Here is a 72089-nt window from a genome sequence, read left to right as displayed (position 1 = left end):
GGGGACAACAGTGATACTATACCTCCTATTCTACACAAAGCCGGGGGGTCATGACCCTTATTCACAAGAGTATTAGATTCAACCCCATAGCCACGACAATAGACCCTCTGGGCAGATACGTCTTACTTCATGGCACCTTACAGAATAGGGAAGTGGTCCTACTAAATATCTACGGTCCCAACATTGACGATCCTGAATTTTTTACACATCTCACGTCTCTCCTGGATGGCTTCCCGATGGTACCGATTCTCTGGGGAGGCGACTTTAACACGATATTTGATGTGGATCTCGATAGATCTGGCTCTCGTCCTCGTCAACTCACTAGGGCTGCATATACTACACTCTCTTCACTTCCTCGCCTGGCCCTGTTTGATGCTTGGAGGCTTCTTTACCCCGACTCCCGCGCCTACTCCTTTTATTCCTCGGTGCATGACTCCTTCTCCCGGATAGATAGATGGCTAGTGTCTGATATACTTATAAGGAGTGTCTCAAGCTTGTCGATCCTCCCCAGGACTCTTTCCGATCACTCACCAGTGACTATCACCCTATCCTGGGGCTCGGATCACGACCGTACTAGACACTGGAGGATGAAACCACTTTCCTTCCTCGACCCGGTCTTCGGTTCGGAGTTGGAGTCGGCGATTGAGGAGTTCTTTGAGACCAATACCGGCCCCGTCTCATCACAAGCCACCCTCTGGGAAGCTTTTAAAGCCTACATCAGAGGCATCGCTCTCTCTAAGGAAAATGGCATCCTTAGAACCATCCGTAGAGAGATCGCCGAGAGCGAGGCCACATTGTCTGAGTTGGAGGCCCAATATGCATTAAATCAAACTCCTGAGACCCTTGCGTTGATCGGCACGGAGCTAGATACTTTCCGCGCACTTGCGGACCGTGAGCAGAGATTTCTCGATAACCCTGGGCTAGCGAGGAAATACGGTGAGGGTGAACGCCCATCCCGTCTCCTGGCTAGGCTTCTCCGCCGTGAGTTTGGTGCCCCTCCCATTCCTGGCGTTGAGAGACCTGATGGTTCCCTAGCCACTTCCCCGGGTGATATCAATTCCGAATTCCTCTCCTTTTATCAATCCCTGTATGCCAACACGGACAATGCCACTATATCAGAAATCGATATCTTTCTTGACAAGCTTCCCCTATCGGTTCTCTCCTCCGATACCATCGGAGCCCTTGAGAGCCCATTCACTTCCCTGGAACTCTCGGAGGCCATAGACTCCCTCTCATCAGGCAAATCCCCGGGATCAGACGGTATACCTGTTGAGTTCTATAAGCGATTCAAGTCTCTTCTACTTCCTCGTCTGGTTGCGCTTTGGGAGGAATCGTTGGAGGTGGGTCAGCTCCCTCCCTCGCTCCGCGAAGCCACCATAACCGTCCTGTTAAAACCTGGTAAATCCCCCACTCAATGCGGCTCTTACCGCCCACTCTCGCTAATCAATTGCGACGCCAGGATTTATGCAAAGTTTCTTGACTTACGACTGGCCCCCTTCATGCCACATATCATTCATCCAGACCAGGCGGGGTTTATTCCGGGACGCTCTACCTCCCTGAATCTGAGGCGCCTGTTCAATATTATAAGCAGGGTGAGCCCGGATGTACACGCAGTGGCCGCCACGCTCGATATGCAAAACGTTTTTGACTCAGTCTCATGGAGGTATCTCTGGCGGGTACTCAGCAAATGCAAATTCGGCCCCACGTTCCTTTCCTGGGTCAGGCTGCTATATTCAAACCCCGTTGCCAGAGTCTGCACTGAGGACCGGTGCTCCTCCCTCTTCCAAATAGCTAGGGGTACTAGACAAGGTTGTCCCTTCTCTCCATTGATCTTTGCTTTGGCAATGGAGCCGTTCGCAGATATGCCTCGCCAATTTCATTCTCATAGAGGCCTACGCACCGCCGGTTTCTCTGATATAGTCTCCCTATATGCTGACGATGCCCTACTCTTTATTCGCTCCCCTGAAATCAACCTTGCCCCAATACTGGAGGATGTTGTTCTTTTTGGTCGTATCTCTGGCCTGACGGTGAACTGCGCTAAATCAACTCTTTTCCCGCTCACCCCCAGCACACTCCCCCCTCCCGATACCCTGGGATTTAATTGGGCCCAATCTGAGTTCACCTATTTAGGTATAGTGGTGTCGCGTCACATTGATCGGGTTTTCCAGAAGAATTATCAAGTATACCTCACAAATCTTACGCTAAAAATTCAGGGTTGGGACAAACTTCTGATTTCACTGGCAGGTAGGGTGGGAATACTGAAGATGGTGGTACTCCCCCAGTTATTGTATAGATTCGCTAATATCCCGCAGTGGCCGGGGGTCGAGTTTTTTCAGACACTGATACGAACCCTCAATACCTTCCTCTGGCACTCTGGTGCGGTCCGCCTTAAGTTCAAGACCCTTGCTTCCCCGATGGAAGTGGGTGGCTTCGGGGCACCTGACTTCCTCAAGTACTGGCTGGCAGCTCAACTTCAACACATTGCACATATATCTGACCCCCCTCCCCATGTCAGACTAGAAAAGTTATCGGCTGGTGACCGCGATATCAGATCCCTGGTGGTCGCACCCTTGCCAATGGAATCGGGCTCACTAGATCCGTTGAGGTGCACATCCCTGGCTTTATCCAAAACGTGGCAAATATTGGGCACCACCCATCCCTTCCATGGTAACTTCCCGATCTGGAACTTTTTCCCGGAGATCCCACAGGTCCCCCCTTCGGTTGTTCGCACATGGGCTGAGGCGGGATTTGAATTGCTCCGAGACATATTTGAAGATGGTAACTTCATAGAATGGCCTGACCTCCCACCGTCCCTCAGGCAGAGACCCTCTGTGTGGCTTCAATATTCATCCCTCCGTAGAGTCCTCAAACATAAGTACACATGCTTCCCAGCATTGCCACCTGATGAACTGGCGATCACTGAACTGTCCTCACCTTCCCCTATGAGGGGGAAAATTTCCAGACTATACACCCTGGTACAATCCAGATCGCCCCCTTCATTCTCCAAATTAAAGCTCGCTTGGGAATCTGATCTCAGATTGGAAATGACCGAAGACCGTTGGTCGCATATGTGCTCACGTATCCAGAGGGTCTCCTTCAACTCCCGTTTCAAGTTAATTCAATTTAAGCTACTCCACAGATACCACTACACCCCAACCAGACTACACCGTATCTCTAATGGTTCCTCCCCTGGATGCCCTAGATGTGGCCATGATGACGCCGACTATATCCACATGATCTGGTCATGCCCCCGCCTCACCCAATTCTGGGAAGCAGTCTGCTCCACTATCTCGTCTATTCTTGATCACCCTATCTCCCCAACCCCAATTAAATGCTTATTCCACGACTTTCCTGAACTCCACCGAGATTCTAGGAGACTGGCTGGCCTCTGTATGCTTCTGGCTGTGCGGGCTATACTACTTTGCTGGCTTCGGCCTACCACCCCGACTCACGCACAGTGGCTCAGAGCAGTCACTTGGGCCTCCAATACGGAGGAATCATGGGCGGTGCAACAGCCCGCCTGCTCTAGACCCAGAGACATCTGGCTGAAGTTCCGCTCATTTATGTCCCCCCCGACACTGACTCAGGTCCTACATCCCCAGCCGCCTCTTCTCGTTAACCCCCAGTTGTCCCTTGAATGGCCCTCCACCGAATTTTGTACTGTCCTGCTATGTACCCTCCCTTGTTCGCGAGGCGAGTCCCTCGTTTTATTGTATGAGTCTGTGATGTTTTAAATTGTTTGATTCTATATGCTCTGTAGTTGCTCACCTGTATCTGTGCTACCAAGCTGAATAAAAATAAAAGTTTAAAAAAAATAATAGAGAGACTTGTTGGATTATTGCCTGTTTTTGACATTCACATAGCCTAACAAAAGAACTGTGTCCAGAAATAATAGACAATATAGTGTTCAGACAAAGGGGGACAATTGTTTAAGTATCTGTAGCTCGTAAACAGAACAAACAGAATCGAGATATAATATTGTTTAGAACTGTATTAAAAGTTAGCATATTTTAACACATGATCGAGATGGGGAAGAAGAAAAAGAGACTGCCAACTATGAGAGGTCCCATTATAAGTAAAACGCCAAATGAACAAAGCGAATCTCATAGAGAGACAAGAAGAGCCGGAAAGAAAGCCAACAGAAACCGCAGTATTAGAAATTCTTGATCCAGCACCAAGAAGGGCAAGAGCAAACCCGGAAAAGATCTCTGCACAAGCACAACTGATAGCAGATTCATTATGGCCGTTCATGGCCAGAGCAAGGAAGAGGCAAGAGGAGTTGGAGAATAAAACCGCAGAGACAACATTGCTGAGCATATATGTTCCAGTGCAAGGGACAAGTACAAGTTCTACAGTACAACCATATACTGGACCAATGCCAGAGTGGATACGGACATTTCTAACCAGAAAGAAAAAGATACATGAGGACAAGGAAAGAACTGCCAGACTTTTGGCTACTCAAATGGCACAGATGAGGAGGCCTGCATCAAGGACCGGGATACCTGAGAATCCTCCAACAAGAAGGAGCCATACAGATGCATTCAGGGATGTAGTTATAGCGAACTACATGGAAACCTTAAGGATCAACAGAAGAATGCACAGAGACAACAACGTACTAAAGGATTACTTGGACAGCACAGCACATTTGGGAAACAACATCTAGCACCAGCATTTGAAAGAAGTTCAAAAGGGGAATGCTTTGTTTATGCACTCCTTCCATACAGCATGGGGAAATCCAAGATGTTCGTAGATGTAGAAATTGATGTCACACAGCACACTGTCTTTCGCATGTAGCAATGTGCAAGACTAGAGGCCAGTTCATGGGAAGTGATGCTTCACTAAAGTGGGCAACTGAAGCAACGGATCCAAATGAAGACAATTATGTCCAGGGCATAAAAACGGGAAACAATGGAAAAACAAAACACATAGTGCTCAGATATGAGAAGCCTGGAGTTAAAGGAGCAGAAATCAGAAGAGAAGTGAATCAGAAACTAAATGTCCAAGGAAAAACCCAAGAAGAGGCTCGAAGTTGGAAGAACAGAGGCCAAATGCAGATTTGGGGAACAGTGCTTTCACCGGACGGATGGGAGAAAGGAGTAGTGATATGCAGAGCATGGATGGTCATAGGTCAATACAAGCCTACCATCAACATAGTGCGAGATGGATGCAAGCCATTGTGGCCAAAGCTTGCAGAGCTGCTAACATGGGTCGAAGACAGAGGAGGACCCTTGCAGATAGTGCCACTAGAAAGGCCAAAATTCGGCTTCAGGAATAATGGCACAAGAAAAATGGGAGAGAATCAGAACTGTGGATGAGTTTTTGATGCTCCATGAATGGTGCACGGAACTGCAGTAATTATGGATCACTATTGAACATGTGGATCAAAAGCATACATCAGACTGCTGAGAAACTGGGGAGGTATATGCACAATAGTGAATGTCTATGTTCCAGCGTTGGTGATCCCGAAAAGTAACTTGAATATTGACAGTTTCCCAAAAGCAAATGCGCACCTGGGAAAGAAGAGATCTGTGGAACTACTGAATTGAATGAAGATAGAGAATTACTTTTCTGCCAAATCAGAAGAAGCTTTTCATGCAATCCCATCTGTACATAGGCTGTTTAGCCTCACCTCATCAGTGTTCGCAACAATCTTCATGCCAAGATTCCAAATTGGAGCAAATACTACATGGTTGCAGATAACCAGATGGAAGTTATGCTGACGAAACTACAGAATCAAATGATTGATGAAACTAATGAAGTAGACGATGACAGTTGGTTTGTATCACTGTTCTCATGGGTTCCACAATGGATGGCAGATGCATTCAAGTTCCTAGGAGCCCTGTTAGTGATGATATTACTAGGATTCTGTGTTATCAAGATAATAATCTCTCAGTGCCAGAAAACTGAGAAGAAAGCCATAGGGATGAAGATCATGATTTTTTTTTTGATCAAAGATTTTATTGATTTTAAACATAAAACAACATTACACTTATCTCTCTGCAGTACCGGGTAGGGACGTGGGGAGGGAGGGGAAAGCTTGGGGTAATAACGTAAGGGAAGGGAAGGAGAGGGGTAGACAGGAGGGGAGAGGAACATATGCAAAATCTACATTCCAGATACATGTGATAGAATGCAGAGAGAGAAACACAATCAATCAAAATACAGCAAAAAAAAAAGAAAAACAAACATTCCAAAAACAATCAATAAACTCTACTTCCGGGACCCTGGTCAGACAGACTGTCAATTTGACAACAGATGAACTCGTGGCATAGGATATTCTCGGCAGAGGCATCTCCCCCCCACTCCCGGGGCAACTCTCAGTCACAGAGGCTGTGGAGCCAATCTTGTCCTTTAGCTAGCCTCTTCCCATCTTCTCCATATTTTGTCCGCTTCCTGCGGGCAACCCCTCGCCGCGTACACTCTATGTTCCATTATAGCACATATGTCCACATCCGTGACCCACTGTTCAAAGCTTGGCGTATGTTCCGATCCCCACAGTTGCGCAATGTTCCGCCTGAGAACTGCCACCGCAGTCGACCAGAGCAACTTCTCATAACGGGAAAAGTCAGTGTCACTGGAGATCCCCAGGAGAAGGAGTTTTGGGCATCTCTGTATCTCTTTACCTATAATGCTAGACAGTTTATCACAGCATCTCTGCCAGAGCCTTTGTATCCTACTACATTCCCACAAAATATGGAAAAAGCTACCTTCTTCACTTTTGCAGCGTAGGCATTGTGCGTCCGAGGATTTCCCCGAGCGGAAGAGAGCCACTCTTGGGTAATAGGTGCGGTGCAGGATCTTCAGTTGGACCAGTCTAAGTCTGGAGGAAATGGTCGTTTCTCGCGGGTACATCAGGGCCTCCACCCAATCCTCTGGTTGAAGGGGACCCACATCCCGTTCCCACTTTGCCTTCAGGCTGGTTAGTTCCGGTGTCGCGAAGGATGTTATCACATTGTACATGGTGGAGGTGACTTTCCGGTCCACCCGGTCCAAAACTATGTTTCTCTCCAATGGGGAGCTTTCCGGCATGTCTCGCGTTATGAGTCTGTGGGCCATCCAAGCGTGTTTCGACTGCATATAGTGGTACCTCTCTGTGTCTGGGAGGGAGAACTTTTCATGCAATGTCTCGAATGGTACCAGGTTGTCCTCGTGAACCACATCTCCTATACTGGCGATTCCTCGCTGGGCCCGCTCAGGCCATCTGGGCAGCTTTCTTATTTCGAGAAGGTTGCAGTTGTTCCATAGGGTTTGCGCCAGCGTTAGCTTCCCGCCCCATCCCAGGTACTGATGTGTGTCTTTCCATATTCTCACTATATGCGTTGCCATATCCGTGTGTGATATGCGGTTCAGGCCTCCATTCAGATGCTCTAGAGGCGTGGTCGTGGCATTACAGATGAGACCTTTGATATGTGGGAGGCTTCCGTCTCCGTGGAGCATGTCATTTACTACCGCCATCTGGCTGGCCCAGTAGTATGACTATATCCTGGGCAGTCCAATGCCTCCTTCCCAAATAGACCTTTGGAGCGTGGCGAGAGCGATTCGTGGGTGTCCTCCCCCCCAAAGCAGCTACCGAAGGGTGCACTCTAATTTGTGAAATTCTCGCTGGTGAATGTATAATGGCGCATTTTGCAATGTATAAGAATTTTGGAAGGGCAATCATGTTGAACAGGGCCGCTCTGCCCATCAGCGTTAATGGCAAGGAGATCCAATGGCGAGTATCTTCTGCAAATCTTGTCATGAGGGGGGCGAGATTCAGGGTTGTGTATTCAGTCAGCTGCTTCGTGATAGGTATCCCCAGATACTTGAACTGTTCTCTTTCGATCTGGTAAGGGCCAGACGTCAAGTTTGCCGACGAGGTGTCCCCTAGCGGGAAGAGGATGGATTTGGACCAGTTCACTCGCAGTCCGCTGAATGCCTCGTATCGCTCTAACAGGTGCATGACTCTGGGACAGGCATTGCTTGGGTCTTTCAGATATATGAGAAGGTTGTCTGCATATAGAGATATCCTGTCTTCCCAGGTCTCGTACCAACAGAAGCCTTCCCAGGTTGGCGTGTTTCGCAAGAGGATTGCCAGTGGTTCTATGGCGATAGCAAAAATCATGGCCCACAACAGGCAGCCCTGTCTCGTGCCCCTCCCCAGATCGAAGAGGTCCGAACGCCAGCCATTAACTCTGGTCCTGGCCACAGGGGATTCATACAACAGGCGCACCCACTTCATAAAGTTCTCACCGAAACCCATGCATTGCATTATGGTCCAGATGGCCTCCCATCTCACCGAGTCGAAGGCCTCAATTGCTAGCAGGGCTAGCGGGCCCTGTATGCTATTGGCCCTTTCCAGGGCCGAATATAGCCTGTGGAGGTTCATACGTGTTGATCTCTGGGGCATGAACCCGCACTGGTCCGGATGTATCAGAGTGGGAATCACCTGTTGCAGGCGGTCGGCAAGTAGTTTTGCCAGAATTTTAGTTACGCTATTGATGAGTGAGATGGGCCGATATGAGCTGCATCTTTCCTGGGGCTTGTCCGGCTTGGGTATCACTATTATTGTTGCTTCTCGCAGATCTGGTGGGAGAATGCCCTCTTCTAACGGGTGCTGGCACATTTGGAGCAGTTGGGGGGCCACCACATTGGTCCCGACCTTTCGCCATGGCTCACCCGGGAAGCCGTCAGATCCTGGGGCTTTACCGGATCGGAGGCTCGACATTGCACTTAGGATCTCCTCTTCTGTGATCTCCCTCTCCAGCAGTTGCAGTTGCGTTTCTGTTACGGTGGGGATGTTAATTTGCTCCATAATCGTGGCGTCCATCTGTGTCGTGGGCGTTCTGTACAGCACAGCATAATAATCCGCAAAGCCTTGACTAATTTCCTGATTGGCCACTCCTGGATTCGGTCCTCCTGTCTCGAGCGTTCGGACATGGCTGCGTCCCTGTTCCATCCTTTCCAGCCAAGCCAGCATCTTGCCCGCCTTGTCCCCTGTTTCATAAATTCTCGCCCGCATTGCAGTATGCGCTTGCTTCGCATTGTCCATCGCTATGTTTTGTAGCTTTTTTTGTGCCAGTAGCAACGATCGATTCGAGGCCGGTGTGTCCTCAATTATGTGCCTCTCCTCTGCTCGTTTGACCTGTTGTTCGGCCTCAAGCGTCTTGCTCCAGTGCTGTCTTTTTTTCACGGTTGTCCACGATATCAGTTTGCCTCTTAACACCGTCTTGTAGGCCTCCCACAGTGTTCCTGGGTTCATTGCCGTCTGAGAGTTGAGTTCGAAGTATGTACTGGTCGTCTCCTGCAGCTTGTCCACAAGCGCAGGGTCACCCAGGTAATAGCTATTTAGGCGCCAGCTCAGTGGTGGAATCCGCCTGGATGTTGTGAGTGTCAGTTCTAATGGGGAGTGGTCAGAGATGCCCCGGGGGAGAATGTCTATTTCTTGCACCATATGTAAATCAGTTGCTGGGATGAAGAAATAATCTAGCCTGGAGAGCGAGGCATGTGCCCCTGAGTGGAAAGAGTATTCTCTCGTGTCCTGGTGGAGTTCTCTCCACACGTCACATAGCCCTAGTGCATTGGCAAACGTGGCAAGTCTGGTGGGAACATTGGGGTTTCTATTCCTCAAGTGTGATCTATCAAGGGTCACGTTCATGACTGTCACGCCACTTCGGGGGAGACCGAGGTCCAGGGCGATCGCTCTCCCTTCTCCTTCCTGGCGGCTCTACCCGCGCTTTCGCGTCTGGGGAGCCGCCGGGAGGAGAGCTTCAGGAACCGCTGTTGGTGGGCTACGGCGCATGCGCGGGAGACCACTGTCTCAGTCCCGCGCATGCGCCGTAGATCAGGCGTGCACATCGGGAAGGGCTCGCCTTCCAAGCCTCGTTTTGGGTCCGCCGGCGCTCGGGGGTGAAACGGCTTGCGTTTCAGGCCTCGCGGGCGCCGGCGGCCCATAAAAGGAAGCGGCAACAGAAGCCAATCGCGTCTCAACGCGGAAGCTTCGTTCGTGTTGCCCGCTCCTGGTTTTCCTGTGAAACCAGCTTCCCGCTATCCTGCCCTGCCTACAGCCTGTCTGGGAATCCTCATCTACTTGCCCAGCCTACTACCTACTGCCAGCCTGGGTACCCTGTCCTACTTGCCCTGCCTGTCCTACTTGCCCTGCCTGGACTACTTGCCCTGCCTGTCCAACTTGCCCTGCCTGGACTACTTGCCCTGCCTGGACTACTTGCCCTGCCTGGACTACTTGCCCTGTCTGTCTTACTTGCCCTGCCTACAACCCTCCTGGGTATCCTGTCCTACTTGTCCTGCTGGGTACCCTGTTCCACTTAGGGCCCTGTTGCTTACTTACCCTTTTGTCTGCTTGAGGGGTCCAGTTAGCTCTAGGTCTTTTGGGTCTCTCTGGTCCCTATTTCTGTACCTCGGTTCCTTGTTCTGCCCTGCGTCTTGCAGGTTCAAGGGTCCCCCCTTATTTCCCTGAGACCTTTAGCTCGTTCCCAATCTGGTTCCTCTTTTCCAGTCTGTCTCAGCCTGGTGCTTGGTGCTCCTTCTTCTTACCAGCTATCCGAAGTCAGCCTGCAGCTTGGTGCATCGACCTTCAACTTGGACCTCGCCTTGTTACGACACTTCAGACTGATCGTAGCCTCTCCTGTCTGTGCTTGCACAGTCCCATCACCACGTTAATTGGGAGAGTGCTTTCCGTGGCGCTGGGAGTCTGCCCATCCTCCACCCTGTGCCATTTGGGTGGTGGAGAGGCGGGTTCCCCGAGTCACACACTCATCGTTCAGAAGACTGCAGTCTGGCGGCCTCAACAAGATCCACATCAAGGAAAACAGGTACACAATCATCACGAACATCTCAGCTTGACAGATTGAGACGCCTGCCTTCAGACCTTGAGATGGAAGATTCGCAAGAAGTGCGGAATGAGTTACAAGCACTCAGGGCAGAGATGATCGCCTTACGCCAGGAGAACCAGACCTTACGCCAAATGATAACCCAAGGGGTTCCGAGTACCTCACAGGTGGAAGGATCTTTGGCACACACAACGCCTATCAAGTTCGACGGAGACCCACGACGAGTAGCAGAATTCTGTAATCATTGTCGAATCCATTTTCTTTTTAGATCGACGCATTTCAATAACGACAAGGCCAAGATCGGTTATATCTTGGGTAATTTGACGGGCAATGCTCTGGCCTGGGCAACTCCGTTTGTGGTTACCAATAGCCTAATCCTGAACGACTTTGCAGCTTTCGAAAAAGCATTTCTTGAGGTCTTTCAGACCCCCAACCTGGCCTCCGCTGCGCAGAACCAGTTGATGGATCTAAAACAGGGGAATGTCGACGTAATAACATACATCAGTCGATTCCGTCTGCTGGCAACCGATTCTCAATGGCCGGAAATCACACAAAAGACACTGTTTCGCCGTGGGCTGAGGGAAGAGTTTAAGGACGAGTTACTCCATATACCCGAACCCGAGACTCTTCAACTACTAATTGAGCAGGTGCTCCGTATTGATCAGAGACTGGCGGAACGGAAGGCAGAGAGACGTCGGTTCGAGAGGGGCAGTTCCAGGATAACCGGTTTACCAGCCGGATCCTTCGGGTCTACTGAATCTGGACCAGAACCTATGCAACTAGGGGCTATGAGGGGTCCTTTATCAGAGGAAGAGAGAAGACGGAGAAGAACTTTACGTCTATGTCTCTATTGTGGAGCTGCTGGGCATTTCCTGGGTACATGCCCTCTACGGTCTCAGAAGAAAAAGGCGGAAAACTAGAGGACCTGTCGTGTGTTGGGAAGGCAGCGACAGGTCCCTCTCTCTCTTCAGTCCTTTCCGCGTTTTGTTCGGTTCTACATCCTATGCAACCTGCGGTACTACAGACTCTGAAGATTCGAATCAAGCTACCCGGCAGAAGTGTGGAGGTGTTTGCTCTGCTGGATAGCGGGGCTTCCGGCAATTACATAGATGAAACTTTTGCTTCTGTGAATCAGATTCCACTCCTGTCCAGAGCCACTGCTCTGTCTGTGCAAGTCATCGACGGAAATCCTCTGTCCTCTGGCCCAGTCCTGCAATCCACAGTGGGTCTATCTCTTCGGATCGCCAACCATCTTGAGGAACTCGCTTTGGACGTCATAAAGTCTCCCACCTACAAGGTGGTTTTGGGATTACCTTGGCTACAATATCATAACCCGGTAATCGATTGGAGAAAGCACACTCTGACCTTTTCCTCTGCTGTTTGCACTCAGAAATGCTGTGTGTCTACGCCCACTCGGGCTCCATCGACCCCCTTGAATCCTAACGGAAACGGGGTCCGTGTGTGTTCTGTCTCTCATGTTCCTCAGGACTACGCCGAGTTTGGCCACGTGTTTTCTGAACCGGGCGATATACCCCTACCACCGCATCGCCCGTTTGATTGTTCTATCGAGTTGTTACCCGACTGCGTGGTACCTCATGGGGAACTATACGCTTTAACACGGGAGGAGAAACAAGTGCTACGGGACTACTTATCGGATTGCTTACGAAAAGGGTACATCGTTCCATCTAAGTCTCCTGCGGGGTTTCCTTTATTTTTTGTGAAGAAGAAAGAAGGTACCTTGAGACCTTGTGTTGATTATCGTGAACTCAACGAAATAACAGCTAAAGATCGGTATCCTCTCCCTTTGATACGCACTATCCTGGATACTTTACATACTGCCCGGATCTTCACTAAACTGGATTTACGCGGAGCGTACCATCTGGTACGTATCAAGAACGGGGACGAATGGAAAACGGCTTTCAAGACATCATTTGGCCATTTCGAGTATAAAGTCATGCCGTTCGGTCTGTGCAACGCCCCGGCCGTTTTTCAACGATTAATGGACAACATCTTTAGTGATCTCATTGGTTTGTCGGTCTGGGTATATCTGGACGATATCTTGGTTTTTTCCAGATCCATTGAAGACCATGTAGAACATGTTCGTGAGGTCCTTCAACGCTTATCTTCCAATCACCTATTCGCAAAGGCTGAGAAATGCAGTTTTCACTTGTCCAGCATTGAGTTTTTGGGATTTGTGATCAATCAGGATGGGATTGAAATGGACCCCAAGAAATTACAAGCCATACAGGAGTGGACTCAACCCCATGATATAAAATCTCTGCAACGCTTTTTGGGATTCGCAAATTTTTACAGGCGCTTTATACCACTGTTCTCTCAAATCTCAGCGCCCCTTACCCATCTGACCAGCAGTAAGATCACTTTCAGGTGGGATTCTCTCGCTTCCCAGGCATTCGACACCTTGAAGTCGGCCTTTATGGTCGCCCCCATTCTGCGCCATCCTCAGGACGATCTACCTTTCATCGTAGAAGCGGACGCATCGAACTTTGCTGTGGGTGCAGTCCTTCTGCAGAAAGATCCAGAAACCTCAGTTGAACATCCGGTGGCCTACTTCTCGCGCAAGCTAAGTCCCAGTGAAAGAAACTATGCCGTTATCGAGTTAGAACTGTTGGCTATAAAAACCGCGTTCGAGGAATGGAGGCATCATCTGCTCGGAGCCCGTTTTTCGGTGGAAGTACGTACCGATCATCGCAATTTGCAGTATCTACGCTCCCTGCAATGCCGAACACCCCGACAGGCTAGGTGGGCCTTCTTTTTCTCCCCTTTCGTATTTCACGTCACTTACATTCCGGGAACAGCCAATCTGAAAGCGGATGCTCTATCACGATCCCTGGAGAAAGGGGAAGAAACGCCTAGTTTGGATCAGCCTCTGCTTTCCCCCCAACATTTCTTATTGACCTTGTCCTCTCACCTACAAGCCATCGCTGACGCCACCAGGACGGATCCTGAAAGACCGGTCCTTCTTCGGCGCAAGTTCGTATCGGAACATGATGGACTCCTGTTTTTTCGGAAGAGGCTTTACATTCCCGAGGGTTCGGTTCGTGAAGACATATTACATGGGTTACATGGCTCTCCCATTGGTGGGCATCGAGGGGTGAAAGCAACATGTGAACTGATTTCTCGACAATACTGGTGGCCTAGGTGGGCTACCGAGGTTAAGGGATTCATCGAGAGTTGTCCCGTCTGTGCTCAATGTAAAGTCCCAAGGAGACGACCTCTGGGTTTACTGGTACCCACTGAATTGGCACCATACCCGTGGCATACTATCGCCACTGATTTCGTGGTTGAACTACCTCCCTCTGACGGGTACACTTGCATCATGGTTGTGGTCGACAGTTTCACTAAATATGCCCACTTCATTCCATTCCACAAGATCCCTACGGCTGCTCAGGTGGCTTCCGTCTTTCTCCACGAAATCTATCGATTACATGGTCTTCCAGAAAAGATAATCTCGGATCGTGGTTCTCAATACCTTTCTGCCTTTTGGAACAAGGTGTGTAATCATCTGGGTGTACGTAGAGCGTTGAGTTCTGGTTATCATCCCCAGACCAACGGTCTTACCGAAAGGACTAATCAGACCTTGGAGGAGTACCTCCGTTGTTTTTCCAACGCCACTCAGTCCAACTGGAAGGCATGCTTGGATCTCGCTGAAGTATCCTACAACAACACTATTCATGCTTCCATCGGAATCAGTCCGTTCTTTTGTTCTACTGGTCAACATCCCAAATTGGTGCCGTTCCATCCTGTACCCACTAGTACCGTACCATCTGCTGATGCCTTGGTCTCCAATATACAACGACAACAAGAATTGGCATGTGATATCCTGAAGAGAGCGAAGGAACGGATGAAGGCCCAGGCTGACAGGAAAAGGAGTCCGGAACCAGATTTACTAGTAGGGCATAAGGTGTGGCTGTCCTCCAAAAATCTGCCTTTACGCAATTTACCGGTTAAACTGGCCCCCCGGTATTTTGGTCCATTCACGATAACCGAACGGCTATCCTCTGTGGCCTTCCGTCTTCAGCTACCTCCCTCTTGGCATGTACACCCTGTTTTTCATGTCTCCCTTTTGAAACCCTATGTAGCAGATCCCTATGGTCGGTCCTGTCCTCGCCCTGCCTCTGTCATAGTCCAAGGGGTTCCAGAATTTGAGGTACAAGAGATTTGCGATGCCCGCTATCTTAGGGGGGTGCTCCATTTCTTGGTGGATTGGAAGGGGTATCCGGCTTGTGATCGCACTTGGGAGCCTCATCAGCATGTGCATGCCTCCCGCTTGGTGCGGAAGTTCTATGATCGGTTTCCTTGGAAACCCGGGGCTCCGGGTCTTCCTGGGAGGGAACATAGTGTCACGCCACTTCGGGGGAGACCGAGGTCCAGGGCGATCGCTCTCCCTTCTCCTTCCTGGCGGCTCTACCCGCGCTTTCGCGTCTGGGGAGCCGCCGGGAGGAGAGCTTCAGGAACCGCTGTTGGTGGGCTACGGCGCATGCGCGGGAGACCACTGTCTCAGTCCCGCGCATGCGCCGTAGATCAGGCGTGCACATCGGGAAGGGCTCGCCTTCCAAGCCTCGTTTTGGGTCCGCCGGCGCTCGGGGGTGAAACGGCTTGCGTTTCAGGCCTCGCGGGCGCCGGCGGCCCATAAAAGGAAGCGGCAACAGAAGCCAATCGCGTCTCAACGCGGAAGCTTCGTTCGTGTTGCCCGCTCCTGGTTTTCCTGTGAAACCAGCTTCCCGCTATCCTGCCCTGCCTACAGCCTGTCTGGGAATCCTCATCTACTTGCCCAGCCTACTACCTACTGCCAGCCTGGGTACCCTGTCCTACTTGCCCTGCCTGTCCTACTTGCCCTGCCTGGACTACTTGCCCTGCCTGTCCAACTTGCCCTGCCTGGACTACTTGCCCTGCCTGTCTTACTTGCCCTGCCTGGACTACTTGCCCTGTCTGTCTTACTTGCCCTGCCTACAACCCTCCTGGGTATCCTGTCCTACTTGTCCTGCTGGGTACCCTGTTCCACTTAGGGCCCTGTTGCTTACTTACCCTTTTGTCTGCTTGAGGGGTCCAGTTAGCTCTAGGTCTTTTGGGTCTCTCTGGTCCCTATTTCTGTACCTCGGTTCCTTGTTCTGCCCTGCGTCTTGCAGGTTCAAGGGTCCCCCCTTATTTCCCTGAGACCTTTAGCTCGTTCCCAATCTGGTTCCTCTTTTCCAGTCTGTCTCAGCCTGGTGCTTGGTGCTCCTTCTTCTTACCAGCTATCCGAAGTCAGCCTGCAGCTTGGTGCATCGACCTTCAACTTGGACCTCGCCTTGTTACGACACTTCAGACTGATCGTAGCCTCTCCTGTCTGTGCTTGCACAGTCCCATCGCCACGTTAATCGGGAGAGTGCTTTCCGTGGCGCTGGGAGTCTGCCCATCCTCCACCCTGTGCCATTTGGGTGGTGGAGAGGCGGGTTCCCCGAGTCACACACTCATCGTTCAGAAGACTGCAGTCTGGCGGCCTCAACAAGATCCACATCAAGGAAAACAGGTACACAATCATCACGAACATCTCAGCTTGACAATGACTTCATTAAAGTCACCTCCCAGGATCATGAGGTTGGATGTGTCGTTTGCGATTAACGGGGAAATGTCGGTAAGCAGCGGCTCAAGCAGGGTTGGGGGTGTGTAGGTCGCTATCAAAGCGATGTAGTTATCCCATAGCTTGCCTGCTGCGTAGATATATCTGCCGCCTGTGTCATGGGTCACCGACGTGAGGTGGAAGGGAAGGTTTTTGTGTACTAGGATCATGACCCCTCTTGAGCCTATCGCGAAACCTGAGTGAAGTGCCAACTTGTAGTGTGTGCGTCTGAATAGGGTACAGTCAGTGCCTGCAAGATGGGTCTCAGACAGGAACACTATGTCAGCCCCCCGCCTGTTGAGGAATTGCCGCACCAGCCGACGCTTGACTGCGCTACCCAACCCATTAACGTTCCAAGTCATGAGCCTCAGTGTTCTGAGAGCGTCTTTACTACCACTAAGTGATGCCATGGGTGTTCGTGATGGTCACTGCCTGTGTTGCCGCCAACGGTGTAATACGCCAGCTGCAGATTCGCCCGTAGGCGAACACTGTCTTATCTAGCCTTATCATCCTATACATTTGACGGGTCCTGTCTGTAACTAAACCTAACAAATCCCCAACCCCCCTCCCCATACTCCTCCCAACTAGAAGCATCGGTCGCCCGAACAAAAAAAAAACCACTGGTGTCAACTGGACACCTTACATGCGTTTACCCTAACTTCAAGTATAGGTGGCCTCCCTCGGGTTGGATCCCTGGGGGGAAAGGCCCTCTCTTAGGGGGCGGCTAGGGGGGGAACCGCCACGGATAATACCCGTGGAGGGGGCTCTCTTTGCGTCGCTGGTCTTGGGGCATACCGTGACCGCATCAGATACATGTATGTAGCCTACTGTTCCGAAGGTGCGTATAGAGAGAGTAAAGCAGTAGCTCGACCTGGGTGACCCAACGGGGCCTCGGGCTTCCGGCCGGCCTCAGGGCAGTGGTCAGCCTCCCCGCTCTTCCAGTGGGTGCTGCGCTGGTGATTGGCGGACCTCCCTCTGTTGGTCTGGCGGAGCCTACCCCTGTTGTCGCGGGGGGTCGACCAGTCTCCGTCTATGTTTTGTTCAGCCCAGCGCCAAGCCTCCTTGGAGTCATTGAAATGGACTGTTGTCCCTTTATGGTAAATCTTGAGTTGCGCAGGGAAGAGCAGGCCATACTTCACCCCCATTGTTTGCAGTTGTTTCTTGAGGTGATCGAAGGAGTGTCTCGACTTTTGCACTTCCCTGGTGTAGTCAGGGAAAAAGGCAATTTTGCAGCCGTTGAACGTGACGGTGCCTTTTGCGGGCGCATGCTGCTGTAGGGCATCGCGATCCCTGTAATTTAAGAATTTTGCAATTATCGTGCGTGGAGGTGCCCCAGGTGGGGGTCTGCCGGTGGCACTCTGTGTGCCCTCTCAATGGAGAAGAACTTGGAGAAGGCGTCTGGCTTGTACAGATCAATCAGCCATTGTTCTAGAAAAAGTTCCATGCAGGAGCCTTCGGCCTTCTCAGGTATACCAAGTATCTGCACGTTGTTACACCTTGATCTGCCCTCTCCATCTTCAATCCTGTCCTCCAGTACCTTTAGTTTGGATGGTACGTTCTGGAGCTGCTGTTGCATAAAGTGCATTCTATCCTCTGTGTTGGATATGCGATGTTCCGCTTCTTCGGTGCGTGCTGTCAGCTTTTGGAGATCGTGACGGAGGAGGGATACATCCATGCTTATCCCATCCATTTTCTGCTCCATTGATGAGCGGGAATCGGCTATCGCGGCCATAATGTCCTTCAGTGAAATTCCCTGGTCCGTTTCCATCTCATCCGTGGATTGCAGCTGGGGGTCTGCCGCCAGGGGCGGTTGGACGGTATACTGATCCATCCTGCTTTGTGTGGGAAGTTTCCTCGCCTTGTCTTTGTCCATGGTACCAATTCCACTAGCTGCGTATGCCTGTCTTGCACGCCGTCGCCTCTTGGAGCAGAGCTTGGGGGGGGGAGAACACTCGCTCACGCCGTCCCACCGCTCTGGCACCTCTTCCCCCTCTGTGGCTCACACGTCTGCCTCACACATTGGGTCGCACGGGAAGGGTGCCCCTCGTTCTCCAACAGGAGTGCTGCCTGCGGGGGTCGTGGCATCCCACACGGGTGGATACGCGCTCCGTTCTCACCTCAGCACTGGTTCGCTATAGTCCACCTGTTCGGAGGGACACCGTCCTCTGGGACCACCCCTCCTCCGATCTCGCCTGCGGAGCAGTAACGGGCTGGATTCCGAAGTCGCAGGGCCTCACTTCAGAGCGTTCGTCCGTGTGCGCCGGCGGCCATTTTGGAAGCTGGATGTCGATCACCTGGAAACTTCTCGTGGTCGTATTTCTTGGAATCGGCTGCGGTTTCCTCTGCTCTACGCCTCGGTTGTGCACAAGGGAATCCGACACCCTACGGGGTTATTGTCAGCTCATATGCCGTCAGGCTATTTTATCAGGATATTTGCTGCGGTCGCCAGGAAAGCCAAGGTCGTATCAGTGGAAGAGACGAACAGTAGCTACATTTAATTGAAACTAAGAACAGAATATCCTGCTTCTGAAAGGTTAAGATAAGAAGACGAAGACAGGCTGTGAGTAAAACAAAAATCAAATACACAAATTGTATGGAAAAGAGTCAAATTCACGGTGTCTGAATCACGTGACCAGCCGAGCAAGAAAAAGCGAGAGCTCACACCTACGCATGGCAGCAGGCCAGGTGAAGATATCAGAACTTTTCCAGACAGAAGATCTCAGTCTCGAGGCCAACCACAGTGAAATAATTGACACATGGCTACTGAAGTGATGATTGATTGTAACAATAATTGGAGGAGGCCGGGTAACTAAGGGGCACCCCGTACCTGGCCGACCATTCTGCGTGCTGCTAAGCAAAGTGGAAAAGTATGCATGAGGTTGGTTCCAACCCAATCACAATGGACCAAATAATGTAGGGTCCTATAGTTAGTAGAACCAATGGGGCGTCGTACTTTTAGTGACGTCTGCAGTAGTCATTTTTGAAGGAAGGGTTTAGATGCCCACCTGACAGTGTTTACCCAATCCCCTCACTCCGTTACCATATACAGATATAGTACCTTTATTAAAGTTACCTTTCCCGAATCAATCGAATTGCATGTCAAGTTTTCAGTGTTACATGTCAATGATGACGAGTTTTCAGTATAAATGTTAGGATTTTTATGAAGTTCATTGGAGTTGTGAAGCCAGAAGGAAGATCACGCATCCGCTGATATTCATGAGACTCCCCGTTTTTTGTACTTGTCATTAAACGGACTCCCTTTGCCAAACCGTTGAGTTGTCCTTTTTGATTGGTGTTGAAGTATATATCTGCACCCCCATCCATCTCACGGGTGCTGCTATCTTTTCTTAAAGTGCTTCTGAGCAAACCCCAACTCTATGGGCCAGTTGGGGGTCTTGGAGCACACTAGTCACTCTGGGAGATGTATGACGTCAACCGACCTGCACAAAAGAAGTGCATGCTTCACTGGTGATCCATCAGCAGGTTTGAAGCACCTACCCATCCAACATGACAGCCTAGAATGCACTGTGGATGTTACGTACGCTGAATCAGAATAAATCGCCATTTCCTTTCCCCTGCTGCACGCCAATGCCAATATTAAGGCTACTAGCTCTGCTGCTTGTGCAGAGTAATGTGATGACAGTCTTGCGCTTGTCACTACCTAACTAGTCCAGTCTTCTATCAGTCTCACTACTGCTGTTGGATTATGTTTCTCCCCATCTGTCTGATCAATTGTTGAAGATCCATCAATGTAAAGCATGTCTCCCCCCTTAAGTGTGTCCTCTTGTACCTTGCGAATGTCACTGAATTCTTCCAGGTCTGCTGTGCAGTCATGTGCGTAGTCACCTTCCTCTAGAATGTCAGCGATAAATGTCACAGGGTTAACAAGTCTGCATCTCACTAACTTGAGAGCTGGGTTGGATAGTAACACCTCATAGCCCGATGCTCTCTGTGTTGTCAGTGTGCTCTTTGGTCTTTCCAGCATTGCAAAGAGAACTTTCTCCACGTAAAGAGTGGTGCTGCATCCCATGGTAATACTCACTGATTTGTCCACTGCAAATGCGGCTGCAGCCAATGTTCGCTCACATTGATAGTGTCCTCTCATTACTGGGTCTAGCTTCCCGCTTTAGTATGCTAGTGGCTTGTGCACCAGGCTGGTCTTCTGTGTCAGTACTGTTGTCATTACCACTCCATCGGGGCTGGATACCAGGAAGAATTCCTTTTGATAGTCTGGAATCCCTAACACTGGAGCTGTGCATATTGCTTCCTTCAGCTCGTTAAATGCTTCAGTCATTTCTGTTGTCCATCTTATTGTTTTCTCCCCTTTCTGTGCTTCTTTTAGTACAGTTAGTAAGGGTCTGGTATATGTGCTGTAGTCAAAACCCATGCCCTGCAATAATTGCATAGTCCCAAGAACTGCTTCATCTGTCTGACTGTTGTGGGTTTTGCTGTCTTCCCTATTTTCTGCGCCCACTCTGGCACCATTCGCTGGACATTTTCGGAGATCATCTGTCCAATTTACAGTACTTCTGTCTGGCAACATTGCATTTTGGCATTGTCCACCTTGTATCCCTTGTCTGCTCGCACTGTCAACATGTGCACGGAGTCATTTTTGCACTGTTCTTCTGTCTTGCTACAAAATAATATGTCATCTACGTACTGGATGACCAGGCTCTCCATCTGTAAATTGCGTAGGTCCATCTGAAGGACCCTGTTGAAAATGAAGAGTGATTCACGGTAATCTTGAGGAAGTCTTGTATGTTTCCACATCTTATTTCTATTCAGAAATGAAGTAAAGTCTTGTGAGTCTGGGTGTAGTGGTATAGAGAGGAAAGCATTCTTCAAATCTATGAAGGTGAAGCAGGCAGCTTCCATTGGGATACTGCACACAGTTGTTGCTGGATTCAGAACTAAAGTATATTCTGCTTCCACAATATGATTAAGAGGGCGCAAGACCTGTATGAAATGCCCCAACTCCCCTGTCGCCTTCTTGGCTGGGTACACGGCCGTGTTACACGGTGATTCTGATGTTACTAGGATGCCTTGCTTCACTAGTGCTGCAATGGTTTCATAGATGCCTTCATCTGCCTCTCTTGAGAGTGGGTACTGTTTTACTCATGGTAATATCGCTCCTGGTGTCAGCTTTATCTTCACTGCTCCCACCTCCTTCAGAAGCCCCACATCATAGGGACTAGTGGTCCATAAAATGCTGGGTACCATGGCGAAATTCTCCTCGGGAAAGGTTAGCGGCGATTTCAGTGCCATTGCCATTCTCTGTGGTACCTCTCTGTAATGTATCCTTACCCAATATGTGATGCTCTATTCGAACACCATCTCATGGTCTGATCTGTTGTCGCTGAATAATTCTTCATCTGTAACTGTGGTCAACATGCATCCTTCAGCTATGTCGATCAGTGCTCACCATGACCGCCCTGTGTTGTCTGTCCCATGCGCTGCTATCCACTTGTCTCCCAAGATTACTGCCACTAATTCTAGTGGCACTATCATCCCTTCCTTTTCATCTAATGGTATCTCTGGTCTGAAAAGGTACTCATTTGGAATGCCTCACATCTTCCCCTGAATCTCTGGGAGGCATTCTATTGCAATCTCAGTCCCACATCGGGACAGCTCCTCGTCCACTGGCACCCCCTTCTGTACCTTTTCTCCACAATAGGCTTGAATGATTTCCCTTATATTGAGAAGGTGTATTCCTGGTGTGGAGCACACTATCCCCTTGTCCGTGAATGAAATGGTCGTGTTAAGTCTGCTCATAATGTCTCTCCCTAGTATGTTTACAGGTGTCTGTCGGGAGTAAAGTAGAGGCAAGGTAATATAATGTTCTCCTATAGAAAATGCAATATTGTCTGTGGAAGGAACCACTTCCGTACCCCAGATAATCCTTGAGCATTCATGGCATTGCCTGACAAGCTATATTTGCCCTTCCAGATGCAGGATTTAGTCACCCCAGTGTCCACAAGAAGGGAAAAGTTGTATCACCTATCGTCACTCCTATGCATGGCTCCTCCTTGGGGTTTGGTGTAATTGACAGATCGGAACACATCAAGTCAGTCTGTGCGCTGTACTATTGAGGGTATAAGGACCCCCCCAAGGTTCCTAATGGGGGCCGTTGCTATGGAATCCGTGTGCACCACTATCCCGTCATTTGGCTGTGCCCCGTTCTGTACCTGCAGCATCTGCTGTGCTGTGTATGCATGCTGTGTGTTACCCTGCATCTGTGACATTTGCGGTGCCTGAAAATACTGTGGTATAGGTGCTTGTATCTGTGGTGCCTGTGCCATCAGCTGTTGTGGCTGAGGGTATGTGTTTGGTGTCTGTCCTTGTTGTTGTGTTTGGTCCTGTGTCTAATACTTGTCCTGTTCCCCGTGGTATGCTGACTGGTATTGCATCACACCATTCTGTGGCATCTCTCTGCTTCTGCAGACTCTCGAAATGTGCACTATCTGTCCACATACCCAGCATTGTGGTGGTTCCCTCCCCTGCCCTTGGAACCCCCCAGAAAATACACCTAAGCCCTGCTTCATCTGCTGCCCATAGCCTCAAAAACCCCTAGAAATCCCCCTTGGTTGTCATGTATCTGTAGCCTGTACCCGCGTCCTCTACATGGCCCCCCTCTTCCTCAAAACCCATGCTGCACATTCCCCCACCCCATGAATCCTCCCTGTGCGGGCGGCGGTGCGTACTGCGGCTGTGGTGTTCCTTGTCCTCCAGTGCTTGGTCAGTACTGCCCCTTCCATGGCGTATTTAGATAGCTTCCTCTGCACCAACTTCGTGTCCTCGTGCTTCCACTCCTCACGATTTTACCTTGCGTTTTCTTGTAGCAGCTGTCAATAGTGTACTATCGTGAGCAGTATTTCTGTCCAGGGCTTTGCTTCCATCCCCACTAGTTTCTTGAGTTGCTTTTGCACCTTCTCTGGCAAACCTTGGCATAATATGTGATAGAATAATGCTACTGTTTTGTCCCATGGTTCTCGCGTTTCAAGGCGTCAAAGCTATTGAATCATCTGAATATAGTGTAAGGTGTCTTCATCTTCCCCCATTAATGTCTGACGTGTCTGGGTATGGTGTCCTTAGAGCTTGCCATACGGCTGCTCTGCAGTTTGCAAATAGCGAACCATCATGCGCTGTGTCGTGGGTGGTTACTCCTGGGTACCCCGCCCTTCTTCACATGTCATCAGCGGCCTCCCGGAGGATTGCACTAGTAGCCCCTTTACGACCCCCACTGCTAATTTCTGTCCCGCTGTCATTCTTTCCATTTCATATATCCACTTCCCAACACCTGTGGTTAACAAGGGAAGCCTAGACCTCAAGTTTTCCTTGTCTATGTGTTTCCATATTGAGGTCACCCCCTCCCTTTTCCATTAGGGGCAACTGTGTGAGCCCGATGACCCCATTCGCTCCTCGCGTCAATCTGATCTGCCTGTCATGGTTGTCAGCGTCTTTAATGTCGGTGTATGCCTTTGTTGGCTCCCCCTTCTGTGACCCTGGTAGATCCCTAAACCTTTGTACATATGGAATCAGATCATCTAGGTTGCATGAGGCGCCCCTCGACTGCTGTGCCCAATCGTCCAGGTCTCCCTTAATTCTCCTGTGCCCTTTCCTACATCCCAGTACACACTTCTGTCTGCGCTTTTCCCTGTTGACTTATATTTGGGTAACCGGTTTCCCCGTCCTCACTTCCACTTGCATCTTTGTCTGGTCAGTGTCCATATCGCTGCAAGAAGTCTCTGTGAATCTCAGCCTGCTAGAGGCCGTGTCCATACTGGACTTTCCTGCAAAGTCAATCAAGTCCTTACTGTCCCTTTCTCCAAATGACCTCATATCTATTCTGTCCAATGACATAGCAGTCCCGTCCCATGTGACAGTGCTGTCTGGCTCCATTCGCCTGCTTCCTTCCAGTTTGTCGTCCCCCCACGCCCATTCCCCACTTTCTCCTTATGTCTCTGATCATGAGCTCCTCCTCTTCCTTGCGTATGCACTCTCTTGCGAGTGGCTCTATTTCCCATTTTCTCTGCTCCCTCTTCACTAAAACTTGCTTTTCCTTATCTTCTTCCCTTTGTCTCTCCATTTCTGTAAGCTCCCTCCTCCTCTTCTCTCGCTACTCACGCTCCTCTTCTCTTTGCTTGTCTCTACACTCTTTTTCGTGTCTTTCCTCTGCTTCCTTCTCCAGGGGAGATGGAAGGCCGGATATGACCCAATCGCAATGCTTTCTCGATGTACTCTCTCAAATGGTCTTCTTTTTGAGTGAGGGAATAGATACAGCCGTGAGGGATGGCAGCCAAAGGTACCAGATCAGTAGGACAATCATAACTCCTATGTGGCGGGCGTTTTTCAGAGAGGCCCTTGTCGAATACATCTGTGTAACTTGCATACTCCAAGGGTAACTCAGGAACAGAGATCTGCAGCGTGGCGTTTATCGAGGGTTTATTAGCCAGCATAGCTAGGCAAGGTGACAATGCAGCTGCATCATGATTCCGAGGGCATTGTTTACTACAATACTCAGAGGAAAACAGGACCGTTTGGTGAACCCAATCAATAGCAGGATTGTGGGTTTTCAACCAAGACAATATGAGTATGACTCCAAATTGAGGGGTTGAAATGAGATTTAAAAAAATCCATTCGGAGTGTCCCTCGGAGGTAGACATAACAATGGGGCCTGTGCTTTCAGTGATACACCCAGAAACCAAACTGGTACCATCCACGGCCTGTACTTATTCCGGTCTGGACTTAGGGATAGGGGTAAGCCATGTAATTTAGCTACTTGTATGTCCATGTAATTGCCACTAGCACCGGAATCTATCATGACTGGGTAAGAGAAAGACTCTTTTGCAGAGGTTGAAAAAGACATGGACAGGTATAGATGTGAGGAGGGCAAGAACCGTCCGAACCGACCATAGGTGGACTCATCCTTCTGGTTTGGTTCAAGCACGAGTCCCGGCGTTTCCCGCTGTCTTCAACAGTCTCTTAGGACAGACACGAATGAAATGACCAGACTGACCACAATAAAGACACAGGTTGTTCGCCATATGCCTTTCCCTCTCAGCTTTGGTTAATGGCCCCCTAATAGCACCGATCTGCATCGGCTCTGGAACCCCTGATGAGGTCGGTTAGGGTAGGTCAGTTTTGGAGGGGCACATCTCAGGGACCCGGCATGCACCCCGTCTCTGATGGAGCCGAGCGTCCACCTGCAGAAACAGATCCAGTAATTCAGGGAACCCAGATGGGATGGAAGGCACCACTGAAAGGGTATCTTTGAGGTCTTCTGATTACCCTTTATAAAAGACTGCAGCCTTCTTTTGTTCGGGCCATGTTGTTTCAGCTGCCATCTGATTGAAACGAGAAAGGTAAAACAGGAGATCCTGTTTCCCTTGCGAAATGGCAAGGAACTCCAAGTCAGATGCCTGCGCCTTATACCTAGCATCAAAGACGGCATTCATTACTCGTACTAGGGTGCCAAAATCATATAAGGCAGGGTCATTGGCCTCCAATAGGGGGTTGGCCCATGCAGCTGCTGTCCCACCCAAATGGGACAATACAAATGCTGCCTTTATGGTAGCATCAGGAAAGGCCAAAGGCCGGCAACGGAAATGGAAACAGCACTGGTTTATGAACGTTCAATAGTCTTTTGGATCGCCTGTAAAAGGAAAAGGTCTAGGAAGAACCACAGGTGCTGGAGCAGGGGGTTGTAGTTGTGGAACTGAAGGGGGTCCGGCAGCCGCAGCATCCCCAAACTCCTCATCAGGAGGTAGGGGTTGCACGAAGCTCTGTAATAAGTCCATGCGCCGATGAAGCGTTGCATGGGCGGATGCCATATCAGTATGCAGGGCAGAAAAAGCCTGCATTAATGCAGCCAAAGGATCTGGCCCGGGTTCCATAGCAATAGGCGAGGCTCCTTAATCTGTCGTGAACTAAGGGAGAAATGAAGATGAGACCCTGGTTGGCAGTCTTCACTCTCAAACGGTTCAACAGCAGTGGACGGAAAAAACCTTCCCCCCAAGAGCGTGGTTTGTAGGAGATAAAATACACCTGACAGGGCAGGGGCTTGGGTAAAAAGTCAGGAGCAGCAACAGAGCTAAGGGAAAAAAGGTAAGTTCACAAGATCAATATCATAAACACTAGATATTGGAAGTTAACCGCAACCCCTCCTTGAACAGCCCAACTCTTACCTGCAATGAAGGCGAGAAAAGCAGTGAACCTACTTGACTGTAAAGGTACTGGTGTTAGAGAGAAGAGACTGGTGCAAGAGAGTTAATCCAAGTGGTATAGTGCCAATAACATAACCCGAACGGCACAAGGGCGCAACTATTAGTGTCCACATAAATCCACAGTAAGCAGCACAGCGTCCATGTAAATCCCCAGTGAGCAGCAGAGCGCCCATAAGGATTCACCGATAAGTGTTGCGTTTTAAGTGACACAAAGGTGTATCAGCAGAGCGTCCAGATGTCGCTAAAAAGAAGAAGAAAGGTTCAAAGGTGCACAGAGAACTGAGGCATCAGAGCGTCCAAAGGGAGGTGTTATAGTGCACACGAGATATGTAGCTGCAGGTAAGGAGGGGAGTGCAGAAGTGATGAAGAAAGTAGCAGGTCCGCAGTCAAAAGCAGAAACAGACTCCCACGAGAAAAATGCCACTTCAAGCAACGGTGTCGGGTAGCAGCAGACTTGAAGTGTTGTAGCCGAGTGGAAGTTCCGTTTAGGGCTAGCATAGTAAGCAAAGCCGTGGACGGGCAAGGGTTCGGAAACCAGGTGAGCAAGTTGGGGGATGGGACCGAGCGTCAGAAATCAGGAATGAAGCAAATGCAGAAGAATAGAGAAGGCAGTCCAAGGTGAGAATAACAGAGCTAAGGTAAACAAACAAAGCGCAACTTATCAGGACAAAACTCACAGTTAAGGAGCACTTGGGAAGCGTTCTCTTGCCATACTTATGGTTTACCTATGGAGTATGATGGGAGGCACGTTGCGTATGATTCACGTGACTCTCTTTGGACCGGGGATGCTGGGAGATGTAGTTTACCGGGTACCGACATAATGAAAGACTTCAAGGCAATTTCCAGGCATTTGTGGCAGTGTTTAGACAATGTAGTCGGATGCCGGGTCATGACAAATACCCCTGACATAAGCAAATGGTGGGCGAGGATATGGTTTGAACTAGCCAGTGGTGGGAGGATTAAAGGCTTTACAGTACTGATGGGGGTCTTTGTCTAATAAACTGCAGTGTGACTTTGCCAAAACAGGGGGGTGGGAGGGTTTAATGAAGATTGTAAACGGTTCAAACATTGGCTGCTTGAAACCTTAAAATCAAGATATAGGGCCTCCGGCGGTCATGCTATTACCGCCGGATTTAAGGGTCCGCCAAATCAGGACTTCGGCGGATTTCGCCCCAGCTCTGAGCTGGGGGGAAATCCGCTGAAAATGTGCGCTATTACCGCCGGTAGGAAATCCGCCGGTGGTAAAAGCGCAAATTTTCCCCATTGAGCCCAATGGGGAATGGGGCATTCCCGAATGGGCTCAATGGGGAATGGGGAATTACATTACCGCCAAACTCGTGATCCGGCGCTATTAGTGCCGGGGAGTTCGGCGGTAGGGCCAATACTGCCGGCAGTAATACCGCCGGCGTTACCGCCAAAGTCATGATCAGGCCCATAGTCTAAGGTGTGTGGGAGGGGGACATTATTGATGCCAGAGCTGTTTATAAGGCAGCAGTAGTAAATTGGCAAGCGACCCTAGAAAAACAGGATTCAGAGAACGTACAGCTGTTTCCTCCAATGACTAAAAAAGCTTTTTGGGAATTTGTCACCTTGTGTCCTCCCTATAGAAGAGTGCATAACCATGCAGAGACTCAGGTGGAGGCTGAGGTTTGGTTGGAACATTTCTGTATATGGGGGCCCCACAGTGACTCCGATACTGGGGGCGGGGGTTGTGCACCCCTTTTTATGTTTCCCTGAAAGAAGTTGAGGAAGCTATTGTCCAACAAGCATGTAATCTGTGTTATGCACTCAATATCCCATAAAACCCCTGCCTGGCTCCCAAATAGCCTGAACACGCCCACCTGCATTTCTCCTTCATTTTCACTGCAGCAGCAGAGGGATGTCCGCGGTGCTCTTCAGGCGGGTTCGCACTTCCGGAGATTACAGCAGGATATGCACCCATCCAGACGACTACATCCGTTCCTACATTGTCAGTTGCCTTGGCACTTATAGACGCGTCTGACGAGGCTCTACGTTGCCAGGGAACCACGATCTGCTATTCGTCACGTGACACGGTAATCCACGTGACATGGCGTCCCTTGCAACCTTTTAATTAGCAACAAATCACACCACGCTATCTTTCAGAGCTGTTACTTCGTTTCAGGGTTTGGCATTTTGATTTCTAGAACCTTTGTCTTTGCTTCCTGGAATTTTGACCTCAGACTTTGCTTCCCGGATTTGGCTCTGCGTAACCCCTCTGGCTTGGTTTTTCCTTCGGCTGATTTTTGGTTTGGATGAACTGACCTCGGCTTTCTCTCCACGGACTGCTCCGCATCTTGATTTTGGCATCTACGCTTCTCCTGTTTTTCCTACTTCTGTCCACGGCTTCTTGTTTTCCGGACTTCTTACCATATCAGGTGGTGTCCGGTGAGTGCTTCCACCCGACTAGGAGCAGGCTGCTGCGGACTCCTCTTGCTGCTGCTCCTAAACTGACTGAGGGTACTACACACACCACTCAGGGAAACCACATCAAGCACCATCTCTCTGGGTTCCCTATTTGGGTGGTCCTTTCCCCAGCAATAGGTAAGACCCTGTTTTCCAAACATTGTACCTGTCTTGTATTATAGAAAAAACTTGCTTTGTATGCCTAATTGCTTGTTTCCTCAACAGCCGTTCAGAGATTCCGGTGTTCCTGTACCTGCCACCTGTGGCCCTAAAGACTGAACAGTGAGTCACTGTTATCTCCCTGTTCGGTACTTAGGGACTGAGGTCACCCTATTCCACGCAACAATCAAGTCTTGACATCATGCTCCTGGCCCAGATGCTCTTCCTTCGCATCTTTACAAAGTATCGCTGGATTTATGGGCCCCCCCTTTGACCACTAGTTTTAATGCTTTTTTGGAAACTGAAATTTCCACCTTCTTGTAAAAAGGCCATCATTTATCCCATTTTAAAAAAAGGTGATTGTAGGAGTCCCATTGGCCTACAGACTAATATCTTTATTGCACAAGTCATTCAAAGTCTTTGACTGCATAATACTGGGATGCATCAAGGAATGGATTTTCTCTAATTCAGTGCTCTCAGGCATTCAATATGGTTTTAGACCAGGTGTGGGCACTTGTGAACAAGCCCTGAATCTTTATTTGCTGGGAGGGCACACCATTTGTTTGGTAAGGGCAAACCAATCTATCTGCCATTCATGGACCTAAGCACAGCCTTTGACAAGGTTAAGAGATCTAGGCTTTGGGTGGTGCTTTGGCCCATGTGTTGCCCTACACGGATTTTGAGGGTCCTGCAACAGGTTCATATGAGCACCCATGTGTTTGGGTTGCAGAGCGCAGTGTCAGTGCACAAGATTCTTTGGTGTAAACCTAGGAGTCAGTCAAGGATGTGTTTTGGCCCCAATCTTTTTCAATTTATCTACAAAATGCCATTATAAAGCTTTGGTTGAATCAAACACAGATTATCTGTGTGTGGGCAATACGCCTTTTCCCCTGCTTGCCTATGCCAATGATATGATCCTCATGTGTCACTGGCATGGGCCGTGTATTTTTAAACACTGCTGAAACACTGCTGTCATAGAGGGTTGGGAGAGTGTATCGATCAATTTCTCCAATAATGCAGCATGTTGCACTCGGGACACGTCAGCCCTTCGGAACCTCTTCTTTTCCAGTGTGCTAACCCTGAATGTACCGTCATGGCTGTTAGGGAGAATTCTCATTTCATGGCTAATTTCCCTTACCTATAGAGTCCCCCAGCAGCTTTGCTGGATTTGAAGGGATTATTTCTTTTTTCCTGCTAAGAGTGAGACTTTTTCTCACTCTTAGGCATTTTTGTTATGTGTGTTCTAGGCTATTTTTGTGTTTAATGCCTATGGGATCTTTTCTCTCACCCATAGGAACCATCTTTATGCACATGTGTCACACAGCACCCTCCGTGCAGTGACACAGGGGTGTTGTAGCGGCCCCCAAACATAGACTCCATACCCTGGGACTGACTACTGTCTCCCAGGGCATGTAAAGTCCCCATTGACTTTACCAGTCAATTTTTATGAACTTAACCAGTACACCCCATCTTAATATGGAAGTACTGGAAGGGGTTAATAGTTTTCCCCTATGTTCATTTTCGAGAGGGTACCTTAAAGTCCCCCTCTACAAAGTTTCTGGCTGGTGGCAGTGGTTACTACCTTTTATATTCAACTGCGAATATTTCTCTATGGGATTTTCCCATTGTTCGAGGCTACCACCTTTACTGACAGCCTCTAACATACCGCCGGTCTATTTTATTATTAACTTTACTCCGGTAGGTTTTATTTGCCAGAACTTTGATAAAACTTCTTTTGTCGAGTCTTACTCCATTTTCCTAACCCAGGTCGGGGATCCTTTGTTCGTCCTTTTGGCGGGCTTCTGCCGAGAAACCCTCCTTTCGGCGCCACTGAGTCTGGGGTGGGTCTGTTGTTTGGGAGGGGGAGTAGAACCCCTGGACAGAGTTGCCACAGCAACCCATTTCGCACTCTAACCTGATAGGCTGGAGGGTCTCCCGCCAAGATGACCATTCCACTGTGTGAGTGACAGCTGGGCTGTATGAATGGGTCTCTTTCTGCATAAAAGCAGGGTCCTGAGGACTGGAAGAGCAAGACGTCGCCACTGGAACTACAGAACCGAAGGGGAGAGAAGCCAGAGACATCTTCAGCATCTACACCACCGGGGAAGCCCTGCCGGATCATCTCACCACTTTTCTTCCACACGACGAGAGGAGATCTTCAGAAAAGTGCCTCCTTCCCTTGAGCTGGTGGGGTCAACCAGTTCGCCCATCGCATCCTCGGACCTGCCTTGGTCGAATCGACAGTGCCCCACACTTGGAGACCGGATAGCAGGCAGCTATCGACCCGGACAGCGATTAAAATGAGCTTACCTTTTAAACTTCGTTTGGCAGCACTGCGGCTGGTTTCATCCCTGGGTAGTGCAGCGACTCGAACCTTCCTCCACGACGAGAGCCTCTCTTCCTCTGTTGGATCCCTCGACCTGCAGGATCTATCAGGAACAACCGCCACTGCAGGAGCCACCTCTCCATGTTTAAGGTACATTGTTCCGCCAGGCCGCCCTTTCTCCATGGTAGCCCTAAAGGTGTAAGACTTGACTGCAGCTACAAGAAACTTTTTGCTCCTAAGCTCTTGGTCCTGTATCACTGACTCTGGCTCAGGCCTATTGACTTTGGCTGATTTATTAGATCTGCTCTCACTAGATTAGTTTTCAATGAGAAACGTGTTGATGCACTGAAATCTTCTAAACCCCTCTTCCCTCCTACTGTTTTAACCTGTGGAGTGCCATTTTGCTCAGTTTTCATTCACTTATCTTTTGGTTAAAGTGTTACTGTGCATTACTTGTCCACCAAACTTCAGGGAAGTGTTGCTAGGGGGTGCCTGAGGATATTTCGACTTAACTTGTACTTTCCCTCCCTTTCGTTGAATTATTAGAGTGCCGTTTGTAGTTGGTTTTCACTATGCCGTTTTGCTCAATTTTCACTATACCGCAAACCTGTCTACAATTGAATAGGGAGTTGAATATGCTTTTCTTTTGACTAAACTTAACTTACTTTATTAACTGTGATCTATGCGTTGACTTAGAAGTGTATAAAATAAATATATATTCTCTTTTTAATACAAAACTTTGGTCAGTGTTTCCTTGCTCCATAGTACTGTGTTACCTATTGTGTCAACCCTGAATACTGCCCATCTCCCTCTTGAGATAAGTCTGACTGCTCAGCCACAGCTACCAACCAAATCTTTGTGGTACCGACTGATACCAAAGGGGATTTATTGCTCTCACCTGTAGTCCTAATCTGGGGTAGTGCTCCCTAAGGGAACTGCCCTGGATTCTGCCTAACACTGGCAACATAGGCAGAATCAGAAAAGATAGTCACTTGGCACCCCTGGGACATGAGAAATGCTTCAATGAGCGCTATAAGCTCTGCTGCTTGAGCAGAATAATGCATTGATAACCTTTTCTGCACTACCACTTCAAACTCTCCGTCCACTAGGCTGGCCACTGCCGCACCATTATGTCTCAGGCCTGTCCCCTGATCAATAGTCGCTGACCCATCAATGAAGAGATCCCCCACCCCCTATGAACGGGCTGTCTTTTGCTTTCAGAATGTCCTCCTCCACATCAAATGTCACGCAGTCATGTCTCGCACGGTCTTCTTCAGTACACAATTCTGTCAAAAAGATAGCAGGGTTTACTGTCTTACACCTCACTTTATGGATGTTTTGGCTGGACAAAATGACCTTATACGCGGATACCCTCTGAGCTGTTGGTGCTGGTTTAGCCCGCTCCAAAATGGCGAACACCACATGCTCCACATACAGTGTTACGCTTCACCCCATGGTAATAGTGGAGCTTTTTTCAATCACGAATGCAGCAGCAGCAAACGCCTGCTCGCAAGGGAATTTTCCCTGCATCACTGAGTCCAACACCCTGCTGTAATAAGCAAGCGGTTTGTGGCCCATTTTGCTTTTCTGGTTGAATACTGCTTGGCCATCTATTACGCTCACCTGGTCTCTGCGGGGACGTTGGGGCACGATTGGAGCCCTCCCTGGACTGGACTCCCCTGGCTCGAGCTCCTCTGTTGACTGCGGTGGTGTGGACTGCTCTGGTTGCTGGGTATACCCTGTGATTTTGTAAGGATGAGCTCTCCGTCCTGCTTTCTCTTAGCAGGGGCGCCATATGTAGACCAAGTTGCATCACTGGTTCTTGTGCGTGGAGGTCCAGACCGGCTGCAACCAATCCCGCCTTGGAGGTACGTTTTTGTAGCAATGATTATTGTTCGTATCCTTTTGTGTTGGTTTTTCCCAATGATTATTGTCCGTAACGTTGTAATGTCTTTTCCTTCCCCTTTAGGTATGAAGATGGCCCGTGGAGACGCAGTGATGGAAGAGAGTTCAAAATGGAGCCAAACTGGGATTTAGAAGACCCACTAGAGAGGTGAGTTGGGTTTCTGGATGATGCGGAAGGCTTGTAAGATGCGCGGCTAAGCATTAAAAGTTTATGCAGTTGCTAACCTTGTGTTTTTCAATCTCCCTTGCAGGTTCGGCCTGATGGCGCTTGATGGCGGAATCCATGAGGATGCTGAGCAGGAGGGTGTCTCCAGTGATGTCGGGCGTCCGGAATAGGTAAGAACTGAAGGAGCTGCAAGAATTGGATCAACAAAGACAGGTAAGATGCGCGTGGTAGCTGTAGAGTTGAAATCGGGTAAGCAGTGCTCGAGCGATGGTGTGGCTGGTCTCAGGTAAGATGCGCATGGTTGCTGCAGAGTTGGAATTGGATTCACAGAGCTTCGAGCGATGGCGTGGCTGGTCTCAGGTAAGATGTGCGAGGTTGCAGGATGGAGTTCCAAGATAAGCATTCAGAACTGGAAACATGTAAGGATCTGTAGACGTCGGTAAGTGTTACGCTGCACCAGCAGACTAACGCGAAGCGCCAGCACACGGGTGGGGCTGGTTTATATAGCCTGGCCCTAGCCACTCCCCTTCAGCCCCTCCCTCTGGCCCCACCTTACCACTCCCTCAGACTTCTGCACATGCTCCTAATACTTGTGGATGGCCACGCCCGGCCTGGATGCACGTGCCTTAGGCACATTGGGACCCTGTGTTACATAATGGCCCTTGACCAGTGGCCATGACAGCACTCCCCCTCAAGGCCCCTCTCACGGTTGTCCTTCCTCCTGGTCCTGGTTTGGTGGGATTGTCCTGGTGAAATTGTTTGATTAGTCGCGGGGCATGGGCGAATTCAGCTGGTTCCCAAGTGCGGTCCTGGGGCCCATAGCCCTTCCAATCGATCAAATAGTATAGTTTTGAGCGCACTTTCTTGGAATCCAGAATACTCTTAACCTCGTATTCAGGTTCACCTGCGATGATCTCTGGTTCCGGTGGTGTTGAAATCCGAGTATCCGGTTTCAATGGTTTTAGAAGAGAGACATGAAAAACTGGATGGATTCGCATGTTGGCTGCTAAATCCAATTTCATGGCCTCAAGTTTAATAATGGCTTTAATGGAATAAGGTCCGAGATATCTTGGACTGAAGGCCCGAGGTCCCTTTAATGGAATGTTTTTAGATGCCAACCATCCTTTATCCCCGATGTGATATTGCGGGGCTTCTCTCCTATGTCTGTCTGCAAATTTCTTTTGCTGTTCCTTGGCGCGATTTAAGTTTTCGGTAGCTTCTTTAAGAGACTGTGTAATCATTTTATGCAAAGAAGTGATTGCTGGCATTTCTAATTCGTCAAACGGATCAAACGAGGATGTTCTAGGGTGCCGACCACTCATGGTGTAGAATGGGGTCTGTCCAGTGCTAGTATGGATAGAGTTGTTGTATGTGAATTTGCTTAACCAGAGAATGTTTTTCCATGACCCTTCTGTTTGCTGCAACATACATCTCGGGTATTGTTCCAGAGTCTAGTTGGTTCTTTCCGTTTGACCATTGGTTTGGGGATGGTGACTCGTGGACGGATAAATGTAGATTTGGGCTAGTTTACAGCACCTCCTCCAAAAGGCTGAGACGAATTGAGTTCCACGGTCAGAAATTAATACGGATGGAAAACCGTGTACTTTTACAATTTGTTCTAGGAATACTGTGGCCAGAGTAGTAGCAGTGGGAATTCCCTTTAGTGGAATAAAATGTGCCTTGAGAATAGGTCTACCATGACCAGTATTGTATTGAATCCATCGCAGGGTGCCAGGTCAGTAATGAAGTCCAAAGACAAAGTATGCCATGGCATTGGTGGTATTTTTAATGGCCGCAACAACCCTGCGCTACTTAATTTCTGAGATTTATTTTGCGCGCAGACTCCACAAGTTGTAATGAATTAGGCGACATCTTCTCTCCAGGTGGGCCACCAATAGTTTTTATGGATCTTGGCTCAGGTCTTCGCAATTCCAGGGTGTCCTTCCACCAATGACTCGTGATAGTTTGCTATTATCTTGGTTTGCACTTCCTTGACTTGGATATATTGAGCCTCATTCTGAGTGCGGCGGTAAGGGGTTAATGGTGCCGGTAAGGATGCAGGTGCCGTTAACCACTTACCGCCGCATTCTGAGGTCCCTTAGCGGGTCCCGCTAAGGCCGGCTGGTAAAACCAGCTGTCCTTAGCGGGAGCCGCTAAAGGACCAGGGAGCTAATAAAGGGCCTGTAATCTACGGGCCCGTTATTAGCTCCCTCCCCATTTCCATTGAGCCCTATGGGGGGTCGAATGGGAATGGGGAAGGGTATTTTGAATGGGGACTTACTGAGTCCTCCAAGGTTGGAATGACCCGGTAAATCCCCATTCAAAGAACCCGGACACGACTTTGGAGGCAGCCATTGTGCTAATAGCACTATGGCTACCTCCAAACTCGTAATGACCCCCATAGTCTTCCTTGAAAGTATGGTAGGTTATCTTTGATGGAGTACTGGTCCCCCTTACCCAACCATTCCTTCTGGACTGTCTGATCCATCTGTACTTGGAAATTAGTCTTCAAGTCTTCCCAGCAGGTCGTTGCAGCAATTTGATTTTGGATCCATTCTCTGTGAATAATGGCTACAGGTTCAGATGGATTAAAGGCGTCTTTGTCCTCTCCCATATGTGATAGGGTGTCTGCCTTTCCATTATGCACTCCAGGCCTGTAAGTTATAACCAAGTCATATTCGGCAAAGAAAAGAGCCCAGCGAAGGTGACAGGAAGATTGAGCCTTAGCTGTTTTTAAATATTGCAGGTTTCGATGGTCTGTGATAACAGTGATCATGGGCCTCATTACACGGTAGGCGGTAAGGGAAAAACGATGCCGGTAAACGATTACCGGCATTGCTAATCGCTCCTGCCAATTACGACCAGCCTAACCGCTATTAGCGGCACCGCTAAGAACGGTGCCTCTAATAGCGGCAAGCTCTCGGACACGCGGCCCCTCATGTCGGCAATAGCGGCATGGCGGAAATAGGAGTCCATCACAAGACATGCGGACATGCTAATAGCGGCATGGAGCAGGCCCAAAAAGCCCATACCGGCATGGCGGAAATACAGGCATCGCGAACCACCCATTAAGGGTCATGTGCAGTGTTCCCACCTGCCACAGGTGGCCACAATCAGCACAGGTGGAGGCAATGGAGACTGGGCCATCACAAAAGGAGCACACCACACCCATTCCCACACCCATTCACACACCAAAATGATTCCAATACTAGTAGCACAGAGGAGACGCAGGAGGAGGAGGAGGGCGAGACAGGCCCAGCAAGCCCCACCAGTGCACCTAGTCATACCACAGAGGCAGCCACCAATCCCCAAGATCAGAGCCAGTCCATTCAACCTAAACCCTGAGCAGATACACAACCTGTACCGTCTGGACCGGGATACCATCACCACCATTGTGGACATGATACACAACAACATCGTCAGCCTCATAGACATCCGTACTGCCACCCCCCCTCTACTGAAGGTGATTACTGTGCTTCACTTCCTGGCCACAGGCACCTACCAGCATACAGTAAGGCAGATGCATGGCATATCACAACCAGTATTCTCACGCACGCTGAACCAGGTGCTCGATGCCCTCCTGAAGCACACAAGTGAACACATATCCCTGCCACGGACTGCCCAGGAGATCTCCAACACCAAAGTTGGCTTCCATTCACTGGCAGGCATCCCAAGTTGCATCAGGGCCATCGACTGTACCCATGTGGAATTGGTGGTCCCACATGCCACATTGATCAACCCATGATTCAATGGTCCTGCGGAACTCAACGATACCACGCTACATGGAGCGACATGCTGGACAACGTTCGTGGCTGCTTGGTGAGTAGCAGGGCAAGCACATGGCAGTGTGATGTGGGGTGTGATTGGGGGGGAGAGATGCATACTCCAACTGAGTGTGATTGGGGGTGAGATGCATACTCCGGGGGGAGATGCATAGTCCAACTGGGTGTGATTGGGGGGGAGAGATGCATACTCTAACTGGGTGTGATTGGGGGGGAGAGATGCATACTCCAACTGGGTGTGATTGGGCGGGGGAGAGATGCATACTCCAACTGGGTGTGAATAGTTGTCAGGATAAACAATGGACATACAGATTTACACCACTGTCCACCGAGATAGCCCACAATGGACATACAAAGGGATCTCCTGTAGCCATTATACTGATCCAACACTCGTACAACACTCCTGAAGTGCCACATGACAGCATGGGGACATCAACTTCGGAATGGCAGTACACTAGCAGTGTGGTACAAACGGTGCCAGGACCAAAAGACACAAATGACTTGACCTCACCCAGTACATGGAAATAACTGCAGTAGGCATGCACGGTGCATGTCCACTTGCAAGGACTACCTAACCTTCCCACATTGCAGTTACTTTGATTGCCTCCTAGCATGCAGGGATTTGTGGATGTCATTCACAATGCAAAGTTCATTTGAGTGATATGTACCTGTTCCACTTGATGTAAACACTTACACATACCCGTTGTTGAACCCATGCAGGTGATGCTGGCTATCCCCTGAAGAGGTGGCTCCTTACCCCTGTACGGAACCCACAGAACAGGCACGAAGAGGAATACAATCCCGCGTGGTAATTGAGCCGACATTTGGCCTTTTGAAGACACGGTTCCGGTGCCTCAGCAGGTCGGGTGGGGCACTCCTGTACGGGCATGAGAAGGTGGCCAAGTTCACCATGGCATGTGTCATGCTGCACAATATGTGTGTCAGACGGAATGTGCCAATTGCCCCTGACATTGAACTGCAACCACCTGCTGAGGATGATGATGGGGATGAGGAGGGAGGAGACAGGGCTGAAGGTCATGCAGGTGGCGATGCCCAGGAGGGACGTGCTGTGCGCCAGCATCTGATCGACCAACATTTCTAATACACATGGATGAACATTGTTCAATGGATGTGGGTATTTGGGCACTGGGTTTTGTGGTGAAATGTACACTGTGCCCTGTCCACCAGTAAAGCACACATACACAATGAAATTGTCCACTCCTGTGATTTGTCATGTCACCAGTGTGTATTATGTATTTTAAGTAAAAGAAGTGCATGGACCCAACTATGCAAACACCCTTTCCCCCCTGCCCCCACAACACTCCCAAAACACCCTTTCCCCTCTCCCCCACAACACTCCCAAAACACCCTTTCCCCCCTCCCCCCACAACACTCCCAAAACACCCTTTCCCCCCTCCCCCAACAACACTCCCAAAACAACCTTTCCCCCCTCCCCCAACAACACTCCCATAAATGGCTTGTGCATCAGTGCTGCATAGCTCTACATGTGTCAGCAACATCTGGCTGGCCCTAGTTCCCATCCCCACTGCCACCATTGGGGGGTTGAGAGGTTGTGCGCCGAATAGCCCGCAAGGACCTGCGCCGGGGGCTGGTCTGCCTTGAGCTGGCAGAGGAGGAGGTGCACGGTTGGTCCGGTTTCGGTGGGGGGTTCTGCCTGTCCATCGCGTCTGCTATGCGTGTGAGGACCTGCCTCACAAGTGACATTTCCTCACATAGCCTGTTGGTGCTGGCTTCTATGGCTTGTCTGATGTCCCTTGCATGCTCCCTGCACTCCTCCCTCGCAAGTGCAGCCTCATCCACATGCTGGCCAACCAGCGCAGTGATGTCCTCCTGCCGCTGTCTGATGATGGCCATGTCATGGCCTCTGTGTCTGCGTTGTGCGGTGGGTTCCGCACCTTGTTGTATTGGTCTAGCATCAGGTGATGACACCGGTGGACTCCAGCACCCTGCCATGATTTCATCCCCAGACTGGCCATGACTGCTGGAATGTGATGTGGAGCATGGGCTCGGTTGTTTTGACTGCTGGGGGCTGGGTGTATGTTGTTGAATGGGCGAGTTACAAGTGTCCTCCACATCGGACATCGGTGCCGTGGCAGCTGCCTCGCCGATGGAGCTATTGGCAGCAGACAGTGTCCTTTCCGCGGGTGGATCATGCGTGGGGGGATTTCTGGAGTGGGTGCTGCAATTGGTTCAGGCGTACGTTCATGTCTTGGTGACGTGGGTGGCTTTGTTGGTTTGGCCCTCTGCGGTAGTGTACTCTTTCCTGTGCCCCTCGACGTGCTGGCCATGTTGCCTGATTCCTTTCCCCTGGGTTGTTTCTTAGCGGGTGGGGCCTGCATCGCAGTGTCCTGCTCATCGCTGTCAGTTTGTGAGCCTGTGGGGGACAAAGAGAGGGATGGCATTGGTGATTGGTCAACGTGCTTCATGCAGATGTTGTTGTTCATGCTGTTTTATGCATTCGGACTTCATGTTTGGCCATACAGGTCGTAAGACTGTTGGGTGGGTCATTCATGCATGAGTCTGGGTGACACGTGTCTGTGGTGCTGCATGCACGTGTGTGTGTTGGGATGTGAACCGCATATGGGCAGGATTGTGTGCATGTATGTTTGATGGCCACATACATGAGATGAATTAACGGTCACATTTGGGGAATTACCTCATGTTTCACAGTGCAGTGTTTTGTGTGGACACTCACCTCCATCTGATGATGTCGGCACACCGCGCTCCATTTCGCCGACTTCCTCGATTGATTCGACCCCAATGGTGCTTGCACAGGTCTCCTCCCACTCCATTAGTTTTATTGGGGATCCTCCACCGCCTCCTGTGCCCAAGGCCAGGCTCCGGTTGGCAGCCAGGATGCTGCGTACACGGAGGCGTAGATCGTCCGCTTTCCTCAGTGCCGCTAAGGGTCTTTACAGGGCCTTTAGCGGCATGGCGGTAGGGTCCTTACCGGCATGGCGCTAAGCTCATGCCTGCGTACTCGTGATGCCACGCTATTAGCAGCCTACTTCCTACACGGACATGTTATTAGCGCCATGCCGGTAAGGGCCATAACTTACCGCCTACCGTGTAATGAGGCCCCATGTGTCTTGCCCCTAAGAGGTAGTGTCTCCAGGTTTTGAAGAAACGTACGGGCCAGAATGCTATGGGATGAAGCTGCCCTGTCTCTGTGTCCTTTTGCGATAATACTGCTCCCATGGCAATGCTGGAGGCATCTGTTTGGACCACGTAAGGCAGGTCAGGTTGAGGATGTCGAAGTATAGGTGCTGAGGTGAAAGCTTGTTTTAATTCCTGAAAGGTGTTTTCTGCCTCAGAGGACCAAAATAATGTTTTATATTTTTTAGAAGAGATGTGATTGGGTGGACGATCTGTGAAAACCCTGGGATGAATCGTCTATAAAAATTACCAAACCCGAGAACACTCTGCACCCCTTTGGTAGATGTCGTGGATGGCCACTGAAGGATAGCCTCCACTTTGCGGTTATTCATATGAACTCCTTGTGGAGTAAGCATGAAGTCCAAAAATTCAACCTCAGTGACATGGAAGGAGCATTTTTCTAATTTCGCAAACAGTCGATGCTGACAAAGCTTTCCCAACACTGCCCTTACATGGCCAACATGATCTTCCTTGGACTGTGAATAGATTAGGATATCGTTAATGTAAACGAGGACGCAGACATCCAACAGTTCATGGAGTACATTGTTCATAAAAAACTGGAATGCCGCCGGTGCATTGCATAGGCCAAAGGGCATCACCCGCAAATACTCGAAAAGTCTGTATTTGGTTCGGAAAGCTGTTTTCCACTTGTCGCCCTTTTAACACGTGCAAGGTGATAGGCACCATGCAGGTCTCATTTTGTGTAGAGTCGAGCACTCTTCACCTGGTCGAGTAATTCAGGGATGATTGGCAGTGGGTATCTGTTCTTAACAGTGATTTGATTCAATGCCCTATAATCAATGCACGTTCTGAGGTCGCCTTCCTTTTTGGGTACGAAGAAGAGAGCTGAGGATGCAGGAGACTTAGATGGGCAGATGAATCCGTTAGATAGGTACTGATCTAGGTAGGTTCTCAGATGTTGATTTTCTTGTTCCGTTAAAGCGCATATTCGACTTCTCAGGATTTGGGCTCCGGAGACCAGGTCGATCTGGCAGTCGTAGGGTCTATGTGGAGGCAGGGTATTTGCTTGTTCTTTTTGGAACACGTCTTGATAGTCCTGATACTCCGGTAGTAAGGCACCAGCAAGACCCAGGATCGCCTTTGCCTTGATTTTTTGCTTCTTCAGGTTCTTCTGGTAACAGGTTTTGGTGCATTCTTGCGGAAAGGTCAGCACTCGCGTTTGCCAGTCAATCTTGGGATTATGGGTTTCTAGCCTCGGCATTCCTAGAATTATCTGGAACTGGGTTACCGCGATAAGGTCGAAGGAGATGTCTTCCTGATGACCGTCCTGATAAACCAGCAGAACCTTGTCAGTGTGTTGTGTTACTGGGCCAGGTGACAATTGAGAGCCATCCACTGCGGTAAAGTTTTCCGCTTGTAGTTTCTGCTGAAGAGGAAGGCTTATTTGTGCGGCTAAATCTTGATCGATATAGTTACCCACAGCTCCACTGTCAATATACGCTTCCAAAGCATGTACCTTTGATGGTTGCTGGTGGTGGACTACGAGTACCAGAATGACTAGGTGTGAGGTCTGAACTACTTTCTTCATTTCGCTTGACAAGTGGACCCCTACGCTGTCGGGCGCTGGAGTTTTCTGGGGTTTGATCTTTTTCATCATTGCTGTTATCCGTTGCACCTACTATTTTCTTGGAAGGTTTTGTTGGACAATCCCAAAGAAAATGTCCTGCCTTGCCGCATTATAAACAAAGTTGTTGTTGCCTCCTTTTTTCCCTCTCAGCTTTGGATAAAGGGCCCGTAATCCCCTAATCTGCATGGGTTCGGTGGGTTCATGAGTTTTGAATTGATTGTCCCTGAGCCGCACATAAACCGACCTCCGTTCCGTTCTTGAACGGTCCATCTTTCGGTCTTGTAACCTATGGTCTAGTTGTACCGTCAGATTAATATATTCTGCACAACACTCGGGAGGGTTGATCACTTGGGCTAGTACATCCTTTAATTCTCCACGCAATCCTCGATAGAACAATGTGGTCCTCTTTTCTTCGAGCCAATTGGTTTGTGCAATGAGACAATTAAAGGTGGCTATATACGTCAGCAGATCATTCCCTGTCTGAGGGACAACAGTTTGTTATCTAGGGCCTGTCCTTGGGTGTGCCTAGCAAACAACTTTTCCAATTCCCATTGAAATTCCCCAAAATTGTGAAGTACAGGATCATCCTGGTTTACCAGAGGTATGGACCAGTCTGCTGCGCTGCCTCGCAAGTATGAAAGTACAAAGGCAACTCTGGCAATATCGTAAGAAAAGGCCCCAGGGCGGCACAAAAAGACGGCACTGGTTCATGAATATGGCATATTTGTTGGGGTCACCGGTGAACCGTTCGGGTGTGGCCAAAGGAACAGCCCCCGGGAGTACGACTTGAACTGGCGGTGATGGCTGTGGCAAAGGGGTTGGTGCGATTCCAGGTAAAGGAACTTGCCCTGCATGAGTTTGAAGCATTTGCCTGGCCAGGTCGTCAGTTCATTCTCGAGCGACAATGAGATCTCTTCTTAGGGCATTTGTCTCTTGTCTGGAGGCATGCACTTCAGCCCATAGTTCCCCCAGCAACTGGGCGAACTGGTCAGTCTCGAGGTGTTCATAATGCCCAGGGAGAGATTCGGAGAGGCTTTGCGTTCTGTTACGCTCACCTGGTCTCCGCGGGGGCGTTTGGGCACGGCTGGAGCCCTCCCTGGACTGGACTCCCCTGGCTCAAGCTCCTCCCTCGACTGCGGTGGTGTGGACTGCTCAGGTTGCTGGGTATACCCTGTGATTTTGTAAGGATGAGATCTCCGTCCTGCTTTCTCTCAGCAGGGGCGCCGTAAGTAGACCAAGTTGCGTCACTGGTCCTTGAGCGTGGTGGTTCAGACCAGCTGTGACCAATCCCGCCTTGGAGGTACGTTTTTGTAGCAATGATTATTGTTCGTTTCCTTTTGTGTTGGTTTTTCCCAATGATTATTGTCTGTAACGTTGTAATGTCCTTTCCTTCCCCTTTAGGTATGAAGATGGCCTGTGGAGATGCAGTGATGGAAGAGAGTTCAAAACAGAGCCAAACAGGGATTTAGAAGACCCACTAGAAAGGTGAGTTTGGTTGCTGCATGATGCGCAAAGTTTGTAAGATCACTAGAGACGTCCTCCAGCTCAGCATTCTCACGGATTCCGCCATCAAGCGCCGTCAGGCCGAACCTGCGGCTAAGCGTTAAAAGTTTATGCAATTGCTAACCTTGTGTTTTCCAATCTCCCTTGCAGGTTCGGCCTGACGGCGCTTGATGACGGAATCCGTGAGAATGCTGAGCTGGAGGATGTCTCCAGTGATGTCGGGTGTCCGGAACAGGTAAGAACGCAAGGACGTGCAAGAATTGGATCAACAGAGACAGGTAAGATTCGTGCGGTAGCGGTAGAGTTGAAATCGGGTAAGCAGTGCTCGAGCGATGGCGTGGCTGGTCTCACGTAAAATGCACGTGGTTGCTGCAGAGTTGGAATTGGGTTTGCAGAGCTTCGGGTGATGGCGTGGCTGGTCTCAGGTAAGATGCTTGTGGTTTTAGGATGGAGTTCCTCCGGAGACTGAAGATAAGCAAGCAGAACTGGAAACAGGTAAGGATCTGTAGACAGTGGTAAGCGTTACGCTGCACCAGCAGACTAACGCGAAGCACCAGCACGTGGGCGGGGCTGGCTTATATAGCCTGGCCCCAGCCACTCCCCTTCAGAAGAAGACATGGCTCAACTCCGATCAACAAAATCCAAGCCCTCCTCTCAAATAATTCTGGTGGGCGATCTAAATCTGGGCCTGTAGGACCCCAATGATGACAACGCTACCACCATCGCCAATGCCATCGAAGCACTTGGTTTCACTCACCGTATCACCGGCTGGACCCATATTAAAGGTCGAACACTCGATTGGCTGGTGGACCACAGTTGACAGACAGAGATCCTCTCCAACGCCCCTTGCCCATGGTCAGATCACCTCATCATCTCCTTCACGATTCCAAAAAACAAGACCGAAGACACACCACCACCTCAAGCCCAAGCAGTCCCAAAGAGAAACTCTTGCAATATAACGCCAGACAAAATATTACCACTCTTGACTCAAATCACAGACCCTTAGAAATACACAGGCATCAACCCGTCCGCTATGGTAGAGCTCTATAACCAAACCCTCCTAGAGGCAATCGATGAGGTAGCACTCTAAGCATGCGCAAAGCCAAACCCCAAGTGCACCTCAACGCATGGTTCATACCCGATCTCAAAGCATTACGGAGTGCCAGAAGAAGAGTAGAGTGCAACTGGAAAAATTCACCCCCGGATCTTAACAAAGATACCTTCATTAGCACTTTAAAAAATTACAAAAAGTAGATCCTCCTACCCAAAAGCTCCATGTATAACAATAGAATCACCAAAGCCAATTCTGGCACCAAAGAACTATTTACAATACTATGGGAGCTTGAGTCACCAGTATCTCCACAAGAAGTATGCCTTAAAGACACTGCCTGGTGCACAGACATACAAAATGCTCTTCTCGGCAAAATTCCCACGCTCCAATCCAAAATCAAATCAAAAAAATTGAACCTTACCCATAACCAACCAGCCCAGATCCCCATTTACTCATCACAGAACTGAAATTCATATTTTAACTTTGCCCCAGTCTCCACAACTGAAGTAATGAATATCATTAGCAGCCTTAAACCATCTAAATGTCAAGGTGACATATGTCCTGCATCTCTTATCAGAGAATGCACCTCCGGATTAACACCTTTCATCTACTTACTAGTCGATGCCTTCTTCGATACCAACACCGTACCCACCAACCTCAAAGATGCAGAGGTTCTTCACTCTTAAAGAAACCCACACTTGACGCCAGCATCCCGACCAATTATGTCCCATAACAACCGTCCTGTTCCTCCTCAAAATACTGGATCGCGCAGCATACCTGCAAATCCAAAAGCACCTAGAAAACAATAACCTCCTAGGTCTCCGCCAGTCAGGTTTCCGGCCTAGACATGGTACAGAAACAGCCCTGCTCGATTTAAAAATTCTAATGAACGAATTAAAATATACCAGAAAGTTAGCACTCCTCTTCCTACTCGATTTATCAGCTGCCTTTGATTTAGTAGACCACAACATTCTCTGCAATCACCTTGCCTCAGCCGGCCCACTTCTCCACCAATGCCATACACTGAACACAATCCTTCCTCACCAATAGATCCATGAGTCTCCTCCTCCTCAACACCAGTACCTCCAACTCCAGTATCTTGCTGAGTGCCGCAAGGTTCTTGCGTCTCGCCCACTCTATACAATATATTCACTAAACCTCTATTTGATCTCCTCGACAATCTGGGTGTCTCCTACACTAACTATGTGCATGACACCCAAATCCTCATTCCTCTAACAGGATCCTACGACCATGACTTGAATTTGCTAAACCAAATTTACCAAACAATCCAGGCATGGAAGGCCAACACGGCCTCTGCTTTAATGACGAAAAGACAGAGCCACTCCTGATATGATCTCAACACTGACTAAAAAAACTTGACGAGTCCTATACATCCTTCACAATAGATGGCATCCATATCAAAGTCTCAAAGGAAGTAAAAACATTAGGTATCTATCTTGACTCCATGCTCAGCCTAACGAAACAAGTCAAACCACTGCCTCTGTAGCGGCCTACATATCCAAGCTCATCAACGCTTGCAGATCCTTCCTGTCCCCTGCCAGCTGCACCACCCTAGCCAGAGCTCTCATCCTATCCAGATTGGATTACTGTAATGGCCTTTACATTGGGACCAACAAAAGAAACATAATACAATTACAGTTAATCCAAAACAATGCATAAAGAGCTGCTCTAAATATCCCTAAAAAGAATCATGAGACTAGACGTTCAGCCCAATGGTTGCCCATACATGACCGCATCCTGTTCAAAACCCTCTCCCTGACAAATAAATGTATCTCGCAATCTGCCCCCAAATACCTCTCAAACAAATTTGCACTGAACAAACCTAATGGACCCACGCGCAGCGGGTACACACATCTACTCACCATTCCTAAATTCAAACTCCAGAAAGCAGGAGGCAACAGCTTCCCAATGCTCGCTGCTAAACACTGGAAAGCTTTACCAACAGCTCTTAGATCTGAATCCTCCTTCTTGACCTCACATACAAATTTGAAAACCCGACTATTTACTCTAGAACAACATATGTAAACCAGCTTTCGCCCCTGCCCAGCCCTTTGCTCCCTCCCTACCTACGAGCACACACCATACCCCTTGATGAATTGTGCCATGAAAACCCCAACACACGTGCCTAGGTAATCAACTGCCTTTTTTGCTAACATGTATGTAACAAAATCATATCATAATGTATGCACTACCAACAGTATGGCCATGTATCCTACCGTCCCACAGTAGCCACCCGCCTTTGACAATATGCATGGAATATAAGGATAACATAATGGATGTATGCACATCCTAAGAATGTCAACACCCAGATGCCCCAGGTTAGGCACACTTTATAAATGACAAAATAAATAAATAAATCATCTGGCAATTGGAATGGGAGGACAAGTAGAACTTGTGTGTGTAGCCAGGGGTTGCTAACTTTGGGGCAGTAGAGCTGAACTCTTTGAATTAATTAAAGCTAGTGATCATGTCCTCAGTCCAAAAGATCTTATCGTCCGTCTTTTGTGCCTCTTTAAGGCCCTACAACAAAGGCCTGGTGTATGCTGCTTAATCTAGAATCCATGCCCTACAGTAATTTCACAACCCGAGGAACTTCTGCATTTCCTTGACAGTTTTGGGCTGGGGAGCACTGCGCACAGATGCAGCACGTTCTGGTATAATTTTCTTTCTATGGACCAATATCAATTGGCCCATGTAAAGCACTTCCTGTAGACAATATTGTAACTTTGCTTTGTCTACCATGTACCCTTTGTATGCTGACAGCTGGAAGAGAGCGACTGAGTCACTTAGGCACATCTGTTCATTGTTACTGCACACTAGCAGATTGTCTATGTATTGGATGATAGTACTGGGCACTTGATTGTTACTCAAATCAGCATGTAGTATTTATTCAAAATTCTAGGTGATTCGCAATACCCTTGTGGTAACCTTGTGTTCTCGAACCGCATTCTGGCATGCATAAACGCAGTGATATATTGTGAGTCTGGATGCAGAGGTATGGAAAAGAAGTCATTCTTATAATCCGCCACAGTGAAATGTGTTGCTTGTTTTGGGACGCTGCACAAAATGGTTGCAGGGTTGGGAACCACATGAAATTCTGCTTGTGCAATGTCATTCACAGGGCAGAGATCCAACTTCGCCCATTCGCCTTTTTTATCAGATATATAACCGTGTTGCATGGGGAGTTGGAGGGCACAATAATCCCTTGATTTAAAAGTGTGATAATGTTGTCTCGTATTCACTCCTCTGTTTCTTTGGATAGTGCTTCACTTGGGGCAACACTGCGCCTGGTCTGAGTGTTTTTCTCACGGGCACCACTCCCTGCAAAAGCCCTACATCGTGGGCACTGGTCGTCCATAACCTCTCAGGGACCCGCTCTAGGTCTTTATCAGTAAATGAGGGCGAAGAGACAAGGGCAATCAAAGAACATATTGCACCATAATCTCAAAGGGGATGCAGATAGCCAACACTATTTCGCCATCATCAGCCTGGTCCTCAAACAATTCTGCATCTGTTACTTCTTTTAGGGGTACTGTCGGCTCAATACACAATACAGTGCGCCACTCACATCCATCTGAATCTATTCCCACTACAACAATTTTTTTCTTGGAGACCACCAACACCTACAGACCCAATGAGAGTATCGTCCCTGCCACAATCTCTAGCATCACAATGGGCCTAAAGATTAAATCAGGTGGTACCCGCCAACATGCCTTACCAATTTGGGGCACGGCATCCAGCAAAACTGTAATCCCATACACAAACATTTCAAGGTCAACAGGAATTCCATAGACCACCACGTTATCTTGTGAGAAACCAGATGGTGTCTCACCCGCTAGTCCCCAGGGATCTCTATCTCAGGTGGCCAGGGCACGGCCATCGCCTTTGAAACCAGAACCGGGGGGTGGACCAGTGCGGGAGGAATACCTGGGTGAGGGATCTTTGGGGAGTGGGAGTGGGACACCTGAAGGCGAGAAGCAGTATCCCCCTTACTGTAACACCTTTACCCCATCCTACCTGATATTTAGAAACTTTACCCCCCTTTCCCTTCATGAACACTTTCAAACAGACAGCCAGCTCTGGGAGAAAACAGACGCACACCCGAGCATTGTACCTGACATATACCACTACTATGGTCAGGCAAAGTCAGACAATTACTGGTATTCACTCACACCTGACTTCCATCAAACATTCCCACATGGACAAAAGGTGGAGTACGAGAACACACGCTGATCGAGGCAAAGCACACGAAGGAACAGTACTTTCCTGATGGCAGCTGAATGAAGGAAGGAAGACAGCAAACCAGAAAAGGTACGCAAAGAGGGAGATACCCATGACCCTTTCAGCAAGAAACCGTTACTTTCCAGAGCTCTTCAGATTAGAAAGCGTAAGGCCAGGAAACCAGAATGAAGAATCCTGAATATTGTGTCAGAGATACCCGGGGCTCCCTGTACGGCTGACCGAGTTGGGGAGGAACAGCCACCCCCATGGTACTGTGCTTGGATCCAAGATCAAAGCAGCGCCAGAGAGATCAACACAACCAGTGAGATGGGGAGACCGATGCAAGACCGGTCTGTGTTGAGGTTAGGGTTATAAGCAGCAACATTGTATAAAGAGCGCAAGAACGAAGATTGAAACGTGTGTGATGAAAGATGTGAGGAAAGTTTATTTGCTGATGAATGTATGAACATTAACCCTTTAAGTGCCATGGGGTTTTCCCCCCAGTGCCAAGGCCTTTTTTGGTGATTTCGGTATGTCGCCATTCAATGCCTTGTAACTTTTTTGTTACATGAGATAAATTGGCCAAATTTGGCCCCTTTTTTCCCATATATAGTCGGTCGTAACGCCACCCAGGAATCCTAGGTTGCTGTAGGGGGGTGGAGAGAAAATAACCAAAAAGGGCAAAAATTGTGTGTTTTTTCAAAAAAAGCCAATAAAATGATGTACAAAGAAGCCTGTATTTTTCCTTTTAAGAGCTAGGAAAAAATGGTTTGCAGTGTTGTATTTCCCAATTTCCTGGCTTTCAAGAACAGGTTGAGTGTAAACAAAAAAAAATATTTTGATGTGGTTATCAACATTTTGTGAGAGGTAGGCGATTTTGGCCATTTTTGTCAATTGGATATGCGTGGACGGAACGGAATAAAAGGGCAGGAAAGCCGAATTGGAGGACAGAAAGGCATACATTTCTGAAAAGTAGACAAAATTCCAAGTTTAGGAAGGGGTGATTTGCGCACGTTGGGCAACAACTAGGTAGGGTAAAATGCCGTAGTTTGGGGAAAAAGCAGGAAAATGACCAAAATAAAAGGTATGTGGTGGACATGGTTGGCTTGGTATAGCAATGGCTTCTATGAATTTTGAGAAAAACAATGCTCCACTACATTTCCCCGACTCTTCCAGTTAGGAAATCACACATCTTTTGTAGAGTTTCACAAAACAAGCGATACCAAAAGCCAAACACTGAGCCATGGTACACAGGAGTATTATGCTTATGGCCTGAACAGACATACTTAGCATGTGTAAATCAGGAAAACGGCAAGGAACGGAAAGGGTGAGGAACGGCAAGCATACATTTTCTGAAATAGCACAGGCAGATCTTTTGAAGGGCGGGTGACTTGTGCAGGTTACAAAAGTGTATGGTGCCTAAAGCAGCGACTAAATGTAGGGCACATTTGGCAAATTAAAGAGTTGTGTGACAAAGGGCACCAGCAAATGGGTCGAAACGTTATGAAAACCACACAAACGCAACAAATGTCATACCTTCCCTCGTTCCCACACGTGTCCTGATGGAAACGGTACCTCACATGTGTGTGGGTGCACCTACCTGGGTGCCAAGGAGAAAGCCTAAAAAAAACCTAAACCCAAGTCTTTTCCGACAGCTGAATTTCACAATTTTTTCAGACAGGCACACCATACAGATATGGGCCTAGAGCAGTGGTCTTCAAACTTTTTGACCTCGAGCCCCCCCCTAAGAAAAATGTCTCCAGCCCAGGCCCCCCCTATACACATGGACTCCAAAAGTGTACTTGGTTGCGAAAGGTTATCGCGCGCTGGAGTAGAATGGTGCCCCTAACGAAGGAGTGAATGCCAAACACCAATTTTCAAAATCATTGCTTGCAATGATTCAAATCAGATTAGAGGACACATATTTGGGAACAAAGCATTCCGATTATTTTGCTATAATACAGAGGACTCGACTAAAAATAGTGTTGGATATTTATTTCACACAAACGAAAACACCCAATATTGCTGTCCCGTAGTAACATTGGCTATGCAAGTGCTGTAACAATTTGTTTCTCAAGTACAACAACGTGCTGTCACTTGCAAGTTGGACAGTGGCATACTGGAGAACTAGTGTGAAGGGTGGGCCTGCCTTTCACCAGCCAGCCTGTCAATATTGGGTTCAATTTTTCCAATAGCCAACCGCAGGCTTTCTTCCACCTCCAGCTTTGACCGATATTTTGTCTTTAGGGCTGCAAGTGCAGAGAACCCAATTTCGCACAGGTATGAGGTGCTGAAAGGTAAAAGTACATTGACTGCACATTTCGATAAAGTTGGAAACTCTGCAGACACATGTTGCCAAAATGCACCCAAAGACAATTTTCTGAATTGGCTCTCTAGTAGGCGGTCACTTTGGAGCTCCATTAGTTCCTCCTGAAGTTGTAATGGGAGATGGGCTCCTACGTCAGCTAGGAAAGGCTGAACCACCCAGTCATTCATGTTGAAACTGTCGTCAGGAAAGTACTTTTCGAGACTGCTTCTGAGAGCATTTAAATGGTTTCCAATTACTTCAGAAACACATGAAATATCATACTCCGTCTCCTCAAGAGCATCTTCTAATAATGGGAACGCATCGCTATGCCAATATCAACCACACATTGAAGGAGCACCATCCGTGCAAATACCAACACGCGCCTCCCACTTTAGGCAGTTGGAACTTTAGGAAGTTGTTTAAAATTTCAAAGAGTTCAGGTGCAGTTGCTCTGCCCTTAATTTGCCTACAAAACAAGAAGTCTTCCAACATCTCCTTTCCATGGCAGTACCTCACATAGGCAATCAAGTGAGATTCTTTTGATATGTCAGTGGTCTCATCCAACTGTAGGGCGAACTGGCTGTCTTTCAAGCGCGATATCAATTCTGTACTGATATCAGAGGACAGGTCAGCAATACGGCGGTAAATTGTTGTGTCTGACATGGGGATACTTTTGCATTTCTCTGCTGCACTTTCACCAAGCATTACCCGGTTGACAGCGAGAACGGTTGGGAGAATCACTTTCTCAGCATCTGTAAAAGGCTGTTTTTGCCAATAAAGTATGCAATGTGGTAAGATGCTTTCAAAGCATTTGCAGGTACAGATGCCACACTTTTAACAGTCTCCTTTTGCTTTTTCATGCCTTGCAGCTGCCGTACAAAGAAATCCCTGGTCTTTTTTGCTAAATCGGCATGTTTGGTTTCCAAATGTCGCCTTAATTTTGTTGGCTTCAGACTGTCATTTGCTAATGTAGCACCACAAATCACACATTGCGGCTTCACTTCCCCAGCGACTGTGATGCATGTGAACCCAAAGTCCAAATAAGAGTGATCATGTTTCCGTGTTTTTGCATTTCTTTTGTCTGTTCCCACCTCTCCTTCCGCTTTACGTTTCAGATCCCTACCATCTCTGGGCACTAGAAAACGATCCATCGAGAAAAGGAGCCTGACCCTGTCGAAACATTGCAAACGGTTTAAAAAAAGTAAAAATGCACCCCAAAAAAAGCATAAACATGGCAAACACCACATGCAAAGAGTTAAATAGCCATGTGAAAAGGTTGGAGTTGGTGGAAAACACCCCATGCAAAAAAGGGTCAGAAATATGGGGTGGGGAAAAAAGGAGAGGAGATTTAAAAAAGCAAAAATCCAACAAAAAAAGGTCTGAAAAGCTTGGGAGTGGGGGAGCGAAGCCCCACACAAAAATGGGTCAGAAACACTGGTTGGAATAAAATACATTGGTACAAGCCTCAGAAGAATTACTATTCAGATCATGCAGGCCTAGCTCTAATTTCTTTTTGCAGTCTGGCCCCGGACTAGGTTACAGGTGCAACCTTGCACAGGGTGGATATAAAACATCAGCATATTTACTCATCCAATGGCACACAGGGAAAATAAATCCTTACCTGCGTGACTGGGGCAAGTGCTTCACTGGGTTTTTCTTGCCGGAACACAGGTGGTTTGGTTGATAGACTGACGCTTGGAGCAATGCGGCTGCAATGAAAACAGATCAGTTAGTCAAGGTTACATGGAGCAATGCTGCTGCAATGAAAACAGAACGGTTAGTCAAGGTTACATGGGTCTTCCCGAGACTTCAAATTAGGATTAGATGAGCAGGAGCTAAACCCAGCTCTTGGGTAAAATGCACCAGAGATAGGCAGAGCCCCAGAAATAGATAGGGTTGAAATCCCTGATTCAAATACATGACCCGCATGGCGCTGCCACCCCTGTCCCCCAGACGCCATTCCTACCTACTCTCAAACGGCACTGGCACCTACCAGGGAAATACGAAGATCGGATGACGGGCAGGAAAGATCCATCAAAGTATGCCAGAAGTGTATGTATTTTCTATTAAGACTTAGCCACAATTTGGTCTTTTCAAACGTGCCACACACAGCCCACAACCCCCCCCCCCCCACAGTGGATATTATTAGGGCCCCCTTGGTGGGGGGCGCCATACAGTTTGGGTAACGCGTTCCCAACTTTAGCAGTGTTTGAACTTTGTGCCAGTTTCAAGAACTTAGAAAGGCTGCAGTGTACCAGCAGGCTCTGCCAGCACCCCCAGATCTTTGGCAAAGCCAATAGAAGGTTTGGATGTACGAGGAAGAACTGCAGAGTGTAAAAAAGCTTTCAAAATGTCCGAACCCGTTAAGAATTGTTACTAAAATGTGCCCACCAAGTGAGGATGAAAGGCTGAGACAAGGTTGCCAGATATTGAAAAAGAAAGCTGCTCATCATACATACGTACTGGGTTTAACTGGCCGATGTGGTTGCAGAACAGTGCACGCAGTTGTACAACATCTGCTGGAGCATGAACACGTTTTTGGGGATATTGGAGGACAATATTCACGTCTAAGCACTATGGAGATAGTAGTTACCAATAATGGTATGGCACATGAAATTCACGTATCTGACACCAGATTACCTCCTCACTTTGTAACTACATACTTTGTATGTGTTTTATCTTCCGGTCCGATTTTTAAAATTCAGGGAAGAGCAGTTTTGGTCCCCCGCTCGCCTCCTCTCCTCCATGCCCCCTAATGTGGGGGTTGCAGAGGGAGAGGGGCGCAGGGGGGACCGGTGCTGCATTAATAACGCGGCTCCCCCATGGCAGATTGCTGGGCCCCACAGATTGAAGACCTCTGGCCTAACGTGACTGGTGATTCGTCGTAACACCCTTCCATCAGTCCCAAGGGACCCTCTTCCCACAGCTATCCACACACCCTTTCCCTGCCGTGATGTCCTGCGTTGGTTCCTTTTCTCTCACGGCTTACCTTCTCCTGGCTAACCCCTTCACAGTGCGATAGTGATTTTATTGGCCTGTTGATGTAACGGGAAACTTGGGACCACGAATCAAACTTTACCCAGTCCCTGATTTCTGGCCAAAGAATTCACAACTAATATTTTGTTAAATCCATTGAAACTAGCACAGAGATAAAGTCCATCACACCAATTAAAGGCACAGCACTTATTGACCTCACTATTATGCTGAATAAGAATTGTACCAGTGATTTAGGGAGATACATGAGCTTAGCATTATTGAATTCGCAGAAACAGCATTCAGAGATCAAGTTGGTGCAGGTTTGGAAGGGCAGCTCATAAGTGTAATCCAGCAAACCTGCGAGGCTTCAATGCCCAATTTTACTACTGAATTGATTACCCAATCTCCTCACTTAGAGGGCCTGGAGGCATCAGGGAAGGCTGACTGCATCACACGCAGGGGGGCCCAGTGCTGCATTAATAACGCAGCTCCCCCATGGCAGATTGCTGGACTCCAGCAATCTGCCATGGGGGAGTTGCGTTATTAATACAGCACCGGCAGAGCAGTTTTGGTCCCCCGCTCGCCTCCTCTCCTCCATGCCCCCTAATGTGGGGGTTGCAGAGGGAGAGGGGCGCAGGGGCGACCGGTGCTGCATTAATAACGCGGCTCCCCCATGGCAGTTTGCTGGGCTCCAGCAATCTGCCATGGGGGAGCTGTGTTATTAATACAGCACCGGCAGAGCAGTTTTGGTCCCCCACTCGCCTCCTCTCCTCCATGCCCCCTAACGTGGGGGTTGCAGAGGGAGAGGGGCGCAGGGGGGACCGGTGCTGCATTAATAACGTGGCTCCCCCATGGCAGATTGCTGGGCTCCAGCAATCTGCCATGGGGGAGACGCGTTATTAATACAGCACCGGCAGAGCAGTTTTGGTCCCCCGCTCTCATCCTCTCCTCCATGCCGCCTAATGTGGGGGTTGCAGAGGGAGAGGGGCGCAGGGGGTCCGGTGCTGCATTAATAACGCGGCTCCCCCATGGCCAATTGCTGGGCTCCAGCAATCTGCCATGGGGGAGCTACGTTATTAATACAGTACCGGCAGAGCAGTTTTGGTCCCCCGCTCGCCTCCTCTCCTCCATGCCCCCTAATGTGGGGGTTGCAGAGGGAGAGGGGTGCAAGAGGGACCGGTGCTGCATTAATAACGCGGCTCCCCCATGGCAGATTGCTGGGCTCCAGAAATCTGCCATGGGGCAGCCGCGTTGTAAAAAAACACTAGCAGAGCAGTTTCGGTCCCCCTATCGCCTCCTCTCCTCCATGCCCCTAATATGGGGGACGCAGGGGGAGAAGGGCGAAGGGGGGATCGGTACTGTATTAATACCGTGGATCCCCCGTGGCAGATTGCCACGGGGCAGCCGCTTTGTATATAAAGGGAAGGGGTCACTTACCTCTCACGGGCGGCAGCAGCAACAGCAAGGAACACAGGACACCACAACGCAGCCTGGACGCGCGATCCAAATGCAAGAAAGCGCGCGTCCAGGCTGCGTTTATTTCCTGTTTCATGGCCACGCCCCCACCACATCGCACTGGCTGAGCATGTGCATGGGAGCCAGTTGCTCCCCATTGCACATGCTCAGTTCACTGCGGCAGGGAAAAAATAAAAAAAGGAGAAAAAAAAGCGTTACTCTTTCGTCTTCTGCCAGGCATCACGCGCCCCCCCAGGCATGGTGGCGCCCCCCCTCAAAGTGTGTTTTACCAAATCTTCCTTGACCACGATGGCACGAGGACGCCTAAAACAGATAGTGGCTTAAGTCTCCAGTTCCAGGGAACCACCTGTCACGACGGAATGAGGACGCCTAACAGGGATGAGTGCCAGGGGTGGAAGTCATTAGTCTGTGCACTGGATTTGGCAAGAACACATGTGGGACACAAACAAAGTTTTCTATGTACAACTTGAGTTGCTTCCAACTTGGGATGAGAGATCCCAGGGCGTGGTAGTTGTGTAGATTGCAGGTAATGAAGTTGTGGAATCAGAAAAATACAGTATTACGGCTGTTACACCAAAGGAAAATACACTGACGCAGGCTTATAAAGATTCCCAGAATCTTTATTACAAAACTGAACAGTTTTCAACACAGTACAACACAGTACACAAATAGCTATTTGGCTGTCAATACATCACAGAGACCATCAGCAGGGTTCAATATGAGCAGTGAGGGAATTTCCTAGCTGGACATCGCCGCATTTATACAATTTGTAAAATGATGTCCAGCCCCCTTACAGGTTAATCATACACTGGGCTAGGGCCGCGCCAGGTTCACTTTCTTAATTTACATATCTCGTGCATGCGGTTTACTTTTTAATACATTTACTAACACACTCCATTATTGTTCAATTTAACATTTACACTCTTTATATATTGCTTTAATACAGACAAAACAATGTTTCGCATATTACATTCGGATAGCATTACTGTTCTTGTATACTTGTAGTTTAACATTGCTAATTCATTTCCCGAGGTCAACAAAGGACAAGGTCTACATGACCCTAACATGTAGCCTGAGGGCAGGTTGGACATTAACTCCCCTTCAGAGGTTGGAGAGGTTAAGGCAAGAACAAGGACACACGAGACGGCCATTTTAGATTACAGGGTGACTTTGTATAAAACCCCCAAAATGTCGGTTTCTAACCTAAAATGGCGGCTTGATTCAAGATGGCGGCTTACATCAATTTCTAAGGTCAAGACCTTGCCGCAGAGAGTTATTCGCGTACAATTTTTAGGCAACTTGGCTTAGGCCAATATACATACAAATCGTTTGTAATAAGAGGCATAATTTAATATCCAGTTTGACAAACCCTCCTTTTGGCCTATGCCAAGTGCTAATACTATTTCTGATTTGATTACAAGTGACTCCATGCGTCATCGTCCAGACACCCCGAATCATTGTCGGACATATCTATTGCCATTAGGTCTGATACCAGAGTTTCCTTCAACACATACTCTTTGGAGAGCTCCTTTGGGGCGTATATTTTATTCCCTAATACAATTGTTGCTTGCCCGCAACATCCCCCTGATACTGAGCATATACCAGGGAGACACTGTATACAACAACAAAGAAACAGAAAACTTCCCAAGGTAATCAGTAGGGCCGAGAACAACTTCCATCCCCATGGCCGTAGGAGGTCCCAAAACCATGTACCAAGTTCCCAATTTCCCTCAGGAACATGTACTTCTGATCTAAGAACATGTAGATTTTGGATTGCCCTAAAGATCATTGGAGAGGAGTCTGGACCGTAAACACAGCAAGCAGACCCCACTAATTTACATACTCCTCCTCGCTCTGCCAGGATGACATCTAATGCCATCCGGTTCTGAAGAGCCACTAATCTTATCGCTCTCTGCTCTAACGTCATATTATAGAGTATGTCAGTGGTCCGATTGATGGTTCTCTCCAATACTCTCGCTAGTCCCCTAATATCTTCTGAATTCGTAATTTGCCCAAAAAATGGCACAAAGGATTTCATAATATCTCCTAGAGTTTGCGCTGGAGTATCCCCTTTTACACCTCGTCGTGGACAAGTCTTTGAAATTTCTGTAGTACTGGCAATAAATACCCCAGGTAATAGAATCCCTAAATAATAGGTTCCTTGCCAATCCCTGGACACCCACGGAAATGCCACATTACCGCAAAAAAAATAGACAGGTTCGCCTACGTACAGAGATCTGTTTTCACAAGACAAATTCGCAACGTTGGCACACTTTCTAAAATTACCCATTGACCGTGTTCCATTCCTCTGTATGCAGAAGGATACTGAATCGGGGCTGTGATTAACAGAATAAGATGGAGGCGTGGCATCCTTATTGCCTATAGGAGCCATTTTGAAAGAGATTAAAGACTGAAAAGGACAAGACAATCTATCAGAGGGCCTAACAGAAGCAACGTTTGGCTTGCTTCTATTTGCAAAAAGCGAGCATCCCAGGGCCATCAAAACATTCTTTTCAAAACTATTTAAATTTGTACCATCAAAGTTCCCCGAGATGCTGTCATTCCATCGACCAAAAAATAGTGCTCTAAGAGAAGCGTAACAGGCAGTTGTCAGAGGCAAAGGGTAAATATACCAACTTAGCCCCTTATCCCCATGTTGCGGTAGATGTGTACAGATCCAGCAATTGGTCTTATTAAAAATTGCATGAGTGGCATTCATGATTAACAAAAGGGTATTATTCTGATAATTCCGTCTATGCAAAGAATCTCTAGGCGACAAAGTATGCAATTGCACAGAAGGAGTGGGAATCATAGATACATTTTCAATAGGTAAAAAGTCCTCTAACGGATATGCTTCTTCCAGATACCATAACCCAAACCCAAAAGTCATTACAATTCCAGTAATTAGTACGAGAAGGCAACAATACACTTTGGGAGTCCCCTTACATACTTGAACATTGTCTCTGCTGGTCACATCTTTATCTAAAAGTTCAGTACGAGCGGTAGCGGGTACAGGCATCGTAGTCTTCAATCGAAAAACACCAATTGTTTGTTTGCTGGCGACTCCAGTCATGCGTCTTCTTAATGTCTTTCCCACAACCCTCAGCCAACAGAATCTTTTTGTGCAATCGGGCCAAAAAGACAAGCCCTCAAATGATTTTTTTCAGTCGCACAGTCAGACCATGCTGTACATTTATTTCCTTGGGCGCAAATTATATTTTGCAGTTTCTGGTGAGAAAAAGGTGTCGTCACTTCCTCCTGGAAGTGGTGAACTGACGAAAATAGAATCAAGAAAGGATTGATCCGGAAGTTCCACTGTTGGGGAGTGCGGAGACAAGATGGCCGTTTTGTCCGGCCTTGTGGATTCTGAAGCGGTCTCCGATTCTCCCTTGTTGGTTGTTGCTGTTTCAGGCACGCTAGTTACAGCAGTGGGAAGAGATTCTGTGTCTTCTGTATCGTATGGCACGGGCTGTGGGATCCGTTTGGTGTGCGTCGCATGGATCCAGTGTTTATGACCCGCATGGCAGTCTGGGTGACTAGCAGGACTTGGTAGGGACCCCTCCACCGAGGTGCAAGGCAAGATGACCTCTCAAAAACCTTCGTGAGGATCCAGTCCCCTGGTCGTAGACTGTGACCGGGGCCCTTGTAGTGCACAGGTAATGCCTCTCGCACCTGGTGATAAATTGAAAACAGATTTTTAGTCAACTGGTTACAGTAGTCTGAAAGAAGCACATATTCTATATCCCGTAATGAGCAACTTTTTGGCATACCCCAAATATTAGCAGGTCTCCCCATTACCACCTCAAAGGGAGAGAGCCCAGTCTTAGTTTGAGGGGTCGTTCTCATCGATAGTAACACGATCGGTACGGCGTCTGGCCATTTTAGCTTGGTGCCAGCACACGTCTTAGCGAGTTTGTTCTTTATAATGCCGTTGTGCCTTTTCACTAATCCGGCACTCTGGGCATGTCTAGCTGAATGGAACCGCTTGTCAATCTGTAGTCCTTTGCAAATTTGCAGGATTACAGTGGCAATAAAGTGTGGCCCATTATCAGACCAGATGACTCTCGGCAGCCCGAACCTAGGAAAAAACTCTTTCAACAGAGTTTTTGCCGTGGTTATGGCCATTGCATCTTTAATCGGGAAGGCCTCAACCCACTTACTAAAGGCGCAAATAACAACCAATACATATTTAAGATTTTTACCCGGTTCCATTTCAATAAAATCAAAGTGAATAACCTCAAACGGGACAGAAGGTGGAGCGAAACTTCCTCTAGGAGTCGAGGTACCTTTCCCTACATTGTGCTGCAAGCAAACCATGCAGTTCAGGACAAAACGCTCCACAATTTTGAAAATCTTATTGTTGGCCCATACTCTGTGTAGCATTTTTGTTAGTTTCAGCGCACACACATGTGTCGGCCCATGAGCTATAATAGCCATCATTGAAATGTAGGTGTCACGGAGTAACCATTTCCCTTCAACATTGTCTACCCAACACCCATCATCTTCCTGCACCCTTGGTCCATCTCTTAGTTTCCTCTATGATAGCATCTGCTTGAATATCTTTTACAACATCAATACTTTCTCCCAAAGTGCAAACATTTAGAACTTCTTTTACAGCGTACATTTCTGAACTGAAATCAGTGGTAGTCTGTTTAGCTAACTGATCAGCGAAGGCATTCCCTTTTCCTACATCATCTGTAACTTTTTGATGTGCTGAACATTTTATGATAGCTAACTAAACAGGGAGTGCAAGTGCTGAAAGCAATCGCACTATTAAAGTGCCGTGCTGGATTTTCGTTCCGTGCGAGGTCAAGAAACCTCATTCTTTCCAAAGTCTACCGAAATTGTGGGCCACCCCAAAGGCATACTGACTGTCAGTCATACTTCACTGTACACCCTTCAGAAAGCTCACAAGCTCGAGTTACCGCTACAATTTCTGCGGCCTGCGCAGAGTTATGCATAATTCTTTTAGTTTCCACAACCGTGCTTAAAGTAGTTCCAGCATAAGCAGCCGTGGATGTACCATCTGGAAGTTTAAAACAAGAGCCATCACAAAATAGCTCTCCTTGAGGGCTATTCAAAGGCGTGTCTTTCAAATCGATTCTGCCTTTAATCTCTTGTTCTGTCATATAAAGGCAATCGTGTGACGTATCGTCATCATCAACAATATTTTGTGAGACAGGTAAAAGTTCAGCCGGATTTAATACGCAACACCTCTGAATTTGAATGTGGGGAGCAAACAAGATCAGTTCATATCTTGTCAATCGTGCAGAAGTGAGGTGTTGCGTTTGAGTTCTATTCAACAGAATATCTACAGAGTGAGGTACCATTAGGGTTAACGCATGACCCAGGACCATTCCCTCACTCTGTTTTACAGACGCAGCAGCAGCAGCAACAGCGCGCAAACATCTTGGCAAAGCGCATGCTACAGGATCAAGGGCGGAGGAATAGTAGCCGCATGGCCTATTCTTCCCTCCATGTTCCTGCGTTAACACAGCCAAAGCACATCCATCACGTTCATGCACAAACAATACAAAGGCCTTATCATAATGTGGAGTTCCTAAAACCGGCGCTGAGCACAGCATGGATTTGAGCAAATCGAATGCTGTCTGGTGTTCCAAGGTCCATGGCAATGGCAAAGAAATGCCCTTCTTTGTCAAAGCCAACATTTGTTTAATCGTTAACGAAAAATTCGGGATCCACAATCTACAATAAGAAACCATACCTACCAAGGCTCTAACTTCTTTTTGCGTATTTGGGACAGGCATACCAGAAATGGTCTTTATTCGTTCAGGTGTCAACCGTCTTCCCTCCTTTGAAATGAAGCTTTGTGGGCATGTTTTGCTAGATGACGAAGTAACAACACAGTGCCTTCTCTACAGGCACTCTCAGAATCAGCAGCCAAGAGGAGGTCATCTATGTACTGTAGTAACGTGTAAGTAGTGGGCAACTCGAGGGAATTAAGCTGCTCTTTCAATGCCTACTATAAATACTTGGACTCTCAGTGTACCCTTGTGGTGCACGAGTGAATGTAAACGAGCGTCCACCTAGGGTAAACGCAAACAAATACCTGCTATCCTTGTGTATGGGAATACTGAAAAACGCATTTTTAAGATCAACAACGCTAAAATGAGTGGCAGAAGCCGGAATCTTGGTTAATATTGTTGTAACATCAGGTACAATAGGAAATTGAGGAGCCACAATTTTGTTAGTAGCGCGTAAATCAATTATAAAACGAAAGGGAATCGCATTATCACCTTTTTTGCATACTGGCAAAATGGGGCTGTTACATATGCTACCCGTAATCTCCTCAATTACTCCACGATGTACAAAATCAGAAACTATACATTTCAAAGCCTGTTCGCCTTCAACTGAGATCTTATATTGCGGGATGCGAGGCAATTTTACTCCATGTTTCAAAATAATTTTAACAGGTTCAATTTGGAGAATGCCCACATCATTATCATCAATTGCCCATAAGCATTCTGGAACATTACTAAATTCTGGCGGTAAAGGTCGAGTCAAAAACTGAGAGGCACGTGATTGCTGAGGTGAAATTGTTAGCCGAATTACATCCGGAGAACAATGAATTAATGCGTGTAATGCCTTCAACAAATTTAGCCCCAGCAAGTTCTCCCCACAGTTTGTGGTAATTAAAAACGGACACTGCTCCGTAAAGGGACCCAGTGTTATCGGTACCGGCAAAGAGACCGGACAAACCACAGGTGTGCCTGAAAACTCTACAGAAACGTTGGATTGCCCTGACAGGGAATATTTGGAACCCGTGAATGGTCAATGGAACATTTCTGTGCTCCCCTATCTACCAAAAATAGATGCTTCCTATTTCCCACCGCCATGTCAACGTAGGGGCCTTTCTGATGAACGGGAACACGCGTAGGTTCCAAATCCTGCTTCGGGCAATCCTAGTGGAACAAAATATTATCAAAAGGAAGTTCTTCGGAGAGGTACGCGGCAGAAGGGTGATCAAAAATGTTTCTATTATCCACATTCGAAACTTGCTTATCTTGTGAAGGAGGTTGCTGTGATTCTGGTGCAAACTGACCTCTGCCAGGGCCCCCTGCACCTGGGCGACCTCTGGATCGTCTACCCATGTTCCCAAATGACCTTTGCTGTAAGGTCGGACATTGTGCGCGCCAGTGGCCTTCCTGCTGGCAATAGGCACACTGGTTAATGGTTACCGGGGCCAAGGGCGCACTTCCCTGTGGAATGTACTGACCTCTAAATTGATTACCCCCTCTAGGGTTTCTAAAAATCTGCTGCAATAAAACTTTAGTTTTCAGGTCACCCTTTTTTTTCTCAAGTTTCTCTTTTTCAGTGTTTACACGATTTTCATAATACTGAGCCATACGCAATACTTCTGATTGGGACTTTGCCTGCCAAGCGCTTTCAGAGGACATAATCTGTAACTGGATGTCAGGCAGCAATCCACGTACAAATTTGTCGACAAACAACCTTTTTCCTGACTCTGTGCCCAAGTCTTCTCCACTGAAATCCGAGAATACCTGCTCAAACCGATTGAAAAAATCAGTAGCACCCTCAGACTTTCCTTGGACACAGGCCGTAAGCTTGTCCCGTATGATTCTTTTTTCTGGAACCTTAGTTTTCAATTTTACAATAATTCTATCAGGCAAGGTTAATATCACTTGAGGTGGTCGTTCGCCAGCTGGTCTTTCTCTGTCCAGCCTAGTCATGTTATCCCATGTATCTCCCAACCCAGGTATGTCATCTATCATCCTAATCTGCTTCCACAAATCAACTGGCAGGAGTACGGGAAATAATAGGTCAATATCACTTAGAGTGAATACCGACAACTGTTAGACCGACTCTATTTCTTTATAGAATCCGGTCGGATTTTTTCGTATATCAGGAATAGATTGCTTTATGGTGTTCACTTCCTGTCTTGAAAAGGGAACGTGAACAAACTGTGAAACGTAATGTGCAGGAATTTCTCCGGCTACTATACCTCGTGCAGCATCAGCCGCAATCTCATTGCAATCAACTTTCGGGACAAATGTCAGAGGAACCTCTCTCATAGGCAACTGAGAAGTAGGCAGCTCCGAACGCTTACTAAGAGCCAAATCAAGCGCTAAGGCAGTCGAAGAAGTATCAATCCAAAAGGCTCTCTTACAAACACTCAACAATTCTGCGGGACAACAAATCTTTCTTCTTACACACTCATTCTGTAGGTGCTCTACCATCACCTGTATGACTTTCTTTTGCATTTCTAACGTATATTGACTGTATGTGTCATATACTTCATCTGGAGTTATTGATATATCCGAAATCCATCTTATCGCGTCCTTTGTACAAATTCGTGCTTCCTCACCTTTTAATTCTCGACGAGGAGAAAACCGTTTCTGTAAATACATAGTACCTAAACTATCGCCATCTACTTCCTCGTTCTGTAACTCTTCCAACTCCTTCCTATACTCAAAAATCCTCTCAACATGCTCATATACCTTCTCCGCAGTATCTCTGGACAACGCTAAGGCGTTCAAATCCCGTAACCCTTGTGGGAAATCTACATCATTCAGTCTATTCCACATTATACTTAAATGAGTCCCTAATCCTTAGATAAAAACATTTTTCTCAGGAATATCTTTTACATTTTCGAGTGTGAAAAAAACATCAGCCTGTTCACCCTTCTCCATACAATGTTTAGCCCAAGCAGTCAATTCACTCCTCTTGTCTAGCGGCACAGTATTACGAGTCACAACCCTTGGTCTTGCTCCCTGGTCTACTACAAGCGATGCAGGATCACTTGGAAGAGGAAGAGTAGGCACATTCTGAATAACAACAGGTGAAGGCAAAGGGGCAGGCAAAGGGGCGACAGCTGGAAGAACAACAGGAAGAACAACAGGGAGGACCGGAGGCACTAGGGGAGGGGGAACTACAACAGGAAGGGGCAAAGCACCAGGAGGAGGGACATATGGAGGTGGCGCGGAGGCATCAGGCCTTCGTTCATGCAAATGTTTATTAATCAATTCGTCTGACGTATGAAAATCTTTTGAAGGGTAGATTTTCTGAATGCCTAATTGAAATGCCCTGTCTGTGTTCCTAACTAACTCTAATTGTTTATTTTGATCATATAACCGTGCCTTTTTGACACTCGTCATATGTCGACGCATATGTTTCTCTCTACTCTTTTGTTGCTGCAAAGCTTCTATTTTCCAACTGTGCAACGCGTCAAATGCTGCAGGCCTAGCCTTCTTCTTTACTAATACAGACTCTAAATATTCTATACGAGGGATTTCAAAACTACCATTGGTTGGCCATCGAAGATTAGAATTATGTCTGGTTTGTCTGTGCCAAATGTCATTAAATGCTATACTACCAAAGCCTTTCTTACAGTACATAGTACATGCCGGCGACCCCTCCTGTGGTGCGGGACGGCTATCTTCCAAAGATTGTCTGTTAGTGCGGAGAAATGCCCTAAAGCAGGCAGACAATTTCCCAGGCATATCAAAGTTCTGGTGTTACCTGGTTAAATAATTGTGCTCGCGAGTACAATGCTCCAAATTCAAATTTGTCAGGGTTAAATTAAGAATTGGGACACAATTCACCTGACCAAAGGACTGGGAGGCCCGATTGGGTTACTAAGGACAATGCTAAGGACCCATGTGTCTGGTGATTTTCTGCAAATTTACCCACCTCAAATATATGGACCCTCGACAAGACGTCGTCTCGGGCTACTGCTCACCGTCCAGGGATCGGATCGTGTAGTTTCGTCCAGGAATTCACTTCTCGTTTTAAAGTGGCCGGTTCTGTTGACACCGTCCGATCCCGGTCCGATAGCCGAGCCAACCTTCAACGAGATTAAGTCAATCTTGAGGGTCCCTATTCGGGCGCCATCTGTGGAATCAGAAAAAATACACAATATTACGGCTGTTACACCGAACAAAGGAAAATGCACTGACACGGGCTTATAAAGATTCCCAGAATCTTTATTACAAAACTGAACAGCATTCAACACAGTACACAAATAGCTATTTGGCCGTCAATACATCACAGAGACCACCAGCAGGGTTCAATATGAGCAGTGAGGAAATTTCCTAGCTGGACATCGCCGCATTTATACAATTTGTAAAATGATGTCCAGCCCACTTACAGGTTAATCATGCACTGGGCTAGGTTCGCGCCAGGTTCACTTTCCTAATTTACATATCTCGTGCATGCGGTTTACTTTTTAATACATTTACAAACACACTCCATTATTCTTCAATTTAACATTTACACTCTTTATATATTGCTTTAATACAGACAAAACAATGTTTCGCATATTATATTCGGATAGCATTACTGTTCTTGTATACTTGTAGTTTAACATTGCTAATTCAAGTAATCCCCTGCTTCCGAGGTCAACAAAGGACAAGGTCTACATGACCCTACATGTAGCCTGAGGGCAGGTTGGACATTAACTCCCCTTCAGAGGTTGGAGAGGTTAAGGCAAGAACAAGGACACACGAGACGGCCATTTTAGATTACAAGGTGACTTTGTATAAAACCCCCAAAATGGCGGTTTCTAACCTAAAATGGAGGCTTGATTCAAGATGGCGGCTTACATCAATTTCTAAGGTCAAGACCTTGCTGCAGAGAGTTATTCGCGTACAATTTTTAGGCAACTTGGCGTAGGCCAATATACATACAAATCGTTTGTAATAAGAGGCATAATTTAATATCCGGTTTGACAAAGTGAGTTGATGAAAGTTCCAAGTTCGTTTGGTGTGCAGGCAGATCAAATTCAGCAGGAATGGTGCGGGTCGGTATGCGTTCCGAGTTCGTTTGCTGTGCGAGTCAATCTGAAGACAAAATCGGCAAGAATGAGGCAGGTCGTTATGCGTTCTGAGTTCGTCTGTTGACAAGAACAAGATTCAAAGTACAAGAGGGCTTTAGACAAGGAAGCAAGGTGAAGACGAAAACAGGGGTCTGGAAATAGGCAAGACAAGAGTAACGTAATACAGCCGTGATTTTTGCAAAATCAGAAGTGGTGTTTCATGAAACCCGGAACCTTAGGTAGCTCTTCCGTGGAGTTTCTAGGCCCTGCCTCTTGCGTGGCATGTGCTGCAATGAGAATACAACGGATGCCACAGTCGCCAGCCATGGAAACCCCCAGCTGGCTCGCCCACAGGATCGGGAGCGTATGGGAAAACAATTCTTTGGGGACAGTTGGGAAGGTGGAATACATGAATGAACGTACTTATTCCCAGATACAGAAAGGGGTGAAATGTGGGTTTCTACCATTGTCAAAGCCTGTCTGCTGGAACGTTTGGTGTGTCAAACCCGCGATCAACTCCTGACAGTTAGGGACATTATAATGACAATAAGCCATTACCTGTTTTGGTAACCTTGAAAGGTTTTCCCTTTCAAAGGACAACTACAATCTCTCATTCCACGGGATGTCCTCACCACCCAGGGCCTTGTCTCATCCGAGGTGATCCGCCTGCAGTATACCACCCCAAGATCAGGATTAGGAAGCGTCTGCCTGTCCCTGTCCATCTGGGAGGAGACTTTAGGCAGGGTATCAGTGAGGGATCCGTAAGATTCATCACATATCCTTCCCCTAAAAACCTGACCCCCAAGTTTGTGGTCCTCTCCTTCATCTGCCATCCTTGCATTCCTAGTAGGTCCACCAGTTTTCTTTTCCAGTCCCAGACGGAAACATTGGGAAAGAACTATTTGTGAGACCATGAATTGTGAGGGGAGTACAACACATCTTTCCTCCTTACTTGATTATTGAGTTTTTCCTTAGTTCTTAATTTTATCTGTGCCACTTCGAAAATCCATTCATCAAAATGGGGAACTTCACTACCCAAGACTAGAGATATAGGTAGATCAGGTATCACTAGGATCTGGGGGTAGGGTGGGCACAGCTTAATTTTTGTATAATTCACACGTTCAATTATTTCTGTATTTTTTGGAATTTTATAGGAGCTCACCCTTAAGCCTAGGCACAAGGTAATAGCAACATCCAAAAAAGTAGGGACGGATAACTTCCGTTCCCGGATTAACTCACTCTGAAAACCCCTTCCAGGGTTTGACTCGATGCTTTATACAATTGATTCACTTTTGTACATTCAATGCACTTTTTTAATCATTAATTCATAATTCCTTTTTTAATTTTCCAAGTATCGTTATTTATTCCTGACTCATCAATGTCATATAATATCAGCCAATGCATTTCGGACCTCCGTCCATCATCAGGGCTATTAACACTATTGTGGGTTCATCAATACAGGTCCCACCATCATAACATTATTCATCCATCCCAATTAGTCATCATTGGGTGAAATTCAGACCGAAATACATTCAACCAAAAGAAATGTAAATTGCACATACCGAATAATTGTAGCAGTCCGCAATGGAGTGCAGAGTCAAGATGGAGTTAAAAAGAGAGAGAAATATTCAATGTCATAACTTGCATTAACAACTAATCACTCTTTAGAATATGTTAATGTATCACACTACCTAATTGCCTTTTATCACCCATACAGAATTTTCACTCCGTCTCATTTCTTCTTGAGCAGCACGCTTGCCCTGTTAATTAAAAAGCTTATATTAAGGAACCCTTCTACTCCTGATTCTCTTGTCATTGGAGCTCAGATCATTAGTGCTCCGATCATCAGAGTTCTACCAACATCTCCCTAGCTCACCTCAAATTTCTTGTTCTTCGTTCAGTAGCGCTGTGCCGGCTGCCCAAAAAGAGCTACCGCCGACGCTAGCAGCGTTTACAAAACGCTGATCATTAGACGCATGTGCGTTGCTTAGTGTTATGTGTCACCATGCGACTACGTGGTGGATCCATCAGGGGAGTCCACCATGAGAGTTGTACTCATTCGTGTTTGCCAACATCTTCTTCGTGCATATTTGTTTTTTTAAACATATTTTTATTAAGAGAGCAGGTCAGCAGCACGACAATAACTTACATATCTCGGTACAGCATTCAAATGTCCTTCAATGTACAGGGTAGGGAGAAAGTAACAGATTTAAGGCATCTATATTGCAGGTATGAAGACATCACATACAAGATAAGCAGGCGCCACAGGTCAAGGTGTATGTTCAGACGCCGCGTCTGAGTCTGAGTCCAGGCTACACAGGTAAAAGCGCAACAATGTCCAGATGTCCTTGGGACGAGAGCGCGATGGAACCGACAATACAAATAGTTCCTCATCGTCGTTTACCATACAAAGCTCTTTCAGGAAGGAGGCCTTGGTTGGGGCGTTAGGGGATTTCCAGCATTTAAGAATACAACGTTTTACAATGATGCATGATATATTGAATAACCTCCTTGTGGTTTCCTTTACCTTTCCTATATCGCACAGGAGGTATTTCAAGGGCGAGAGAGTTGCCTGAATGGCTGTGATGTCTTCAAGGAGTACCGCCACCTCCCTCCAGAATTCAGCAACCAATGGACATGACCAGTACATATGATAAGGTCCCACATCGGGGGCGTCACATTTAGGGCAGGCCCCCGTGCAAGTATCCACAAATTTAGCCACCTTGGAGGGGGAGTAGTGGAGTTGGTTCAATACTTTAAACTGGATTAGCCTGAGCCCAGAATTCATGGACACCGATCGGGTTAATTGACAGTACCGGGCCCAGCGGACCTCATCAATTTGAGTGCCTGTGTCTCGTTCCCAGACCTCCCTCATCGTGTTGCGTGAAGGGGAGTGGGCCTGAACCAGGGTGTATAGCATGGAGACCCCTTGCCGCAACCATCTGTGGACACCATTGACCTGATACATTCATGGGACTGGGGTTCTTGTGGGAATGTTGGCCATTTTGCCAAAAAGGCTGCCCTCATTCTATAATATTGGAGGTGCTTAAATTGTCCCCTGCCCACCACCTCAATGAAATCCGTGAGGTCACAGAACTCCCCATCAGGGAACATATCACGTAATGTAAAAAGCTTGTTGGTATCCCAGGATTGCTGAAAGGCCCGATCAAACGTGGGGGAGATGCCAGAAAAGTCCCACAAGGGAACATCCGGGTCTTAGGGGGATTCCACGCCGATCCTTCTATATATCCTGGCCCATGCATGAGTGGTTGTATATACTGGGTCAAACGGGCATATTTCTCCATAGCGTGGGTTAAGGAGGACTGAACGTATGTCATTTGGGCGAACAGAATATTTCTCTATCAGTATATGTGGGGCCGTGTCCTCAGGGTCAAACCAGTGTTTTACGAATTGAGCTTGCGCACATAAATAATATAACTCAAAGTCTGGTGCAGCGATGCCACCCTGTGCAAAAGGCTCAACCATTTTATCCCAACCCATCCTAGCTGTCTTCCCATTCCAAATGAATGAGGAGGCAAGAGATTTAAGTTTAGCAAAGAAAGGCTTACCGGGCCAGACAGGGATATTATTGAAATAATAGAGGAGCTTGGGGAGAACCACCATCTTTAGTAATGACACCCTCCCATATAGTGATAGCGGAAGGTTGGCCCATAGTTGAAACTTAGTCACCAGGGTTGACAGTAATTCCCCATGATTGTGCATGTATAGCAGGTCTTTATTTCTAGCCACTAGTATCCCGAGGTACCTCACTTTAGTGGGGGCAGATCGAAATCCCTCTACTTCAGTTAGGTCTCCCGTGCCGTCCGTAAGAGGGAATATGTCTGACTTAGGCACATTATATCTGTATCCAGAATGTTCTGATAATTCCTGTATGTCTGCTATGATGTGTTTTACATTCTCTATGGGATCTCGGACGTATAAAAGGGTATCGTCTGCATACAACGAAATTATCTGAGGGGGCCCGGTCATCCTAACTCCTCTATGCGCGTGGTGTTGAGGTATGTATTCTGCCATTGGTTCGATAGTCAGAACAAAAAAGTATGGGCGAAAAGGGGCATCCCTGTCTAGTCCCCCTGTATAGATGGAACACCGGGGAAAGAGTGGTGTTGGTCAAAACTTTAGCTGTCGGCTGTGTATACAGTAGACGCACACAGTTGATGTAATACTGACCCAGACCAAACCGCTCCAACACCAGAAAGAGATAGGTCCAGGACACCGAATCAAAATCCTTCTCGGCATCCAATGCAACCACAGCCGCCTTGGCATCTGGGTCTATTTGTGCCATTACATTAAATAGGCGCCTCAGATTCAGAGCCGTAGACCGAGCTGGAACAAAGCCCGCCTGGTCAAGGTGGACAAGGATCGACATGTACGGGAGAAGTCTGGTGGCCAGTACTTTTGCAAAAATGTTTGCATCAGTATTAATTAAGGACAAGGGCCTGTAAAACGCCATGTCTTGTGCCGGTCTGCGGGGTTTCAAGAGGACGGTGATAATCTCCTCTCTCATTGACTCCGGAAGCACCCGCTGGTCCATCGCCTCCTCCCAAACCTTCAACAATATTGGGGCCAGTTCATCACTGAACTCTTTATATAATTCCGCAGGCAGGCCATCTGAACCAGGGGAGCGACCATTCGATAAAGTTTTTATGGACTCAACAATCTCTTCCACAGTGATTGGTCTATCCAGTGCACCCCGGGTCTCAGCAGTAAATGTGGGAAGGTCGAGGTTGTCCAGATATCGGAACGTATCCTCTTTATTTTTTTGATCGTGGTTAGACTAGAGAGAGGAGTAGAACTCCATGAATGCGGAGTTGATGTCCTGTTCTCCATTCACCAGTGTACCATTAGGGGCGTGTGTACTCGGGATCGGGTTATGGTGCCTGTCAGTTCTAAGCATGTTGGCGAGGAATCTCCCAGCCTTATTACTTTCCCCATATCGTCGTGCTCTGGCCGGTGCGGCCATGTACAGGACTTCTATATGGGCCAACTTATGGAATTCTCCCAGTGTAGTGTGAAGTTGTGAAAGGGTTTCCTTGTTCTGTGTAGTACTATATTCAGTCTGTAATAGATCAAACTTAACCTCGGTCGAGCCTAATTCCTCCCGTACCGACCTCAACATACCTGTTGACTTACCCAGAATGGCTCCCCGGACCCAGACCTTAAATGCATCCCACAGAATCGCATAAGTGCAAACCGAACCCTCATTTAATTCTAGGAATTCCGCAATCTCAGTATGCAACGACTCACATTAGGGTCTCTTAGGATTGCGGATGGCATCCTCCATCTCCTCGCCGGGGGGGAAACGTCCCTCAAGTTGATATCAAGTGTTATCGGCGAGTGATCCGAATGGGTACGGGGATGTATATCACACCGAGAGACAGCCCCAGCCAGGGATTGACTAATGATCCAGTAGTCAGTGCGCAAATGAGAATCGTACACCGACGAATAGAAAGTGTATTTCTTCTCGTTTGGATGTAATGCCCGCCATGCGTCAAACATGCCCATCTGTTCCATCAGTTGT

The sequence above is a fragment of the Ambystoma mexicanum genome, chromosome 5p (assembly GCF_040938575.1).
Source record: "Ambystoma mexicanum isolate Mex_15411 chromosome 5p, UKY_AmexF1_1, whole genome shotgun sequence".
NCBI lineage: Eukaryota > Metazoa > Chordata > Amphibia > Caudata > Ambystomatidae > Ambystoma > Ambystoma mexicanum.
The sequence above is the reverse complement of the archived record's forward strand: the minus strand, read 5'-3'. Positions refer to the sequence as shown.